The sequence below is a fragment of the Medicago truncatula genome, chromosome 3, assembly GCF_003473485.1.
Source record: "Medicago truncatula cultivar Jemalong A17 chromosome 3, MtrunA17r5.0-ANR, whole genome shotgun sequence".
Taxonomy (NCBI): domain Eukaryota; kingdom Viridiplantae; phylum Streptophyta; class Magnoliopsida; order Fabales; family Fabaceae; genus Medicago; species Medicago truncatula.
The window spans coordinates 8,998,889-9,070,977 of NC_053044.1; the positions used below are offsets into that span (position 1 = coordinate 8,998,889).

At 32.4% G+C, this 72,089-nt stretch overlaps 4 protein-coding genes and 1 long non-coding RNA gene across 5 annotated transcripts in view; 1 reads left to right on the top strand and 4 right to left on the bottom strand.

Annotated features, from left to right (window-relative positions):
- Positions 1 to 5,207: 5,207 nt before the first annotated feature.
- On the bottom strand, positions 5,208 to 6,310 carry LOC11443774 (nodule lectin). Its single transcript, XM_003599015.3, has one exon. The coding sequence runs from the start codon at positions 6,260 to 6,262 to the stop codon at positions 5,417 to 5,419; it is 846 nt and encodes a 281-aa protein (XP_003599063.1). The 5' UTR covers positions 6,263 to 6,310; the 3' UTR covers positions 5,208 to 5,416.
- Positions 6,311 to 29,026: 22,716 nt separating this feature from the next.
- LOC120579325 (uncharacterized) lies at positions 29,027 to 30,831 on the bottom strand. The gene is made up of 2 exons (XR_005645119.1): positions 29,491 to 30,831; positions 29,027 to 29,409 (listed from the first exon to the last, which is right to left on the bottom strand). It is a non-coding gene; the product is annotated as an uncharacterized lncRNA (long non-coding RNA).
- A 1,002-nt stretch (positions 30,832 to 31,833) lies between these two features.
- On the bottom strand, positions 31,834 to 35,072 carry LOC11421934 (receptor-like protein 9DC3). Its single transcript, XM_003599019.3, has one exon. It carries the CDS (start codon positions 35,018 to 35,020, stop codon positions 32,009 to 32,011), a length of 3,012 nt encoding a protein of 1,003 aa, XP_003599067.1. The 5' UTR covers positions 35,021 to 35,072; the 3' UTR covers positions 31,834 to 32,008.
- A 12,795-nt stretch (positions 35,073 to 47,867) lies between these two features.
- Positions 47,868 to 49,992, bottom strand: LOC11418629 (uncharacterized). Its single transcript, XM_039831877.1, has 7 exons — positions 49,801 to 49,992; positions 49,648 to 49,716; positions 49,455 to 49,532; positions 49,295 to 49,369; positions 49,014 to 49,089; positions 48,781 to 48,915; positions 47,868 to 48,549 (listed from the first exon to the last, which is right to left on the bottom strand). The coding sequence occupies exons 1-7, from the start codon at positions 49,990 to 49,992 to the stop codon at positions 48,137 to 48,139; spliced, it is 1,038 nt and encodes a 345-aa protein (XP_039687811.1). The 3' UTR covers positions 47,868 to 48,136.
- An 18,163-nt stretch (positions 49,993 to 68,155) lies between these two features.
- Positions 68,156 to 72,089, top strand: part of LOC11424690 (putative disease resistance protein At3g14460) — a 13,581-nt gene continuing 9,647 nt past the window's right edge. Inside the window, exon 1 of the mRNA XM_003599025.4 lies at positions 68,156 to 68,356. The gene's annotated coding sequence lies outside the window, so the exon portion shown is untranslated. The remainder of the gene's footprint in view (positions 68,357 to 72,089) is intronic.

A 72,089-nucleotide genomic window follows, 5' to 3' on the forward strand; every position in this document is an offset into this window, starting at 1 on the left:
AGAAGATGTTTATGTTATGATGTATATAATTATTATTATTATTAAGTGATGATTATATTGTGTAGTTTAAGTTATTAGTGATGGTGATTACTGTTGGAATAAGCCCTAATAGCCAATCTATATTGATTGGGTTTGGCTTTGTATCATGATATTGATATAAATATATATTGTGAATATATAATAACAAGGCATTTCTTTATTGATTTTGTTTTGTTTCAAAATAATAAAGTCCCTAGAATAGTTAGTCTGTTTAATGGAACATTAAGTATAACTTAATTGTGAGACCCCATTAAACATAAGGAAACTATTCTCAAAGTATCTGTAGTCAAGCTTTGTTGAGAAGTGGGATATCATTAAAGCATAGAGACTACAGACGATTATGTAGGTAGACTGATGATCACATCTCACAGATCATGGATAAAGAGTTATCAAGTCTTCACATAGATATAAATATTAGGAGTAATATTTATATTGGATTGATCCGCCATGAGAATACTACATAGTAAAAGTTATGAAAAGTGTCATAAGATATTCTCATAGTGATAGTGGTGTATTCCACCCTTCGACCTGAAACCACTATGTACCCTAGATGTTGGAGTCGAGTGCTTTGTCACCATTCAAACGTTGTCCGTAACAGGATGACTATAAAGTTGGTTGATGGGTACTCCATGAATCATGCTGAGGGACATGAGTGACCTAGATGGAATTTGCCCCTCCTACATAACAGGAGAAATGTCTACGGGCCCAATATTGAACTAGACAAGGATGACACGGTCTATGCCTTGTGTTCAATATAGACATGAGGGCAAAAGGATAATTATACACATGATCATTATCACAGAAAGGTTTCGTCATATTACATGACATTCTCGTCACTTGGGTAGCAGTGATGTGTTGCTAGATACCGCTCACTGTTTATAATATTAAATATGTGATTTAATATTATTGCCAACGTTACGGGAACCTATAGGGTCACACACAAAGGACAGATAGATGAGAGAAATAAATAAGTAAGACTTATTTATAAAATAATAAGTGAGACTTATTTATAAAATAATAACTGAGACTCATTATTAATTAAATAATTAAATATGATTTTATTATTTAATTTACCAAAAATAGAGAAACCCTAGCCGCCGCTCTCTAAACCTTGTTCTCTCTGAATCTCCGTTGGAATTGGCTAGCACCGATCATCGGAGAAGTTCTGTTCGTGTGGACTGAGTAGAGGCATCGCTGCTTTGCTTTGCTCGTGATCAGAAATATTTCTTCTACAAAGGTTCTGCTCTTCAAGAGGTAAACACATGAATCTTAAAGTGTTTAAGTTTCTATTTGATTTGTGATTAATGATTTAATCAAGATCCGTTTCAATGGGATTTCTTCCGCAAAGAGGATTAAATTTTTGAAAAACCCCTCTTAAAATCCCTTCAATTACATGATGTTATCTAGGAGTTGTTAAATGTACTTGATGATGGTTATGTTAAGTTGATAAGTTGTCTTCTATTCATGAGATGCTTGGTGGAGAAATGTTATTACGAATTAAGATGTTGTTATGTCGTATATGAATTAAGATTAAGATGTTGTTATGTCGTATATGAATTAAGATTAAGATGTTGTTATGTTGAATATGAACTATGAGTATGATGTGATGATCTATGTTGTTATGGTTTGGGTAATACGTGTTATATATGATGATGTTATAATGTGATGAATATGAAGTAAATGATAATAAGAAGTTGGTTGGACTATTAAGAATTATACATGAAGAATTATTATTACTAATAGATGAAGTTATTTGTGTTGTTAAATATAATTATTGAATTATATGCTTGATATTATTGTTTTGTGAAATCTCACCCCTTTTGCTTGGAAATGTTGCTCCTCGTATGAGTAACTTGCAGGTGATCGAGTTTAAGTTGCTGTTAGATTGCTGTTGTGTGTGGATTAGCTCTCATGTGTGTCTTTAGGTGCTCTGATACGTAACGGGATGAGAATTTTATTGTTGTCTTTCTATTCCTTACGTATTGTTTTAAGAAGAATTATGACTATGGTTTTAGATTTGATTATATGAGAAATTTATGAAGAGGCCTTCGTGCCAAAGACTGTTTAGTTATTGAATAAATTCCGCTGCGAAGTATTAAAGATTTTGTTATTGAATTTTAAAGGATAAATAGTTATTTATTCAGTTTATGATTTTAAGAAAAGAACTGTAGCATTCCGTTTACGTGAATAACTTTGATTATTAAATGGAATTTTTATGTTGGGAAAACAGGGTGTTACAATGAGGGCTTGATGCCCTGGTTGGTACCACATGCATGATTAAGAAGTTGAAGTTGCATTGTCGAGTCGAAGTCGTTGATGTCGCATCGTCGTTGTCATTTTTCAATGAGTTATTAATGAATTACTATATGAAGAATTATTACTATTAATTGATGATGTTTAAGTTGTTAAATGCATTTGATGAATTCTATGCTTATTATTATTGAATGTGAAAGCTCACTCCTTCTGTTTGAATGTTGCCTCGACATGGGTAACATGCAGATTAATCAAGGATAGCTGTTGAAGTGAGTTGACTCTCTCATGTGTCGTCTTAGGGTCGCTCTGATACGTAACAGGATGGAGATCTTGTTTGTTTTCCATGTGTTACGTATTTATTATGATTTTATGTTGAAGAGTTGTCTAAATTGAATTTTAATAAGTTGTTTAAGTTGAGACCATTGTGCCAACACAATGATGAATTTAAATGTTTTCCGCTGCATTAAAATTTAAATTGATCACATGAGATGATTGAAATAAATAGTCATTTTACTATGTTTATACTTGAAAGAAGTACAGCATCCTGTTTTAGTTGTTTACTCTGATTCATGCAAAAAATTTCAAGTTGGAAAAACGGGGTGTTACAAATACTATTGAAGGCTAGTGAAGTATCAGAATAGTTCAGTTGGCAGAGACTATAAATTGTAATATGCAGAGGTCGAGATTCGAACTCCGAACACCTTACTTATTCACCTTAAAAGGTGAATTCTAGCTATTAAACTACTTGAACAAAAAAAAGTTTGTGTGTGCAAGCGATATTGTTAAGATTAAAAAAAAAAACAGCGAACAAAATAAATTGACTAAAATTATGACAAAAATTCGGCTTAAGTATGGATACGAACGAATGAAAAGATAATAGTTTGGTGTGCCTAAATTATGACAGAAACTATGAACTAAATTATATTAAAAAGAAAAAATAACATTGTTCAACTTTTGCCAAATAAAAAATAAAAAATAAAGATATAATATGTCATAGGAAAACTCCGACTTTTGCCAAATACTTACCATTTATATGGGCCTAATAGTTATTTTGAAATTAAACAACCAATTTATTATTACATAAATATAGAAAAACAGTTTATTATCCTCTCTTATGTCATAAATATAGGAAAACAATTTGTCTCCTCTCTTATTTGATAGAATATAATAAAACAGTCTATTATTATCTCTTAATCTCTTAATCTAACTAATTTACATATAAAATAAAATGAAAAATATTTATCTGCTACTCCTAAAAAAAATCAATGTTCAATAAAATTTTATAATTAATCTCGGTAAAACTCCTAATCGTGTTAGTTACATGGGTCTGATAGTTATTTTACAAATAAAAAAGCAATTTGTTAGGGCATAAACTATTAAAAGACCCACTTATTTCCACATGTCGCGTAACATTGTGGTAATTATATAAAAATATTATATCGGTAATATTGTAAAATGTTTAAAGACGACAAATAAAAATCATTTCATTAATGTAATGTTTATATTAAATAGTTTTTTCTTTTATATGCACAAATCCGTTAATATTTGCATCACACTCGTTGCATACATTATTTGCTTATATCTGTGAAAACATTTTTTTGATGGGCGGATGAAAAATTTTATGATACTGATATGAGAAAGTCAATATGATAAAGTTTCGAAAACTAATAACTATTTTTAAAATATAAACATTAATGTAGTATTTCTATTAAAAAGGATTAAGAGGATAATCAAATATGAGAATAAATCGTTTTGCTATATTTATATCATAAGAGAAGAAAATAACCCATCCTCCTATCATTTATGCCATATTACATTGTTTTTATATGCTTGGTTTTTTATTTGCAAAATGATCATTTGGCCCATAAAATTAAGAAGATTACAAGCTTAACTGAGGTTAATTATGAAATTTTGTTGGAGATATATTTTCCTATAGTAGTACTAGTAGATATAGGAAAATAGTTTGTACTCCCACTACAAAAAATTTGACATAGAATGACAGCGAAGTTCTGTAGGTAAGGGTGAAAAACTGCAGGTGTAGCCCATAAAACCTATTCCAACAGGCGTATTACTCCACCCTTTTAATTTTGCAATACCAACAACAATATTTGGCTATACCAATGGCAAGTCATTGTCACAAAAGCATATAGCGATGGTAATTCATGAAAGTGGTGAGATGATAACTCTCTTACTTGAAATGCTAACGAGTTACATGTTTTCTTAGGTGGTTTCAAAGTTAAGGGGCCCCAAATTTGGAAAAAAAAAAAAGTTTATTTATGGACAAAATCCGTCACTAAATGGTTATTGTCCGTAGGTAAAAGACTAAAATATAAAATTTCGTTGTCAATTATACATGGTCCATAGGTAAATGTCTAATGTACCTATAGGTTGTCAATTATACATAGTCAGTAGTTAAATGTCTAATGTACCTATAGGTAAAGGTAATGCCTGAATTGTAACTCGTATATTTAAACTGAGCCTCCCATTTGATTGGACTGGCCCTAATTGGAGCCTCTGGTTGCAGTGGTTTATTATATATTAAGTAGCGGAGGTTTTATAAATCTCAATTTTTAAAATAACACATTTGGCCCCCTACTTCACTCTCTTTTGTAAATGTGGCCTTGGTTGGGTGCCGAAATCACCGGTTTTTGAAAGTTGGGGAACTAAATTACAATTTAGCCAAATAATAAAATAGAAATGTGGCATCTGAGTCATGAAATTTGTGAATATAATTATTTCACACTGCAACGACCACAATTTGCATCGTAGATACCGCAATGATCACAACCACACACCCATCACAAATACAAGTTGTGATACCATTTAGCCCAAAATATACCAAGACAAAAAAAAAAAAACATGCAAAAAGCAAATAATAACATAAAATAAAAAATTAACAACAAAATGAAATTTTATTGATGAAAAACATAGGAAAATACAAGTGATATTGGATCCAAACGAAAGTAAAAAAGAGCACAATTGTAGACCAAACATTAATTCAGCAGCATGCAAGAGACATTAACTCAAACATGGTTCGCGTATAGGTCATACAAACTGCTTACTAGCAGATTCTTTATTTATATATTGTAGATAATTATCATAAGCTCCATGCATGCATTAGTTATCATATAGCCTGCAACTTGTCTGATGCACTGCTTGCAGTTGTTTTCAAGTCTGAAGTGGTCAATGACCATGAATGGATGTCGTGTGCAAAACCAGTTATTGAAGCACCAGATAGACCAAACCTAACCTTGTTGGGGAGCACTGTTTTCAAATCAACTATTTGAGCAATGGTGGAAAATTTTCCATTGGCATAAGTGACAACAACACTCAATGTGTTTGAGGAAGAGTCATAAGCTATGCTTACTTTAGTCAATGATCCACTCGCAAATTGCCAATTCACGGTCTTGAGAGAAATTAAAGAGTTGACATCGATTCCAATATGTCTCGTATTGGGATCAAAACTATTGGGATAAAGGTCAAACTCTACACCAACAAATTGATTGTAAGAACTTTTTGAATCAACTACTCCAAGATGTAGACTTTCTGAGTTGGGTGGAATCACAGTGTCTTGTGGTGCAATAAAGAAGACCAATCCATCGGTGGGAACACCATAACCTCCGGTGCCCTCTATTAGGAAAGAAAAGGAAGTGACAAAGCTAGCAACATTTCCGGCAGTGTCCCAAAGGGACACAGGTGGGGTTAAGATACGACCAGTACTTGGTATAGTTGTACCATAAGGAAGTTTGATACGCTTAGTCAGTGCGATGACCCCATTGTTTAACGTCTTAGCATCTCCTTGGAAGGTTATACCAGAAGGAAATGTCTGAGCATTAGGAGTGAACTTGGTGAAATTGAAGGAAAGGGCTTGTACTGAGTTTATATTTGTTGCTAGCAAAAGAAAGAAAGTTGTGTATATCATGCCTAAAACAAGTTCTTGAGTTGGAAGATTTGTGCGGTAAAAAGCCATGGTACTGTAAAATTTGATACCAAGTTATGAGTGAGTATTGTAAGTTGACAAACACACACATATATAGACACAAATTTAGATGATCTTATTTACACACTCCCCCGAAAAAATGAACATATTACTTAACTATTATTTTTTGAGTATTGATACATAGACCACCTTAGGTGGCATGTACCACTTGTCCACCCACATACAATTTTGACAAGTGTCTTTGTGGTCCCCCACACGCAAAAAAATACTCATATGTATTGTCTCTCACATACTCTCACATGGAGTGGTAGAATGTGTGTATGAAAAAAAGTGTGTGCATGAAACATTATTCTTCTTTTCTGTGTATCAATATGTCCAAATCCTTTTGTCCACATAAAAAAATATGGGTTTTTTCTAACGAGTTTAAGGATTCTTAACTAAGGAAATGTTTATAAAAAAAGTTAAATAATAATTTACTATTTAAAGGTAGTTAAGGAGTGTCCTAAAGGCAAAATATTTGATAGACACTGCATGGGGTTCGAACCCTTGACACCCCACTTCTCCACATTTAAAATGTGCGAGCTCCGGTCTGAACTACTAGACCAAAAACAAAAAACAAAAGATTTTATATTTTATATTTGCATTTTGTGCCAAGTTGCCAAGACGATGAAATGGAGATAAAACTAAGCAAGAATCAAGGCCACTAAGACACATGCCACAAACGTGTAACAAGGAAAACAAAAAAATAAACGTCCCACTCCAAGTGTACATAAACGTTTAATGAGCTTTCTGACATTTCTTAAAAATGAGTTTTATGACATTGAACCGATGGAAACATTTATATATTTTTTATTAGTAATTTTGAAAATTTGCGCGTTTTAAATTTTTCTATCATATGTAAATTTGGCCATGTTAAAAACTTTAAAATTGTAATTTTGCATTGAAACTTGTATGTTTTATATTTAATAAATAAGTTTTTAATAATTAATTGTAATTTTTCAATAAAAAAGCCTTATTACTTTTAGTTGTTTTAACATGTGCAATGTTGCACATGTTAAATAAACTTTTTTGATTAAAACAATCATACGAGCAAGGCTTCTTGCATTTAATGCCATGTTGGCAGCAAAGGAGATAAATCTAAGACACAAACAACAAATTCAAAAAACATAGGTATGGGCAGCTTCATCTTGTGGGATAACCAAAACATACAAAGAAATGTAGGATAACCAAAAATATAACTTGTGAACCAAAATATACAAAGATACGTTACTGTTGTAATACAAATCAAAGCAAAATAGAGAAAATAAGAACACATGTGAGAATGAAAGAAAATTGTTCCAAAAATTGTCACAAGATAAGCGTTCAAATATTATTTCTCTAGTAAATAATCATACCGCAAGACATGAGCAATAATCTATTCAAACATTTTTAATGAGTTTTGTGACATTGAATTGATTGAAGTTTTTTATATTTTGGAAAATGCTAAAGAGTACTCTTAAGACATTGGTTAAAAGGATAAAAATAGAAATATTACATCGAAAAATGGTGAAAAGCGTTGAATTTAACTTTTGAAAAAAATAAAATATTGTTGAATCTAATGCAAACCTACTACTCCCTCCCTTGTATAATAAGTGAGCAATTTGCAAAAAAAATATATTTTCCCAAAAAAATTGATCCATTTCACTTTTCAATACAATATTAATTATTTTTTCCAACTATAACTATAAGTAATTCTACTTTTACCACTCTCAATTCAATATATTTTACTCTGCATTTAAGGTAAGGAGGAATGCACCAATACTTAACCAAAACACTCAAAATTATATTTCTCTCTCTTTCATTGATATACTTTATCTTAATATGTGTGATTTTAGCAAAAGACTCACTTATAATAGTATGGAGGAAGTATATTTTTGTTTTCTTAAATAGTATTTAAAGACACTTGTTAACATAATCCTTATATTTTTTATTAAAAAACATCATACGCGCAAGTTGCCATCAGAGGAGATATGTAAGACAAAACAAAGACACAAACAACAAAGCAAAGCATATGCCACAAAACAAAACAAAAAAACATATATAAAAACGTTTTTAATGAGTAACCATAGACGTTTATAATTTTCGTTTCATAGTTGTTTCAACTTTCAAGTGGTCATAAGTGTAACACCCCGTTTTTCCAACTTAAAAATTTCACATATAAATCAGAGTATCTCAACATAAACGGAATGTCACACTTCTTTTCAAAAATCGTAAATGGAATAAATAACTATTTATCCTTCATAAATCAATAACATAATATTTAATACTTCGCAGCGGAATTTATTCAACATCTAAAATAGTCTTTAGCACGAAGGCCTCATTAAAACATCTCTTAAAAATCCAAATTAAATCATAGTCATGTAAAAACATAAGCAATACGTAAAGGAATAGAAAATAGCCACAACAAAATCTCTTCCCGTTACGTATCAGAGCACCTAAGACACACGAGAGGGAAACCTCACATGACATCAACTATTCTTGGTTACCTGCAAGTTACCCATGGTGGGCAACATTTAGAAGGGGTGAGATTTCACAAAACAATAATATTAAACATATAATTCAATAATTATATTTAACAACATGAAAACATCATAATATTCATCATAGATAATAATATATCATATATCACATCATTAATAGTTCAAATAAAGAATCACAGCTTAAACAACTTGACAACTTAACACTTTTGACTCGACAAATGCGACTCCAACTCGACTATGCAACTTAGACCTCTTATATGCATGTGGTACCAATACAGAGCATCAAGCCCCCATCGCTATTTGAGTATTAATATACTCCAGAGCATCAAGCCCCTATCGCTATTTGAGTATTAATATACTCTAGAGCATCAAGCCCCTATCGCTGAAATGCTAATGCATGGACTCGACTTCTTAAACATCTTAAATCGACAACCTCTTATATAATCCAATAATTTGGAACCTCATCATCTTAATCAACTTAGACCGACTCATGCAGCTTAGTTAAATAACAACAGCGACACAGTAGTATACAAAAACAACATGACATAATAATATCAAATGCAAGTCAATCAATGTCTCAATTATTCACAGATAATCTAATTAATGCATATACAATTATATCACAATATAAACAACATCAAATGATAATCAACATCTTAAAACATCATATATACATATAAAACTTCATTAATCATGGACAATATCGTATTCACAAACATATACATACATATACTAATTCATCAATCATAATCAATTATTCACTGTGACCTATGTTCCGTAATTTCACCATAACTCAAGTTCTATAAATCCTTTTGAAGTCAAACCAACGGCATTAGAAAGCTAACTTCCATATCTACAACTTTCGTGTTTACACCTAAGACCAATTATGTACCAATCAATACCAGTTTTCATTTCAAATTCGGACAAAGTTGTGCTGAAATTCATAAAAATACACTGTGACCTACGTGCAGTAACTTGACCATAACTCAAGTTCTATAAATCGTTTTGACGTCAGACCAACGGCATTAGAAAGCTAACATCTATACCTACAACTTTTGTGTTTACACCTAAGACCAATTCTATATCGATCAATACCAGTTTTTATTTCAAATTCGGGGAAGAGATGAAAAGAAAAATCAGAAAAAGCAACCTATATTATTCAACTTCACTTTCATTCAAAATCATCACAATCATCACTCTTAACCCTAATTCTCCAACCTTTCTAATTCAATCCTACACTTGCTAAATACAATCATCAGAATTACATAGATTAATAGAATTGTAAGTTAGTCTCACCCTTACCTTATAACTCAAAATCGCAGCACTCCTAGGTCTCTTGCTCTTCTCTTGGCTTTTTCTCCCTTTTCTCCAAAATTGATCGTACATTATGTTTTTTTTAAACTAGGTTTCTCCTATTTATAACCCTTTTTCTATGTTATCTTATTTCTCTTTCTCCCCCAAAACTCTCTAAAATCTCATAACAAACTCTCAACTCAATCTTATTTCTATTTTCAAATCTTATTCTATTAAATAACAACATAAGCCACTTAATAAATCACATAATCAAATAAATATATTTTAAACTCTTCTTAATAAATTTTAGACTCAATTAAATAAATCAAATAATTCAAAGAGGGTGTTACAATAAGTATGAGAGTGTGCACGCTATATTGTGAAGATTCGGGAAAAATAAATAGAATTTTATTTCATAGTTGTTTCAACTTTTAAGTGGTCATATAAATATATGGAATTTTATTTTATTCCTCATAAAAAAAATGTTACACGGTTGTTTCCGGTAAAAATAAAAAATAAAAAAATTCAGCATGCAGTTTAGTCTCTACTAAATTAAAATTTATTTAATTACGCTTAAACTTATAAATTTTTAAATGATTTTTTACTTGTTAAATAAAATGGCTTAATTAAAATTAAATTAAAATTTATTCAATTATGTTTAAACTTATAAATTTTTAAATGATTTTTTACTTGTTAAATAAAATGGCTTAAGTGTATATGGGCCAGGGATGGATCCAAACATAATAGTTTGGTGTAATTAAATTATGCACTAAATTACATTAAAAAAATAGCACTATTTGTCCTAAGAAAGCACAAGAAAATTAAAAGATAATATGACATCAGAAAACTCTTAGTTTTGCCAAATATTTACTATTTTTGTTAATGTTTTTTCTAACAAAACAAAATGAAATATATTACTAAAGATAAAACGCTATGCCTATCATAGGATGTACCAGAGTAGAACACCAAAGTTTAGGAAACGGTTACAATTCAGAATGAAAACAACAAAAGGGAAAAGGAAACTATTAGTCAATGCTCAAACAAGATAAATGACTAAGCAATCAGCTATGGTAACCAAAAGCAAAACTAACATTTTTTGTCTTCAGCCACTAATAAGAGAGTAACTTAATGTTGTCCAAATGCTGATAAATTGAATCTTCCTTATTTTATATTTATTTTTTAAGAAACTAAATTAAATAGCTCATTCAAATTGGCACCGAGGAGAATTGAACCTGAAACTTTGAGGAGGAGCACACTCCCAGATCTCAAGTCAATCTTACTTATTTCTAAAATTGAAAATATATAATTATTTCAAATGAATACATATTACTTAATTATTATTATTTTTCTTCGATGTGTCTAAATCTTTGTGTTCATATATATAAAAATATTTGACTGTAACTTATACACCTAGCTAACACTTTAAGAGAGAGAAATAGAGAGAGTCACGTCAATGTGTCATCATAGTCGGATTAACAAACAAATCTAAACGTTTAAAGTTAAATTTAAAATGATACCTTTTAAAAATTAACAACAAAATTTGGCATCTATAAATAATTTTTACATTAAAAGACAACATGAAAGTAAATACCTTCACAAATTAACTTTTAGTAAATCAATTCGTAACAAAATGAATGAGTAAAGTTTATTAAATAAATTCAAATAATAAATTTTAGACATAAACAAATATGACGCTTTTGATCCTTAAGGTGGGCGCCTCCTATTTGTCAAAAACAAACCACAAGCCCACCGGAAGGAAAACGACCCGTCCGACTGTAAGGATGCAGTAAATAGAGATATGTTATTGAATCGTCTATTTTTTGCGACAACTTATAGGATAATCAAATTATACAAAATATAGGTATTAATATAAAAACTAAAGCAATAGAGAGAGAAATTACGTACACAATGTGAATATGAGAATTTTTTTTTTCTTTCAAAACTTGTCATAAAATGATTGTTCAAATACCATTTTTTGAGTAAATAATCATACTCAAAAGACTTTAGTGATACTTTATTCAAACGATTTTAATAAATTTTGTGACATTGTACTGATCGAAAGATTTATATTTTTTAATTAAAAAATCATACGTGCAAGATACAAGTTCTTGCATTTTGTGTGAAGTTGCCAAGTTGAGGCAAAGGAGATACTCCCTTCGGAATGAAATATAACCAAAAGTAATATTTGAAAGGTCAATGTGTGTGGCTAAAAATGTAGCCCACGTACATCAAATTTTCATCTATCATTTTTGTTTATATTTCATTCTAGATGGAGTACAATTTTGCACCACAATTAGAATAAAGGTTACCAACATAAAGATCTAGCAGAAAAAGAAGAAAAGAAATAGACAACAATACGAACTAAACCGCAAACCAATAAAACACAGTAACTAAATACACCCCTACTTCAAAGTCGAAGTAATTAGAGAAATGTTATTTGAACAACCATTTTCTGGAGAACTTGTGTTAATTATAACCAAAATATACAAAGAAATTTATGTATTGAGATAAAAATCAAAGCAATAGAGAGAGAAAGTAAGAACACAATATGAGTAAGAGAGATAAAATTATTTCAAAAGTCACCAAAAAATGATTATTTAAATATCATTTCTAAATAATCATACTCGCAAGACACTAGTAATACTTTATTCAAATGTTTTTAATGAATTTTGTGACATTGAACTGATTGAAAGAGTATATATTTTTTATTAAAAAGATATATAATACTCATTCAACAATTTCTCGAGTAAAATATTATCATACTTACAAGACATGAGTTCTTGCATTTTGTGCCAAGGTGCCAAGATGAATAAAATGAGATTCTCCTTCCAAAATGAAATATAAGCAAAAATTATAGTTGAAAGGTCAATGCATGCTGTGCTTAAAAATATACTACCTCCATCCCTAATTATAGGGTTCTTTAGAAAAAAATAACGGGAATTAAGAAAATTGATAGTGATAATAAATTTGTTGGTAATTACTATTGGTTTTACAATTTTATCCTTAAGAGAGATATTTAATTTATGTTTTCAATATATATAGTATTTAATGTTGATTGAAGAAAAATATACAAAATAAATAGGGGTATGATGGTGAAAAATTAATTAATGCGCTTGGAAATAACAAAGAAGTCTTATAATAAGAGACAAAAAAAATTCTCAAAAGGGTCTTATATTTAGGGACGGAGGTAGTAGTACTCATTCAACTTTTCAAATTTTATTTTAGCTTATATTTCATTCTGGATGGAGTACACATTTTCACAACAATTACAAAAACACCAACAACAAAGATCTATCAGCAACAAAAACAAACTACAACACCAACTAAAAAACAAAGCAAGAAAAACACAAGAACAAAAGACACCTCATTGCAAGGATGAAGCAAATTGAGAAATATTATTTGTACAACTATTATTTTGTATAACTTGTGGGATAATCAAAATATACAAAGAAATGTAGATATTGGCAGCTTCATCTTGTGGGATAACCAAAACATACAAAGAAATATGGGATAACCAAAAAATGATTTTTGGGATAACCAAAATATACAAAGAAATGTAGCTATTGGCATGAAAAACAAATCAATAAAGAAAAAGTAAGAACACATTATGAAAATAAGAGAAAAAGTTGTTCCAAAAAATTGTCATAAAATAAGTGTTCAAATATTATTTCTAATGAAAATAATCATTAGTGCAAGACACGAGCAATACTCCATTTTGTTGTGGGTTTTCTCGGCTCCTATTGTTGTAGTTGCTTATTCTTATTTTGCATGAGTTGTGGAAACTTATGGTTTTTTATCTTTTACTACACGTTTGTATGAGTTTGGGGTTGTTAGTTGTTACTAAGTACATCTTGTTAGGAATCATGAAATCCATGGAAGGAATGAGAGAAAACTCAAATAAGCTTTCTATTGATGATAAAGTGAATATCACAAATGAGTGAATTGACCCTCTAATTTGGTTGTTACAAGTTATTTATACTACTCTTTACTAGGACTAATATGCCACTAATCTATATATCTCTAATAGTCCCCCGCAAGTTGGAAGGTGTTCACAACACTTTCAACTTGGGATGAACAATACAATAGTATATCAAACAAAGGAAAATACAAGGAGAGATGCCAGTAGAAGCAACTACGCTTAACCACCATTGTTCAAAATTGTTCTTGATCAAAATTTGGTTGTTACAAGTTATTTATACTACTCTTGATCAAAATTGTTCTTGATCATAGGAAGCTTGCCAAAGAAGCAAGTCCCTAAAGATATTATAAAAAACTCAAAAAAGATACAAGAAAGAGGGGAACAAAAAACCAAAACCCTCGACAAAACTAACAAAATCTAAAGTAGGGCAAGCCTAATCTATTTCTAGCAAAAGCTTCCCTAATATGATGAGGAACATGATCCCACCAAAAGGGAGTATTCAGACTTAAGCCTACATTAACTAATTGATCAGCACGATGATTTCCTTCCCTATAAACATCCTTTATTCTTAAAATTTACACCCTCCGGTCACTATTATAAGCAAAAATCTACATTTTAGATTCATTCATTTATTGATGCACATGGTCTTTATTATAGACCACATACATCATTAAATAAATGAACCTAAAATGTAGTTTTTTGTTTATATTAATGACCGGATGGTGTATTAGGTTAAGCAAACCACTAAACCTAGAAATTTCCATCTAATTGTGCTGCATTAAATACTTAAGTGGTTTACCCTAACTAGATCTCCCGCCCGTGCTCCCGCACGGGTCATATATAATTCACAACATCACTTGCAATAGATTAAAAATAGTGGTTGTGATATATTATGAAGACATCTTAAAATCATCTTGAAATCATCTTAAATTCTTATTACTCAATTCATATTACTTGCAACTTGAAATCGTATGAAAATAGGAGACATAATACATATAGAACAGACTCTAATAGATAGTGCTCTTTCTTCCTCATTTTCATCTGTCCTTGGAACTGGAAACGACAATCTAAGCCTAGTGGCCATTATGCCACTTTGCCTTCATAAAATAGTTCAAAATAATAATGAGCAAACAACTAAATAGAAATGAGGAAATACTTGTGTCTTCGTTGAAGTCAATAGAGCTTATCATAGAGAAGAAATTCTTTCTTACATCATTATTCACAAAAAAAAAAAAAAAACAGAAACTAACTGATAATCTATTCTAGAATTTGTTAAGAAAAATTTCTTCAATAGACTATAATAGTGACAAAAAAAAAAACACAAAGTAAAGAATAGTTGGTCCAAGAGCCTTATTGACAAAGAAGAACATTAAAAAACAAAATCTCCAGACAAATGGTACTTGATCCAAGGCAGCAAGTAAAGTAAAATATTAACAAATGCGACTGTTTAGATGTGGGTGCTAAGTGCAGCAAGGCATAAACAAATGAGACGGTTTAGATGAGACTGTTTTGTGTGTGTATCACTTGTTTACAAAACCACCTGTTGAATAAATTAAAATAAGTAACCAAGATTGCCCCATCAATTCGACCAAGGACAAAATTGAGAAACAACTTCTTACAACAAAAAAGCAGTAGAACCGGTCTCATGTATCCATAGCAATGACATGCATCTTGAACCTATATTAAATAAACACTACTATTGAATTTTGTCTAGCAATTTGGAATTCAAAATAAGGAAGTTGCAAATTAAATATTAAAGTAACAAAAGTAAGCATTTCCCTTCTTGAAGTTTGACTAAAGTGTTCATGTATATTCCACACGTTGTTCATCCAACATAACATGATAAGTGGAAGATACCTATTGCACACCTGCTCTAGATCAATTGGGGTGATCTAAGAAAAATAAACATATCTATCATTAGCATAAAAAAAAATTAAACTGCCATATTAAAGTCATTTTAATTATAAAAAATTAAATAAATAAAAAAATTGATCAATGGCAGTATTTTGGCATAGAACTCTGTAAATAGAAAAGCTATAACAAAAAACAGTAATCATGTAAATAAAGAATGTGTCAAAATTGGCAGTAGTCAAAATCTCAAAATGGTTGGGCATGAATACGCAACTGAGTGAGCTTGTAGTTGGAGAGGAGAAAATTGCAAAATTAAAAACAGAAAAACTCACTTAAATCAAAATATTTTAAAAAATAGATGAAGAGTTAGTTGGAAAAAATTTGAGACGATGAAGCTTATATGAATAGCAGAAAAGATGAGATGCGTTTACAAAAAAAAAAATAATATTGAAATTAAGTGTTAAAGGAAGAACAAAACAAAACCTATCACAATTACCCATAGGCATTCGATTTCGCAACGGAGATGAGATAGTGGGAAGGGTGCGGTTGATTTTTTATTCACAACGGGAGATGCAAACTCGATCGATAGATAAAGAAATGAAGAGATGTCGAACCCTAGAAGTCAATATAGGAGAGATGGCAGCGAGGCTGACGGCAGCGGAAGAAAGGTTGATGGTGACGGGAGGTTAGGGTGGCGGATCTGAAGGTGAAAGGAATATATGAACAATTTTGGGAAAAGAGAAATTGAAACATCTCAATTAGAGAGGGAGAGAAACTTAGAATCAATGAAGAATACATCGATTCCAAAAGAAGAAGATTGAATCAATGAAAAGGGTTGTAGGGTTTAAGAATGAAATTGAGAACAAACTGAGGTGTTGATATGTGCAGTGAGATGTGTTTCTTTGAAAATACACGTAAGAAAGGAAGAGAAAGAGCTCACGTTTCTTAAGTCTGTATTGAGAAAAGTGTGCATAGTAATTGTCATAGTCTATGGTTGTGTATGTTACCAATGAAGTTGTGAGTTGAAATTGAAAGACAGTGTTTATTGGGAACAAATGGATTATGTGGAGATCAATACAAATTCATCCAAGGGTCATAATAGTTTGGAGCCAAAACCATCAAGATTAAGGGTTGGCACAAATTGTTAACAATATTATTCACTAGATTGTCGACCCGTGCGTCGCACGGATCTTATAGCCAAATGATTTAGTATATAATGGGATCAAATGAGATTATTGTTGATAAAATACAGGTACCTTAAATTCAATGTCTAACCAATATTACATATGATAATTGTAAAAATAGAATATTTTTAAAACAACACATTAGATATATTCATATCACACGTTTCGAAACACTTTTTCGTATTCAACATTAGACGTCTCATTTGTATCTTCGTCATCTTCATCGGTTATTAGTATCTTCAACCCTTCTCTAGGAACAACAACATATAACTGTTGTTTTACACTTAAGCTGGACAACAACTTCTCAAAAAAAAAAAAAAAAAACACATAATAGCAGTTAAACTTACGATTGGTTATATATGAAGGTGGACTCCTTGAATGTTGAATGCAGGTCCCTGGAGATTCTGGTGGCCGATTTTCACTTTGTGTGGTCATGATGGATAACTTCATCCTTTTCCTGCTGTCCATCTTCAAGATTTCTACTATAAACTATGGGACATCAAACTATGCGTTCAATTCAAAGAGCAATGCATACAATATTCTTTAAGAAACTTTAATAAATTGAAAATCAATTTCTGAAAAATTCATCCACTATAGTGTTTTAGTGCAAATAGAACATGAAATGTATCCAGAAGTCTTAGCTCAACTGGAAAAATGCCGAAATTGTTAGGCCGGATGCCATGACTGGGGTTCAAACCCCGGTACCTCCACTTATGTGTGTGAGTTTATAATGGCTTTGCCATTTCGTCTATCTACCGAAAAAAAAAAAAAAAAAAAAATAGAAATGTCATACATTGATGACACACCACAAAAAAAAAACGTGTTTACTGCTGAACATATCCAATAACTGCTTCGTGACCTTGGAATATGAAAGATTACAAAAAGATTGTGAAAATTATTTTATACAAAAAGAAGTTAGGACATAAAGAATGCAAGAGATTTAATGGAAATGCAAAGAACCGTAAAATAATTAGTTTTTTGAGGGAAGTACAACCACATTTTTTTTTGACAAAAGTACAACCACATTTGTAACTTGTATTTAATTTTTTTTTTCAATACATAAAATTTGCATAAATAGTTATATAGCTTACACCAATTTTGGATAAATTTGCATAAATAGGGGATCAATATAATACAGAGAGCCTTTTTTGAATAAATTAAACCTGGCAACATCACTTGATAGTTTGAAATGGAAACTTAAAAGCAATAACATGTCTTTAGAAGAACAATAGCAAACCAGAACGACTAATTAGTGTGGATACTCCTCAGCCAAAGTACACAGCAAACAGAAAATGAAGGACCAAAAACACAAAACTAACTATGAAATTTATATAAACTCCTTTGTGACAATATATTATTGATTTGTTCAAATTGTTAACAATGTTATTCATATTAGAAATAAGTAATGTTAGAAAGATATATTTCCCTCCTATATACTACATGCCAATTTGAATTTCGAATTTCTTTTATTGGAATTGCAGTAACAAGCTTCATGGTAAAACGTGACACATTTGACCTTCCACCATTAATTTGAACAATTTATTTTTTCAAACATTATTTTTATTTTTAATTAAGAAAACAAAAACATACGAGAACTTTCACCTTCCACCATGTGTATTCCATTGCTTCCTCTATCATTGCACAAAAAAAGAAAAAGTTTTTCAATTCATCAACCATTTCCATCTTCCCAATACATTGCTCTTATCTCTTCTAATTTCCAATTTCAAATTTGAACTCCAAAGTTATCTATCTACATATAGTTGTGGTCAATTTCCAGTGCCCAATTTTATCACTATCTAACCATCCCCCCAAATCCTCTCTTCACATTTTCTTGTTCTCTCTCTTCATGAAAACTTTCTCTGCTGCCATTTCTGCTTTCACGCTGAAAATATTGCTGTCATCCCCATTTCTCTTTCAAATCATCAAATTCAATCTCCCTCTCTATACGATTTCAGTTTCTTCAACCCTTTCTCTGTTCGTTCTCCCATCTCTAACACCAAGCAAGCACCACGAATCTGAAGCAAACATTGAAAGGTTTGAACTTGCTTCTCCATCTCTTATATGATTTGATTTTGTTTTAATCTTCTGCTATTGAATGCATTGTTTGTTCATGTTAAAAAATTAGGTTTTGTCCTTTGATTAGGTTGTTCATTCTATGCTATTGAGAAAATAGAAGTTAAATATGTCCAACTTCTTCATGAATGTGGCCAATTGTTTGCTTGCTTATAAGGTTGTACAATTCTTTCATAAAAAAAAAGGTTGGACAATTGTTAGTACATTTCAAAATTCAAAGAAGTAAGCTTCTATGAGTAGTCTAGGTTTGAATGTGTGTTGCAGATTTTTCTTTAATTGGTTTATCTTATTGTCATATGTCCTTCAATATATAGTAGCAAACTAAAAGAAGAATGTATTGCAACACTTTTGAAAGAAGCATTTAGGTAGTTTATCAAAATGGCATTGTTTTCACTTATTATAAATGTTTTTGGATTAATATATAGATTTAATAAAAGATATGAATTTACTAATCATTCAGTAAATTAATATTTATTTGTGTAAAATATGAAAATATTATTCTCTATCTTCGTATATTCATACTCCACTTGAGTGTATGTAACCAAAAAAAAAATACTCCACTTGAGTGTTCCCGCTCTTTATGTTAACAGTCTATATTCCGACGACTATTATTACTGCTGCTTTTTGTTGATATAACCTTTGAGTAAATTTCTATTTTTGATGTACTTGCAGATGGATTATGGAGAGGAATAGTGCTCATCAACCATGGATATGGACTACAAAGAACCATGACATTTATATATTGCTGCAGAATATTGTGTAAAATTCTTCATTGTGTTTCGGGACATTTATTTTTACCATACGATGTCATTATAAAAAGCTATATATAATCTTTTGGCTAAAATATGGTTTTAGTCCCTGCAAATATGCCTCTTTTTGGTTTTAGTCCCTGGTAAAAAAAAAATTTGTTTTTGGTCCCTGCAAAATTTTTTGTTTTTGAAAATAGTCTCTGACCCCACTTTTGTGATGATTTGCATACGTGGCACATTATAACTGAACCAATTTTGTAGTTTTTGGTCCCTACAAAATTTGTTGTTTTTAAAAAAGGTCCTTGCAAAATTTTTTTGCTGGGACCAAAAACAAATTTTTTTTTTACCAGGGACTAAAACCAAAACGAAACATATTTGCAGGGACTAAAACCATATTGTTGCCTAATCTTTTCAAGTCCTTCATGGTGTTTCTTGATAATTCAATGCTTAGTTTTAGGGTGGTCAGGTGCATAGATTTCTAAATCTTAGTTGATGATAAGACCACGTGATACATACAAATGTTGTGCAGTCTGCTTATCAATAACATTTAATAGCCAACCATTTTGAGATGTATCAGATAGTTATGGCATGAGTTTGTAGAGCTTTTGTTGTTGAGATCAATACATTTTTTATGAGTTCCTTCTTTTAATAAGTCAATTTTATTCTTCTTTTGATAAGTCAATTTTCTTATATTCCCTTCTCTTTTTATATTCCCTTCTCTTTTTCTATTTTCAATTCATCTGTTACAAACAACCGGCACCTAAATCCAATGCCAAATCAAAACAAATCCAAGAAGTTGTAAAACAAAAGATTACATGATACCCATACAAAAAAGATTTTAATGTTTTCTTGGAACAACCGAAGTCGGAAACCGCGGCGGAGACAAATCAAGTCAAAAACACCGGCGACGGTGGAGACGGTGGTTGTTGTCGGCCTTGAAGTATGGACGCCCCAACGTTTCTTCTTTCCGCCCAAAGGGTCGCAGAAACCACCATAGGTTGCAGTCGTGAGTCACAGTTGTTGTTAACCTTAAAAATAAGGGATTGAAATTGAATAGGGTTGTTAAAAAATGAATTTTAGGATCTGCAGAATTACAAAAGAAATAAAAAGGGTGAAGAATCATCATGGTAATTTTATTGAAGAATCATCCATGGTGATGATGGTATTGATGAAGTTGTTTTTGTGTTTTCCTCCTATTCATGAAGAGAAAAAAAAAAACATAACAAGGCAAGAAGAATCTAGTGCGTGAATTATTAAGTAGGCCATTTAATCTCAAGCCATAATGATCATTGAACTAACTCAATTGAGATTTTGTAGTGGTCAAATCAACTTAACTTATTAGTTTTGTAATAATATCATGCTGTAGAGTTAATCAGAGTTGTAATGACAAAAGAAGAAAAAAATATACTACTCTTCTAAATTGAAAAAGAGAATGTGTCATTAAAAATTTATTCGAATAAAAAATACTTAAAAGGCCAATTCGAAAAAGAGATCAAACTTAAAGTTGACTCATGCATTTCGATGGGTCATTCTAATATGCTTCATTCATTTTTTGCTCATCCATTACATTATAATGATTTCTTTAATCTTTCAACATTACATTGGCTAAAAAGTTGTGGTCGTACATGTACATTGACTTGAAAGTCATTGTTATCGTATTATAGGAGCATTGATTGATTTCCTATTTTTACTACCTGATTGGTTTTATTTTTCATCTCACAAATTTTTCACATCATATCTATACTTATTTTATACGATTTATGATTCATTTTTAAGAGTAAAGTCAAAATTTTATTTTAAAATCAATTAGTCTAGTGACAAGAAATTCACTTGTTGAGGCACCTCTAATATGAATCAGCGAGAATTTTAGGGTTCGAAACTGTTGTGAATCCGGCTCAACTAATGAACCTTCACACCAATGAGAATAAATCAATGATGTGTGGAGCAAGTGATAGAGATAATCTATGAGAGCAAATGGCTTCCAAGCTAACAACAACAAAACAGCCTAAGCCTAATGTGTAGCACAACCACACTAAGAGTTAACAAGCATACAAGATAAAACGATAAACGAAAACGAACAAAACACCGAGCAAGATTGTTGACCCAGTTCAGCCAATGTGGCCTAATCTGGGGGAGAGAGCAGCTCTCCAATCCAATATGTGAATGTGTTACAAAAGAGTTACAAGAATCTAGCTTATCAAGCTTTACACAAGACAAAACCCTAGACCTACCCTTTGGTAATTTCCCAACCTCACACTATGAACCCATAATCCCAAGGTGATTACAATGTTGTTTTCCCAACCTAAGATACACTCTCATCAAAGGAACACACCCCAAAGGATCCCCTCTTTGATCTCCAAGTTATCTCTCTTCCAACCTCTCAAGGTTGTCTTAAGGTTGTCTCTTAAGGTTACCTTCAAAAGAGCACAAGAACACTTTAAATACTAGTCCTGTCCTGAGGAAATCGTGCCACGATTTCCCTAGATCGTGTCACGATCTGCAACGGTCCCCAAGTTGACCAGTCCTTATCAGAGATACTTAACCAGCAAGTTTCTGAATCGTGTCACGATTTCCCAAGATCGTGCCACGATTTTGCTTCCAGCAAACTTAGCTCACTGCCTCCCTGATCGTGTCACGACTGCAAAATCGTGACACGATTCCTCTGTTCTCCCAAACCACTAATTTGAAGTCAATTCCAACATTTCTCCACCTTGACTTCTAATTTGGTGGTGATGTCAATTTAACCATCAACCACCATGCTGCTCTCTCCAAAAGGGAATTACTATTCGACAAACTTGATCAAGTCCAAGCAATGCTTGAATCTTGATCGAGGCAATGACTTGGTGAACACATCCGCCGGATTCTCCTCCGATGCCACTTTCTCAACCACAATCTCTTTTGATTCAATCATGTCTCTAACAAAGTGCAGGCGAATGTCAATGTGCTTTGTCCTTTCATGATACACTTGATGATTTGCCAAGTGAATGGCACTTTGACTATCACAATGTATCTTCACACATTCTTGAGTAATTCCTAACTCACCAATCATCCCTTTCAACCATATGGCCTCCTTCACACCTTCAACAAGTGCGATGTACTCCGCTTGAGTTGTAGATAATGCCACCACGAATTGTTGATTTGCCTTCCAACTAATCGCCGTGCCATAGAGAGTAAACACAAAACCCGACAAGGATTTCCTAGTGTCTACGTTGCCCGCATAATCCGCATCAACATACCCCTCCAAAGCGTCTTCATCTTGAGCTGCCCTTGTGTACTTCAAACCGCCCTTCAACGACCCATTCAAATACCTCAAAACCCACTTCAAAGCTTGCCAATGCACAATTCCCGGATTTGCCATAAACCGACTCACAATGCTAACCGCATAAGCCAAGTCCGGCCTACTACAAACCATTCCATACATGATGCTTCCAACCCCACTTGCATAGGGAGTACCTTCCATCAATTGCTTCTCATCCTCGGATTGAGGACATTGTTGTATGGACAACTTTGTGTGGTGACCCAAGGGAGTGCTCACGGTTTTAGAGTTTGACATTCTAAACCGCTCCACCACCTTCTTCAAATAACCGAGTTGAGATAAGAAAAGTTCGCCCTTGTCACGATTCCTCTTGATATCTATCCCAAGAACTCTCTTCGCCGGACCAAGATCCTTCATCTCAAATTCACCATTTAGTCTCTCCTTGAGCTTCATAATCTCATCCTTGCTAGAGCTTGCCATCAAGATATCATCCACATATAAAAGAAGATAGAGAATGACTTTCTCGTTCTTCTTCAACATGTACACACAAGAATCATATCCGCTTCTCACAAAACCGGTCTTCAAAAGAAACTCATCAAACCGACGATACCATTGCCTAGTGCTTTGCTTCAACCCATACAAAGATTTCTTCAAAAGACACACCTTAGACTTGTCCTCTACAAAACCTTCTGGTTGCTCCATGTAGATTGTCTCTTCAAGGTCACCATGTAAGAAAGCGGTCTTCACATCCATTTGTTCCAACTCAAGATTGAATTGATTCACTATAGCCATAAGTATCCTTATGGAACAATGTTTCACCACCGGTGAAAAGATCTCGTTGTAGTCGATCCCCTCCACTTGAGTGAAACCCTTTGCCACAAGTCTTGCTTTGTACCTTGGACCTTCAACACCCGGAATGCCATCCTTTTTCTTGAAGATCCACTTGCATCCAACTACCCTTTGGTGATTAGGTAGCTTCACAAGTTTCCAAGTTTGGTTCCTTTCCAATGAATCCATTTCTTCATTCACCGCCTTCAACCAATACTTGCTCTCTTTGCTCTCAAATGTCTCCTTGAAGTTTCTAGGCTCCGAGTCTTGCACATCCTCCGCCGCATTTAGAGCAAAACACACCAAGTCCGCATAACCGAATCTCTTAGGAGCCGTAATGGTCCTTCTTTCTCTATCTCTTGCCAATAGATACTCAGGATCCACTACCGGTTGAGTTCCACTTGTATCCGATGTTGAAGCTTCATCTTCTACATCTTCTTCTTCTTCATTTGGAAGCTCCACCTCAAACTGAGTTCTCTCCACCATAGTTTCCGGTACTTGAGTCTCTAAGTCTTTACACTTCATCCCCATCCGGGTCTCATCGAAGGTAACATCCCTACTTATCAAGACTCTTGATCTTCCACTAGATTCCAATTTCCACAACTTGTATCCCTTCACACCTTCCGGATAACCAATGAAGACACATTTCAAAGCTCTAGGCTCAAGCTTGTCTTGCTTGATATGCGCATATGCCAAAGCTCCGAAAACCTTCAAAGAGGAGTAATCTGCCGGTTTCCCACTCCATACCTCCATAGGTGTCTTGAAGTCTATTCCCGTTGATGGACATCTATTGATCAAATAAGCAGCCGTTGTCACGGCTTCACCCCAGAAACTCTTAGGTAACCCAGCTCCTAGAATCATACACCTCACACGCTCCAAAAGAGTCCTATTCATGCGTTCCGCAAGACCATTTTGTTGAGGTGTTCTTGGTACGGTTCTATGCCTCTTGATTCCTTTCAACCTGCAAAACTCATTAAACTGCTCTGAAACAAACTCCAGGCCATTGTCAGTTCTTAAACCTTTTAGTTTAGTTCCCATTTGATTTTCTATGAGAGTGTGCCATTCTTTGAACTTTTCAAAGGTGTCACTTTTGTTTTTCAAAACAAAGACCCACACTCTCCTAGAATAATCATCAATGATAGAAAGAAAATAGGAACCTCCCCCATGAGTAGGAGTCTTAGAAGGACCCCAAAGATCCGAATGCACATACTCAAAAGGTCTACTAGAATGATGCATGCCACTTCCAAACTTCACCCTATGTTGTTTGCCTAGTATGCAATGTTCACAAAATTCTAGCTTGTCCAATTTATCTTTCCCTAGCAAACCTTGTTTAGCTAGTTCAACTAAACCCCTCTCACTAACATGCCCCAATCTCAAATGCCACAATTCAGAATTATTATGAGATGCAACACTAGCTACCGATGCATTACCAATTACTATGGAACCATCTAAAATGTATAAACCATTCATTCTAGACCCCTTTACCGTAATCAATGCACCATGCGAAATTTTACAAACCCCATGCTCTATTCTAGTGCAATAACCTAGATTATCAAACATGCTTATGGAAATTAAATTTCGCTTAAGTTCGGGAACATACCTCACATCCCTTAAAAGGAATTCACGGCCATCAAACATCTTTAGACGAACGTTTCCCATGCCTTGGACTTTGCAAGCTTTGTTATTTCCGAGTCGAACAACTCCTCCTTCTTTTAGAATCAAAGTCTCAAAATATTCCTTTCTAGGGCTCATGTGATAAGAGCATCCCGAGTCCAAAACCTAACTCTTCTCCGGTTCCCAACTTGTTACCACTAGTGCACCCGCACTCTCATAACCTTCTTCATTCGAAGCCTCCGCAACTTGAACCGAAGGACTACCATCGCCCCCCTTATCCGGACAATCTTTCTTGAAATGACCTTGCTTGTGACAAAGAAAGCATTTATACTTTGATTTGTCAAAGCCCTTGGACCTAGACTTGGATCTTGATTTCCCTTTGCCTTTTCCTCTATGCTCATTCCTCCCTCTTGTAACATTCAAGCCTTCACTACCTTCATCAACCCTCATGTCCTTGAACTTGGTCAATTCTTTGGTTCTCAAAGCCGCTTGGACCTCCTCCAAAGTAGTAGTGCCCTCCTTACCATAAAGGATGGTATCCTTGAAATGCTCAAAGGACTTTGGTAATGAACAAAGTAACAACAAAGCCTTATCCTCATCTTCCATGTTAACCTCAATGTTGGCCAAATCATCAAGAATCTTGTTAAACTCCGTTAGTTGCTCCGAGATCGATTTAGACTCCACCATCTTAAATGAATAGAGTTGTTGCTTCAAGAGTTGCCTATGAGCCAAAGATTTCGTCATATATAATGACTCTAACTTTGCCCACATCGATGCCGCGGTAGCTTCCCTCGCGACATCCCTTAAGACCTTATCTCCGAGACATAAGACAATAGCACTCTTTGCCTTGTCTACCATCTCACGCTTCTCCTCTTGTGTCAAGGTTGCCGGCATCGCCGCTTCACCCTTCAATGCTTCTACACACTTTTGTTGTGTCAATACCGCTTGCATCTTAACCTTCCATAACCCGAAATCATTACTTCCGGTGAACTTCTCGATGTCCCACTTTGACCCCATGATACTTCCTATCAATCACGCCTATGCCCCACGGTGGGCGCCAATTGTTGTGAATCCGGCTCAACTAATGAACCTTCACACCAATGAGAATAAATCAATGATGTGTGGAGCAAGTGATAGAGATAATCTATGAGAGCAAATGGCTTCCAAGCTAACAACAACAAAACAGCCTAAGCCTAATGTGTAGCACAACCACACTAAGAGTTAACAAGCATACAAGATAAAACGATAAACGAAAACGAACAAAACACCGAGCAAGATTGTTGACCCAGTTCAGCCAATGTGGCCTAATCTGGGGGAGAGAGCAGCTCTCCAATCCAATATGTGAATGTGTTACAAAAGAGTTACAAGAATCTAGCTTATCAAGCTTTACACAAGACAAAACCCTAGACCTACCCTTTGGTAATTTCCCAACCTCACACTATGAACCCATAATCCCAAGGTGATTACAATGTTGTTTTCCCAACCTAAGATACACTCTCATCAAAGGAACACACCCCAAAGGATCCCCTCTTTGATCTCCAAGTTATCTCTCTTCCAACCTCTCAAGGTTGTCTTAAGGTTGTCTCTTAAGGTTACCTTCAAAAGAGCACAAGAACACTTTAAATACTAGTCCTGTCCTGAGGAAATCGTGCCACGATTTCCCTAGATCGTGTCACGATCTGCAACGGTCCCCAAGTTGACCAGTCCTTATCAGAGATACTTAACCAGCAAGTTTCTGAATCGTGTCACGATTTCCCAAGATCGTGCCACGATTTTGCTTCCAGCAAACTTAGCTCACTGCCTCCCTGATCGTGTCACGACTGCAAAATCGTGACACGATTCCTCTGTTCTCCTAAACCACTAATTTGAAGTCAATTCCAACAGAAACACGACCTCAACATATATAATGTGAAGTGTATTAAGCAACTGCCAAAAAAACTAGAGGTTAAAAAAATTGTGGTTTGAAAAAAATTGAGAATAGACGAAAGAAAGAAAAGACGAAGGAGTGCACAAAGAATAAGTATTGTTTTTTTAAATGAGTTTGAAATATTTTATTTCTGGTTTTCAATTTTTTAGTTTGATGAATATTATTTATCAAAAAAAAAAAAGGTTGATGAATATTGAATAAGAGGAACAATTTTCTTGTATCATGAAAAATCTATTCCGATAAAAAAAAAAACATAAAAAGCCGATTCTTTAAAAAAGGTATGTTGGTTGTGATTTTTCCTAGTAGGTCCATATATTCGTTAATTTTAAAATTTTTTTAAAATCATAAAAAGAGTCGAACCCAGAACCTTACATATTATTATCCATTCTCCATACCAATTGATCTAAGGTCACAAGAATATAGAAAGAGTCGTATTAGTCTCTCTATATAGTCATTGTCTAAGTAACAAAAAAACAAATTAGTCCTTGTCTTTTTTTTTTTTTGGGACAAATAGTCTTGTCTCTCTATTTGCCATTCTAATAAGAATTATTTATTTTCTACCCTATTTGTTACGTTATGATGACTATTTCGTCTTTAACATTACAATATCATTTTTATAGGTGTAAACTGAATCTCTTCTGCATGGAACTACAAAAACTAATATATTGAATTGGATAGAACTATAATAAATGAAAAAAAATTCCCTCAAAAAAATTAATACTGATTTATTTTGAGAATATTGTAATAAGCATCGTTCATTTTCTAAATCATCTACATTATAATGACTTTTCCAACTCTTTCAAGATTATTTTGGCTAAAAATTGTGGTTGTACATCCACATTGACTTATGAGTTTTTTCTCCTAGCCCATCGACTTATGACTTTTCTACAGCTCATTGGTTCGTTTAATTTTTTCTTCCTAACTGATTGGTTTGATTTATCATCTCACAATTTCTTCCCCTTCATATTGTTACTTTAATTTTTATGATTTATAGTTTATTTTTAAGAATGAAGTCAAATTTTAATTTGTGAAAAAAATCGTAAAATTTAATTTGATCCCTGACAAATTAAGCAATTTAGTATCAATGAAAAATAGATTGTGTCAACTTGGTTCTTCAATCAAACCAAATTAATCTCTCTCTCTCTTTCGACATTACCACTACACCATTTATCCTTTTTAACAACAATCGAAAAATGTTGCCAGAACTATGAAAAACGTCCCCTAAAGGTATAGGGGACGTTTTCCGGACGTCTCCTATACGAGCGTCGCCTATAGTCTATGGGGACGTTTTTTCATGTTCTTTGGGCACAGTTTTTGAAAACGTCGCCTAAACCTTAGGAATAGGGGACGATTTTTTGGGGATTCTGAGGGGACATTTTTAAATGTTCCCATAGGTTGCTTCAATTAATAATCGTTGCCTTAAATTTGAATCTTTAAAAAATCATAAAAACGTCCCCATAGCTTACAGGAAACATTTTTAGAGTGTCCTTGTAAAATTTTAGAATTTTCCAATTATTTTAGAAATGTAACTATAGCTTAAAGACAATATTAAAATTGTGAATTATAACTCAAACAAGATAACAATACAACCACAAAAGATGTAATATAATAAAATAGTTCAAACATTAATTCAAGACATAATAGTAATCAAAATGTCAAACATTACTTGATAAGTTTAATGCTTCGAAGTATAAGCCTAGCAAAATAACAAAACTATAGTTCGGACAAGTTTAGTGGTTTAACTACAATCCAAAATAAAACACCATCCAACTCGATCATTCAAGTTTATCTTGTAATTCATCAGCCAAATCGTCCACTTCAAATTCATCATCCAGGTCATCCTCTTGAAATTCATCATCTATATCATCCTCCTGAAATTCATCACTTAAGTTGTCCTCAAGAAATTCATCCTTAAGAAATTCATCATCTACGTCTTCCTCTTGAAATTCCTCATCTATATCATCCTGTACATGCATGCAGGCATTAAGAATCAATAACAACGAGACTCAAACAATAAAAGAATTAAAAAAATTAATATTTCATACTTGCAAATTGGCTTTTTCCCCTTCATTGTAATTAGATTCAAAGTTTTCAGTTTTTTATTTACCCAAAATGATTGATTGATCCAAATCCCACCATTGTGATCGTTTCTCGTATCGGGAATTTTATATGTAAGTTCAACCTCAGGCAAATGTGATGTGTTAAAGAAAGGATCATCCTCAACATCTCTAATTTCACATTCTTGATTGTGGTGATCAAAATGTGATGTGTTACTTGAAAATTAGACAACTTTTCATCGGCAGGTTCATTGACATATAAAATACAACAAAGATAAAATGTGAAAACGAGAAAGAATATAGCAGACATGTATAAAAATACTTACTTTTTTACAAAGAATTTTTTAGTTCCAAACCAACAACTCACTAATTATGGCAACCAACACAATTTTACAAAAGCTGTAGAAATGAAAGGAAAACCCAGGACCACTCGACAAGCAAAAGAATGACAAATAGAGAAATTCAACAATGAAATACAAGATAAAATGCATTATAGGATCTGTTCATGTCATATTAAATCAAGCTGGTTGGATTAGTATGACAAAATGCATTATCATCTTCATATTATAGCAGGCTGCTCTTGTCAGTTGCAGATCCTATATATAGACTTCTTATAGGATAATATATAACATTCAGGCAGTAGCTGCAACATCAAAATTTAGTGTATGTCCTAAGTTACTTCACAGTTTGCATTTCATTGAACGAGAATTTAAAGTGCTAAATAATGACTGTGAACGTTTTGTAAGCCATCAGGGGCATCAATTTTTAAGAATCATTATTAAATATTTTATGTGTGGCTTATGCAGGATCATATATATGCAATTGAGGGTACCATATATCATACAATAACACATGATGTCACTATAAGCTTATCTTACGTAGGAGATTTGAACAATAAGCATGTCTAATCACAACATAATAGGCACACTAAAAACACTACATTTTTTTATTGTTTTTCTTTTTATCACAAATAGCCTTTTTCTTAAAGACTCTTTTATCACAAATAGCCTTAACGTTACTCTCTTTTTATTGCAAGTTCAAATTGCATTCTTTTAAATAGAAAATATAAAATAGAAACAAACACAAAATACAAATTCTAAACAAAGAATGCTAATGAGCAAGAAATCTCAAGTGGCTCAAAACAAAGACAAACAAGAGCACCCCAAACAACAACACTAGTACGTAGTGAACAACCGCAAAACATACCAAAACAATATTCTTGATCAAAACACATACAGCCAACACATGGCTGAAAGAACCTGCGAAAAAAATCTCAGGACGCCTCAACAGAACTACTACCCCATCGCACCATGGCTGAATAAGATATCCTTTGCTTTCAACTAAACAAACTAATCATCAAAACTAAATAGGACCGTAATGGATGACAAAACTATTTCTCTTAAGATTTAATGTGGATTACATTGTGGGAGATCATTCTAACAAGCATCATTCATTTTTGGTTCATCCATTACGAATACCGACTTTTTTGAATCTTTCAACGTTACATTGGCTAAAAAGCTGTGGTTGTACATGTAGATTGACTTTAAAGTCATTGTTATCGTATTATAGGAGCATCGATTGGTTTGTTATTTTTTCTAGCTGAGTGGTTTGATATTTCATCTCACAAATTCTTCCACATCATATCTTTACTTATTTTATGAGGCTTATAAATTTAAATTTTTATGAGTTTTTTTTTCCCTAGCTCATTGATTGGTCTAATTTTTCCCTAGCTGATTGGTTTGATTTTTTATCTCACAATTTCTTCCACTTCATATTGTTACATCAATTTTTATTATTTATAATTTATTTTTATTAGTGAAGTCCAATTTTAATCTCTCAAAATAATCGTAAAACTTAATTTAATCCCTAAAAAAAATTATGCAATTTAGTATCAGAGAAATTAAGTGTGTTCCTTTCGTTTCTCCTCCTGATACACTGTGAAAAATAAACTTAATTTCATCATATCAAAAAATTATATCATTACACCACATTGGCATCTGCTCTGCATAATTATGCAGCAGATTCTTATAAAATTGTAAAATTTCTTGTAAAATCTGTAAATGATCGCCTCGTTATGTCCATACCAAATTCCCAGCACACTTCTAAATAGATTTCTTTAGCTAACTAATCATGTAAATATCACACTTATCATGTCTATTTTTTATTGTTTTCTAAAGAATGTGTTTAAAAAGAACAAGAGTTTGTATTTATTGGATTGGATACCTTTTGTAAAACACAATTTTGTACCAATTATGCACCAAATAAGCCAAAACAGAATAACAAAGTTAAAAAGGTCATATAAATTTGAATTATATTTTATACACTAACATATACATGAACTTGGAATTTTATTATATAACACAACTTGTGGCATGCACTTATAAACAGACCTGAGACCATAAACTTACAACTGAAAATCAAACTAGCAAGATCAAAAGAGTCAAGCTTGTTTTAACAGAAAGTAAAAACCCAACAGACAAAAGAGAAAATAATTACAACAACAAAACTACGACATTTGCACCATCTGATTCTGATTCTGATTCGTGATTGAACTTTGGTTCCTCGTCATTCTTGTCCTTCTTTTCACTCTCCTCTTAGGCTGACCACCAAATATCATGACAAGCCATCTAGGCTTTCCAATTAAAAACATATAATATCCAATGCCTATTCCAATCACAAATCCACATCCGTATCCAATTGCCACTGGTTTCCATCCAAATTCAAACTTCTCTTCACTGCAAAAGTTGTTGGCTGAAGGTGCAGAATGTTGTTCAGGTCCACACATTTTTGACAAGGGTAATCCACATAAATCCAAGTTTCCTTCATAAGAATCATTTGTAAATGTATTGAATTGCTTTCCCTGAGGTATTTCTCCCACAAGACGATTATTGGAAAGATCCAAGACTTCAAGACTGTTAAGATTGGTTAATTCCAAAGGAATCACATCGGTTAACATATTTGAGGAAAGATCCAAAGATTCCAAGTATGTCAAGTTTCCTATGGATTTGGGAATATGACCTGTAAGTCTGTTATGGGAAAGGTTAAGCCCTATGATTGCATGAAGCTCACCAATAATCTTTGGAATCTCGCCTTCAAATTTGTTTCTTGACAAATCAATAATTACAAAGTTGTTTGGAATTTTCACTAGTTTCATTTTGTTCCCTTTTGTCGCCACAATCACAGAATCATAGTAAGATGAGTATGGGTTCCTACCATCACCATCTCCATTCCATATTCTATTCCTCATGTATTCCAACTCAGTAACATTCATCATGGCTTCAAACTTTTTGAAATAGGATTTTGGTAGAGGACCACTAAAGTTATTGTTTGAGATATCAAAAATAGTTAAATCTGGAAATGGATGCTTGATCTTTGGATTAACAATGATACCATGCAACTTATTGTCTCGCAAAAGCAACACTTTCAAATAATGCAGTGTTTCAAGCCAATGAGGAAAATTGTCTTCTATTATGTTGTTGCCAAGGTTTAAAAACATCAACCCTTTACAGAGAGACAAGGATTTAGGAATATGACCTTCTAATTGGTTGCCATAGAGATTCAGAGTCTCAAGTTCACTTTCTTTTGAAAAGTTACTTGGCAAAGTTCCATGAAATTTGTTCATTTGTAGATCCAAAACTTCAAGGTATGATAAATTAGCAAGACATTGTGGAATGGTGCCTGTCATCTGATTGTATGCCAAACTGAGAAATACAAGGCCACTTGCATTGCAAATTGACAAAGAGATGTCACCGGTTAGTAAGTTATAACTAAGATCAAGGCGTCTTAGGAAATCAACTTCATGTAACCAATTTGGCACACTTCCACTAATTTTGTTATTAGACAGATCAAGATATACCAACATTGGGAGTTTTTCTGAGAAGTTAGGAAACTCAGTCAAACTCAAAGAAGACAAACCCAATTCCATTAGATCAAAAAAACTATAATTGACACTGGATTCAAAGTTTACTGATAATTGGCTATTATCTGAAAGCTGCAAAAATTTCAAATGTTGAAGGTTGGAAATGTTTTGGAAATTGACAACACCACTCAAGTTGTTTGATGATAGATCTAGTCTACTTAGGTTTGCAAGGTTGAAAATGGATTCTGGAATATTGCCTTGTAGCCTGTTGTTACTTAGAGATAGAAACTCTAAGGAATATGATGAGATTGCGCTGATATTCCCTGTAAGTTGATTATTTGATAAATCTAATACTAGCAAAAATGGCAAGGATAACAAGGAGGGAGGAATTGTACCATTTAGCAAGTTGTCATTTAATCGCAAATTAGTTAGCTTTTGAAGACCTGTAGTTTTGTTGGGTAAGGGACCATCTAATTTATTATGAGAACAATCTAAAGTAACAAGATGAGTCAAGTTAAATAATGAAGAAGGGAATTGACCGCTAAATGAATTGTATGAAACATCCAAGTAAATGAGATGACGAAGGTTTGATAGTGATGTTGGAAGCTCACCTTCAATTTTGTTATTACTCAAAACTAATTCTTGAAAATTGTTTGAAATTTCAAATGCATTTGGAATTGGACCACTGAGTTCGTTGTAAATGAGACCCAAGTAAGTTAGACGTGGAAGTGTTAAAAGTGAGGATGGGATTGAACCATTTAGGTAGTTATATGAGAGTGTTAAAGAGGTAAGGTGTGTTAGGTTAGAAAAAGACATTGGAATTTCCCCATGGAATTGACAATTTGACAGATCCAAGATTCTAAGAGAAGTGTTGCAACTTAATTCTGGAAGTTGGCCTTGAAGTTCATCATTAAATGACATATCTAGTTCTTGAATACCTGGTAAACAAAGAAGGCTTCTTTTCAGTTTTCCGCTTAATCTTGTCTCTGCAAGATTAAGAGTGACCAAAGAGGAAGATTGGTTGAATAGCAAAGCAATGGAGTTTGGTCTTAATGAAGACAAATCTGTATCATCCAAAAACAACTCCCTCAAGTTTGTTGCGTTTTGCACAAGTCTCTTCAAGGTGCTCTCTTTCCAAACTAAATTGTATTGATAAGACCCAGAGAGATGAAGTGATTGTAATTTGCAAAGGTGTGAGATTTGAGTTGGAATTTCACCTTTAAGGTAACTATGAGACAAGTCAAGATGTGTGAGACTCAAAAACCCACCAAACTTTGAATGAAAATAAGAGCCAGAGAAATCATTGTTAGCAAGGTTGAGTTTTTGAATATAAGCAAGATGGAAAAGGGTACTGTTAGGATTGAGTATGCCTTGAAGACCTTCACAGCCAAGGTTGAGGCCAATCACGTGACCACTGATGGTGTCACACGTGACACCATCCCATGAGCAGCAATCAATCTCATTTTTCCATGTTGCTGTTTTCAAAAGACGAGATTCATCACAAAAATAAGAATAAGCAGGTTCAGAATTTATAGTGAAGGATGACTTGAAATGAAGCAAAGCAGAGCTCTCATAATGATGGCAAGAAAAATTGAAAGAAGAAGAAAAGGATGGAAAATGGAAGAGAAAAAGATGCAAAAACAGAAGAAACCACACCATTATGAATATATGATTTTGTGGAAAGTGTTACCAAATGGTTTATGTGAATGAAAACTAAGTGTGGATGATATTTTAAGGAACACAACGTCTATATTTATATCCAAATTGAAAATACAATATTTTCAAAAACAATATTTAGTGATTGTTTTTCCTTGGTGGACCAACACATCGCAACATAAATAATTGTTAATATTTCTATTGGAATCTATGGCTCGAGAATGTCGATGCACAATTGAAATATATTGTAGAGTCATCTTAAGATTTTTTTTTCATATTATTACACACCTGAATGTATATGTGTAGAATGATCGTGAATTCAATGAATGTATAATCTTCATACAATTGAAGATACACTATTACAATCGTTCCTCATCTATTGACTAGGAAGCTGCAGTGTGATTATATACATTGACTTGAAAGTATTGATTGACAGGTTTGAATTGTTCTTTTTTTGTTTTGTTTTGCCAGGTGATTGATTGAATTTTTCATGTCACAGTTCCTCGCACTTTATTTTTGTTAAGGACATATAATTTATTTTTTAAAAGTGAAGAAAAATTTTAGTTTCTGAGAAAATTACAAAACCCAATTTATAAAATATGTGTATGTATAAAATTACACAAATATCCTTAATAGAAAAACTGTAAAATCAATAGGTTTATGAAAAAGAGATGGTTTTTTTCTTTTATTGTATTAAGTAACCACCGAAAAAAACAATGACTTTGTTGCACTTTTTTTTTTGAAAGACATAAGTTACTTTTTTTTGGTAGATAGAAAAGATGATAAAGCCATCATAAACTCACACACACAAAATGAAAGTACCGTGATTCGAACCCCGATCATGACGTCTGACCTAACAATTTTGTTATTTTTGCAAGTTGAGTTAAGACTTATGAGACAAACTCATAAAAGAGTCATATTAGTCTTTCCTTCAATTGAACAAATGTAGTTCTTGTCTATGTAAACAAAACAAAAAAAACCTTGTCTCTTTATTTATCATTTCTCTTCTATTAAGGATTATTCATTTTCTGTCACATCCATTACATTATGATGATTGTTTCAAATGGTTCGATATTACACTGTCCTCTTTCTTTTGTTTTAGCTGGATATTCTCTGTGTGTTACTGCGTAGACTAATTTTTAAATCTGGTAAGATTGCAATGGATGACTTTACTATATTAACCCTAGATTTAACCTAATTTTTTCGTGTGACTTTACTATATTAACCCTAGATTTAATTTATGCAAAATGTCATCTCTTATCTCTTATTTTTAAATGTTAACCCGTGATGCAATATTAACCCTAGATTTAACCAAATTTTTTCATGTGACTTTACTATATTTACCCTAGATTTAATTTATGCAAAATGTCATCTGTTATTTCTAAATGTTAACCCGTGATGCAATATTAATCCTAGATTTAACCTATTTTTTCGCGTGACTTTACTATATTAACCCTAGATTTAATTTATGCAAAATGTCATCTCTAACTTTAACCTAATTTTCCCCCCGCACTTTTGCATTTAATGTTTATCTAAAGTAAAATAAAAGTATGTTCCAATTATATGCTGTTTTTTTTTTAAAGGAATAACCGTTAACCCGTCTCGCTATACTTAACTTAATCTCTTACTTATAAATGTTAACCTGTCTTGCTATACTTAACCTATTTTATTTTATTTCTTAAAGTTAACGCGGACGCAAAATTTTGCCCTAGAATTAACCTAACTTCTTTGCTTAATTTTACTGTATTAATCCTATTTAATTAACCCTGTTTAATTTGATCAAAATGTTAACGTTAATTGTTAGGGAAATCAAAATAAACAAATAGCTCCTAATTTTTCTCTTTAATTTTACTAAACAAATTATATTAACCCTAGATTTAATTTATGCAAAATGACATCTCTTATTTCTAAATGTTACCCCGTGACGCAATATTAGCCCTAGATTTAACCTAATTTTTTCGTGTGACTTTACTATATTAACGCTAGATTTAATTTATGCAAAATGTCATCTCTTATATCTAAATGTTAACCGGTGATGCAATATTAACCCTAGATTTAACCTATTTGTTCTAAAAGTACTTTTTTTAGTAAGTACTTAATTGATATTGTGTTTGACTTAACTTCTCCTTAAAAATGTAGAGAAGTTTGAAAAATGTCGGGTCAAACGATACCTTAATCTTCCACAACGGCAATGTAGAAGCAACTGAATTTAGGAGAAAAAATTGAAAAAGTAAAAAATATAAAAATTGAAAAATAATTAAAAGTTATTAAAAATATAAAAATTAGAAAATAATTAAAAAAAATTTGGTTAGGGGCAAAAATGGAAATTCATAGGCCATTTTTAAAAAAAAATATAATATTAAAAAATAAAGAAAAGGTTCCCGGCGTAAGTTGAAAAGAAGTGTTTGTGAAATAAATTGTCGAGAAGTAGTTTTTTAAAGTAACATTCAACATCTTCTCGTCAAAGCTCATTCCATTCAATTTTATGTGTTCTAAAAAAGTACTTTTTTTAGTAAGTACTTAATTGATATTGTGTTTGACCTAACTTCTCCTTAAAAATGTAGAGAAGTTTGAAAAATGTCGGGTCAAACGATACCTTAATCTCCCACGACAATGTAGAAACAACTGAATTTGGGATAAAAAATTGAAAAAGTTAAAAATGTAAAAATTGGAAAATAATTAAAAGTTATTAAAAATATAAAAATTAGAAAATAATTAAAAAAAATTGGTTAGGGGCAAAAATGAAAATTCATAGGCCATTGTTCAAAAAAAAAAAAACTCAACCAATAAATATATTACCAAATTGCCCCTTATAGGGACAGAATGGTAAATTCAAGGGACATTTCTTTTCTTATTAGTATATAGATTATCAACATGTTTTCTGGTGTCGATTTATGCAGTGTGCGGATTCATAGATGCACTGTAATTTCCTATGAATCTTCATCTCCTACACCCATTTTAATTTTGGACTAAAAGCAAAATATTTAGAACTTACAGGGTTTGTATTGCAACAAATGAAGATACATGGGCGAAAACCAAATACACGTGAACTTACTTGGACGATTTAACCATTTAAGCTTCTTTTTTTTTACAACTAATCATTGTCTCTTTATTTGCTATTCTAATAAGCTTTATTCATTTTCAAGCTCATCTATTACATAATCATCACTGTTCCGAGTCTTTTGATATCACATTAAAAAAATGGAATCGAATATCTTTTGCGTACAACTCTTGAGATTAATTTTCAAATTGATTATGACTGCAAACCACAATGATTGACAATTCTCTCCCCCAAGGAGACTAACCCTTCACCACAACCATGCATAGTGAAGGATGACTTGAACTGAAGCAAACATAGTTCACATCATGATGGCATAAGAAATTGGAAAAAGAACAAAAGGATAAAAAATTTGAAAGTGTGTGGAACGGAACATAAATTGACAATACAATATTCAGTTTTGATGGTCTTTTCTTGGTGACAGTGGTCATTTTCGTTCAATATAATTGTTTAATATTTCTATTGGGATCTAATGGCTGGAGAATGTCTATCAACATAAAATATCGTAGGGTCGGTCATAATTTTTTTTATTTTGTTATACACATCGATACATACCTCAGTGGACTTTTATAAATTATTTTAGGAAATCGGTTTGAAACTTATAAATTTATTATTAACTTTATTGTCTTTAATACATAACATCGTTTATAGTTTTTCCCTTAAAAATATCGTTTATAATGTAGATTATTTTGAAAAATAAATCATTCTTGCCGTACTTAGAACTCCTTGTACGGGGCAAGTAAACAAGGTTGGTTGTTATAATTCCATTTTAACTTCTTAAAAAAATTAAAAATAACCATAACAAAATTCATAATCATAAAAATATTTTTCTAATTTTATATACATGGTGGTATAATTAATTATGGTACAGTTAGAATGAAAACCTACAATTTCTAAACCAATAATAAAACAAATTCAATTTACTCAAAAGTAATCAAACATATCAAAATCAATTTCACGATTAAGCACGCCCAATTATTGATTTTCATTATCTTCAGTTTTTGTTAAATGGGTGCGATAATGTCCTTGGTTAAAATTATAGATTTATTATTAGAGATTACGATAAGTCTTTTATTATCTTAATCAAAATTGTTCTTGATCATTGATTATTGTACATATAAAAATTAATAAATCTCATTTATTAAATTATACATATAGATGATGCATATGGTGATATGATCATTGAACTAACTCAATTGAGATTTTGTAGTGGTTAAATCACCTTAACTTATTATAGTTTTGCAATAATATCATGTTCTAGAGTTAACCAGGGTTGCAATGACATCAAAAGCATAGAAAGAGTCGTATTAGTCTCTCTATGTAGTCATTGTCTATGTAACAAAAACAAATTAGTCCTTGTCTCTCTTTTTTCTTGACAAATAGTCTTGTCTCTTTATTTTTCATTCTAATAAGAATTATTTATTTTCTAACCCATATGTTACGTTATGATGACTGTTTAGAGTCTTTCGACATTACAATATCATTTTTATGTGTGTAAACTGAATTTCCTCTGCATGCAACTGTAAATACTAATATCTCGAATCGGATAGAACCGTAATGAATTAAAAAACTCTCCCTCAAAAGAATTAATATTGACGCATTTTGAAGGTCATATTATTAAACCATTCATTTTCTAACTCATCTATATTGTAATGACCGACTTTTCCAACTCTTTCAGGATTACATTGGCTAAAAAATTGTGGTTGTGCATCCACATTGACTTATGAGTTTTTTCCTAGCCCATTGACTTATGACTTTACTATTGCTCATTGGTTGGTTTAATTTATTTTTCCTAACTGATTGGTTTTATTTTTCATCTCACAATTTCTTCCCCTTCGTATAGTTACTTTAATTTTTATGATTTATAATTTATTTTTAAGAGTGAAGTCCAATTTTAATTTATGAAAAAGTTCATAAAACATAATTTCATCCTTGAAAAAATTAAGTAATTTAGTATCAGAGAAAAATAAACTGTGTCAACCAAGTTCCTATGTTCTTTACACTTTGTTTGTACCAAAAACAATAATGTAAATAAAAACCTGTTCAAAAAATAATGTAAATAAAAACTATATCATAAAGGGATGTACGTCTATATCATCATCGACATCACTAAACGATTATCAGGTTAGAGAAAAGCAAGATTTACAACCATAAAAATTCAGTTTTAGCTCACAAATGTGCTATATTTATTGTGCACGTCTTCCTTTTTATGTTGTGCCTAAATTTATCAAACATAAGCCTTTGTTTGGAGGTTTGGAGTTGGGGTGTTCAGTTTGATTCGGTTTTGAGGTAAAAATTTATCCGATTCAAGAAAAAATTATACGTGGTTCGGTTCGGTTTTGGATGATTAGTTTTAAAAAATCGATCTGATCCAAATTAATGCAGTTTAATTTGGATCGGTTTTTGGATGTCCAAATTAGAAATTGTAACTTATTTTTGTTTATAATAATCTTATAAAAAATGATAAAATAATAGGTTCGATACAAAATATAACATATGACTTATGAAAAATGAATAGTGCGGAATAATAATGATTGATTATCTTTTAAACATACGAAAAAGAAACAAAATTGATTAAATTAAACTCATATGTAGTATTAAAAGAAAAAAAAAAGAATTAAACAGAAAAAAATAGTTTAATATAATATATTATACTTATAAAAATGGAAATATATATTAAAATATTTGTATGCGGTTCGTTTCGGTTTTAAAAAATCAATCCAAAATCCAATCCAAGCAGTTTTCACAAAATATCATCCAAACACATCCAATTATATTCAGTTTGGAGGTTCCAATTTGGATCGGTTTGGATTTGAACACCCCTACTTTGGAGGAGAGGGAAAAGGAGGGTTTTGGAGGTGAAATTCTGGCACGTAGGGGGCAGATGTCAAATACGATGTCAGGACATCAAGAATGTCGAATGCAATGTCAGGACACCGTAACAACACCGTTAACAATAAACAAATTAAAGTAGATTACATGAAGTAAATAACACAGTATTTGTTAACCCAGTTCGGTGCAACGTCACCTACCTCTGGTGGCATCCAAGCCAGAAAGGAAATCCACTATAATAGTATTAATTCAAAGTCATATGTGAACAACCTCCAGTTCACTACTGATGAGTCAATAATTAATGTTTTTAATATATTATTTCAGTCTATTTTATTTAGATTTTTATGTTTTTTATTTCCTCTTTAGAACTATAGTACTTCAATTGCAAGTTAATTAATTTCAGGAACAAATATTTGAAAGATTGAGTTTTGGAGCAAAAGAAAGGAGATTTGGAGGCGATTTGGGCCAAAAATACGAAGATTTGGTACAAAAATATGAAGCCAACCAATCAGAAGGCTTGGCACGACCACAAACTTCATTTTGCTACTTTTTCTTCCTCGACAAGCTACCTATTTTGTTTATTTATGACCTAAAGCCCATGCTTTCTTGTGGAACATTCTATTGATGTATTTCTTGGGGCTTAAGTAGTTATAGACTATAAATAGAGTAGCTAGCAAACATATTCATTCATCTTTTATTTTTAGAAATATAATAAGTGACATTTGTTTCTTTGAATAAAAGTTCATCTTTATTTTCTTGTTATTTTATTTATGTTCTTCTTCTTCTTTTCTATGTCTACAATGAACATGAGTGAAAAGACTCTTCTTGTCTTGGGATTGTTGGATAAGTCTAATGACCTAATCCAAATCAAACCAAGCCTCGAACCCAAATTTTATGTAAATCGATTTTCTAATCTATTTCACCGTTCTTATAATCAATAACAAATATTAATCGATGGATCGAAAGATGAAGTTTAATAATTGTTATCGATTCATCACAAATATTAAGCTATGGATCGAAAGATGAAGTTTTAATATTGGAACAAGTGAGTTTAGACAAGGATTGCAAAACATGAAAATAGTCTAGCAAACCTTGAGACAATAAAGTTTCGAGCTTCAAGGATTTTAACAGGAATCAACCATGAAAATAGGCGTGGTTGCTAGAGAAACACACTCGCTGAAATCGAAAGGAGATGTGATAGGCTAAAGAGAAACTTGTCTTTAGAAAATAGGTCCAACATAAAAGTTCTAGGTTTAGGGTTTCGTTTGTGAAGGGTTTGTCACCATGATCAACCAATAATCCCAAGGCGCTTTTTATTATTGTTTTTAAATCGTTAAAAATTCCAACTTTTCAACTGAAATTTCTCCTAATCATTCATAAAAGTTAATTGAATTCAAAAACTCCCGGAACGATACTCTTATTACTACATCGGTAAATCGTGCACTTGCCGATTTACCCCATCAACCTCACTTAATCACTATCCGTGGTATTTCTATCTAAGACTCTCCTAAGTATGAGACCCCTCTCACTTCCTCTCAATCACATCCCCTGTGATTTCAACAATGATAACAATCAAGAAGGAGACACACTCCAAGAAACAAAACCTTCTCTTTGCTTAAAAGCTTCAAAGAGATTCACAAGTACAACTCAACTAACAGCCCAGTTCAATGCATCAATGTGATATAAGAGAGACTCACAAATAATAAGTACAACCATGAACCCCTTAATGAATCTTTTCTCAAATGACGGTTACAGTCCTTTTACAACATAACTAAGCAAATCATCTCTGTGCTTTGATAATTAGTGGCAACACACAGATAGGTATACAAAATACAGCACAAGACTTACCAACGAACTACTAAAAAGACTTAATTCAATAATATTGATTTCGTGAAGAAAACTAGGGTTTGAGTCTTCCTTATATAGCCATTCAGCAACTTGGGTTTTTTCTTCACATGCTAAACAATCAGCAGACCAAAACGTATATACGGTGTTCACAATATTCTAGGAGAAAATATATTATTTCCTAAAATGTTTTGACATCCAATTTAGGAAATACGGCAATGGCTAAACCGACCTCTACAGCTTCTAGAAACACACTTCTTGGAGCACAAGCTACGTAAATCATATCTTGATCAAAGAAGAACATTTATGGCATATCTGGCTAGTGCTACAAACTCTTTGTGTGAAAACACTTTATGTCAACCTTAAGAAGTGGTCATTCTTTACCAACGAAGTCAATTTTCTTGGATACATCATCACTGTTGAAGGCATAAAAGTTGACCCAAGCAAGATTGAAGCTATCAACAATTGGTCAACTCCAAAGTATGTTCATGATATAAGGAGTTTTGGCAAAAGGTTCATTAAAAACTTTAGCTCAATTAATCAACAATTAGCTTCTTTCTACAAAAGGTTCATTAAAAACTTTAGCTCGATTGCCGCCCCTCTTACATAATGCATCAAAAGAGAGAAAATCAGATGGTCAGAAGAAGCCAATAAGAACTTTGAGGAACTAAAGAAGCGTTTGACGGAGGCCCCGTGCTAGCCCTTCCTAACTTTGACCAAGTATTTGAAGTTAGTGGTGATGCTTCAAACAATGGAATTAGAGCTATTCTCAGGTAAGAGGGACATTTTCATTGAGAAACTCAACAATGGAAAGCTCAAGTACTCTACACATGAAAAGGATTTTTACGTTTTTGTTCGTGCTCTTCATCATTGGAGCCACTACTTGTCGAATAAGGTGTTTGTTCTTTACTCTGATCATGAATCCCTCAAGCACTTGAACCCTCAACAAAAGATCAGTCGTAGGAACACTACTTGGAGTGACTTTTTTGAAGTCTTATCCCTTTCTTCTCAAACACAAGGCAGGAGTCCAAAATGTTGTAGCATATTCCATCAGCCGACACTATAGTTTACTTACTATTCTTCAAACGAAACTTATCGGATTTGAGATTATCAAGGATTTGTATTAAGATGATCCCAACTATGGTAAAGTTTGGAATTCCATTAATCTGAAGTCATCTCAAATATATTACAAACATCACATATTCTTGTTGAAAAGAAAAAACTATATGCATTCTTCAATGCTCTTTAAGTGAAGCAATTATTTAGGAGGCCCATGGAGGACTAGCATGATATTTTGCGCAAGATAAAATAGTAGCCTTAGTCAAGGAGAATTTCTATTGGCCTAAGGTGGAAATAGATGTCAATAGACACATCCATAGGTGAAAATTTTATCACTTGGCCAATTCCAAAAGTCAAAATACAGGATTATATACGCCACTTCCAGTTCCTAAGGCACCTTAGGAAAATATTAGTATGGATTTTGTCCTTGGACTACCTCAAACTTAGCGTCAAAAGGATTCTATAATGGTAGTCGTACACAGATTTTCTAAAATGGCCCATTTCATACCATGTAAGAAGACTAATAACGTTGTCTAAGTTGCAGACTTATACTTCAAGAAAATTGTTCGTCTTCATGGCATCCCAAAAATCATCACATCCGATCGATATGTAAAATTCATAAGCCACTTTTGGAGAACATTGTGGAAGAACATGGGTACTAAACTCCAATTCAACAGTGTTAGTCACCCTCAGACAGATGGAAAAATAAAGGCAATTAATAACTTTTGGGTAACTTACTTAGAAGCATTGATGTAAATAATTTGAGGAAATGGAATCTTATCCTTGCACATATTGAATTTTCCTATAATAACTCTAGGAAACAAGCTACCGGGAAGTTTCCATTTGAGGTGGTTTATGGCATGCGTCCTCTTAGCCCATTGGACTTAACTCTATCACCTAGCACTCCGCAGTACAGTGCAGATGTGGAACAAAGGGTCAATAAAATCAAGAAGTTGCATGAACAAGTTTGTGAATGAATTGAAAAGCAAAATTCAAGGTATAAGACTCAGCGAGACAAGCATCACAAGCTGCACACATTCATGGAAGGAGAGTTGGTATGGATCCACTTGCGAAAGGAACGCTTTCCTAATAAACCAAATGTCCAAGTTATTTCCAAGAGTTAATGGTTCTTTCAGAGTTACGTAGAAAATCAATGATAATGCCTATAAAATAGAGTTATCAGCTGACTATGGAGTCTCTGCTACCTTTAATGTTGTTGATCTTTCACCATATTTTGACAATAAAGAAGATTTTCGATTCGAGGACGAGTCTTCTCCAACCCGAGGATAATGATGAAGTATAATATGGAAGTTTTTAGATATATAGAATACTAAAGAATTTTATTGAAGCTTCTAGACACTCTACTAAATAAGATAAAATAAAGCACTAGAAAAATCTTATTTTTTTTTAGATCCTTCTAGTCATATAAACTAAAGTATCCATATCTCTAGACTTTTCTTGTAATAAATGCTTCTAAATCTGTCTACTTTGTAATGTGAAGCCTTACTAGAGTAATATAAATTGGGTTCACCATCAAGTGTTTAGGCATTCAAGATTTCAATCTTTCAAGCATTCAAATAATAACAACTTTCTTTTGAGAATATTAATAAAAAAAACTTCACAATATCATCCACATCTTGAAAGCCTTCGACATAGTGGTTTTTCAAATAAAAACAATTATGAATATTTTAACTAGTGAAATCATTTTCATGACTTGAGAGATAAAAAAACATGAAAAGATTAAAGATCTTCTTGGCACCAAATTCTTTAGAAATCGACATAACTGCATTCATGTTGGGAAAGAATTATCTAATTTTTAAGTATGGGTGTGCTTTGGTTTTATATACAAAAAAAAATTATTCTATTGGAGGAGTTCAACACATAAATGAACTTCCAGTACGATTTTATTCTATTGGATGAGTTCCCTTTCAACACCATTAACAAGACTCTATTACAGGATTTCTTTAGTATAAAAACACAATGGTCAATGACAGAATGATATTCAAATACCTTACGTAATGAAGCATTATCAATGCTCAATGCCTCTCCAAAAAAAACATGGTTCATCAACCCTTCGGCCATCACAATCTTCAAATCGTCATTGTAAATATGCAGAACAACTGACCTATGAATAACAGATTGTAAAATGAATAAGTCAAGAAGAAAAATATGCACACCGAGGTCAGTAATACGAACCAATGCCCATTAATTGGAAATCAAAATGGAAGGTAGCGAGAATCCATATATTTCTGACATAGTACGGAAGTGTAGGCTAGCAAGTGCTAAACCTAGATAGAAAAAAAAAAATCAAGGTTGCAAGGGACAGACTTTTGAAAATAGGATTCCGGAATCCACCAGAAATTGAGGAAACTCTCTAAAATATTATCTAATGAATAAAAGTTGCCTCTTAGGCTACAACTGTCAAGCTTAAATAGGGAAATAACAAAATACTAATGGGTCAAAATAACAAACTGAAATAAATAACATAAAATTACTAAAATTGAGCTAAAATAAAAATACTATAGAAATAATATGGAAACCCTCCTACATCAGCCTCTTCCACCTCTAAAGAACTCGACTCCGAGTTCTTATTCTGATAAAAAGTTTCTCATATATGTTGACTCTTCCAATGAACAAGAGATCACCCTCCTGGATCCCATTGAGTAAAATGCAAAGATGGTTTCGTTTAAAAACTATAGCAGTTGCCTTTATGCCATTGAAGAAATATAGTAACATGCTGAATACTCTCTAAATCCATCATTTTAGCCTCAAATTTAATCTGCCAAACATCTTTGTTAGTAATAAATTCAAGGAAACACATCTTCTTGATTATCAACGCATGCTACCACAACATTTGAATTTACATAAGCTGATGAAGCCCGTGAAGGATAGAAGAGAAGATCTCTTTGCTTGTAAAAGACAGAAAGTTTCATAAGTGTCGTATTCAATTCTGATATTCCATTGAACATTGCTACTCATGTGAGTGTGAAAAATAGTGCTCCCATGTAAGCTCATCCATCCTCCACAATATCCTTATGCATCTTACTTTAAAAACAATGTTGTTGTCATGATTGCTAAATAATGTGGACAAACGAATTTCGCTTCGTAAGCAAAAATTCTCTGCTAACACAATTTGTCCATCTGTGAGCAATATGATATCATTAAATAATTCATAAGTTTCTGGTGCTGGTTGTCGCAGAGACAATGTGCAATTCCATTTAGAATATGGATTGATTTCCTGATTGAGCTTATTATTTGAAAAGTTTTTAAACTGTCCAAGCCAGTTGATATTTCATCCATGAACAAGACCCTTATAGGTCCAACCAGCATCTCCCCTGTTGTAACTCTCTTTTCTGCCCTCCTGAAATACCTCTTATATATCATTCCATTTCCTACCTTAGTGTCAGCACATATTTCCAGTCCAAGCTCTCTTTCATTAATATTAAGTTTAATTTCTCAATCGACAATTTTCATTTCAAATAGCGTTGAGATATGTAGACATCAAATTTAGTCAGATGATCTAATCTAGTGATGGAAAAAAATAGTCCATCATAGACCATTTACTTCCGTTGGTCCAAACTAAACGCCACCCTTCAAGAATCATGTCAACTCTCTTGTTTCCTTACTTATATTCCATCCAATTCAGTTATGAATTGAAATAACATTTTCAGTAGGCTATATGAAGCCATCGAATTCAAGAATTTGCAAATGTGATGTAAAATGAACGTGTATTTTGTATAATAGATACTCAAATAATACTTGTGTCACGCTTTTAAGTCGTCAAATTTACAGTGAGTTATGGTTGTTGGCAGTTTGGAATGGAACATGCTTATCAGTGTGGAGGTTGGATTGAATTGAGGGGTGATGTTGGGGAGTAAACATTTAGATGGTCGATATTAATCTTGTAATGTTAAGTCCAAGAAAGTTGTCAATAGTTGAACACAAGAATGAGAAAAGGAAAGGTTGGTGATAGTGTATCAAGGACAGAGATACTGGAAGAGTGAGAGAGCACTCATGCATGTGAATGGACTATCATAAAATCTATACATCTTATTTAACCAATGGATATTAAATACACAAACACAATACTTCATTTCAAATGAGAAATACATAAACTACCTAGGAAATAAATAATATTCAATGATAAAATGCTCCAACAACAAAATATAGTCTAATAGCAAAGAGGAGCACTTAAAGCAGCCTTAGTTTCTAAAACTTGTGTTTTCTGTTGAATGATAGTCTCCAAAATAGCTTCAGAAACTGTCAATTGTTGCTTAAGATCTTCCACATGTTGATTTAAAATGTTAATCTGTAAACGCATCTCTTCAGCTTCCTTTGTTTTGCTGGGAATCCAATATCTTTTGCAATGCATTTTGAGAGAATTGTAAATCAGGAAACAAAGCGCGCTTTTCAACACGATCCAACCAATCCTTATCAAAACCACATTTTCGCACATCTTGTAATAACTCAACAAATTCAGATTGGCTTGAACCTAACACATCCAACACAATATGAGTTTGGAGGAATTTCAATAGCTCAGCTAGACAGTTGTAGGCATAACCCTTGTATCTGTTACTTAGTGAAGCGTCCGTTAAAAGAATTGAAGGATGGTTAACAAGGAAATTGGTCAACAAGGACATGTTATCAATAGCCAAATGATTCTTGGAGACTAGATTTTCAAGCTCCCTTGTGACAACCAAAGAAGAAATTAAATCTTCATCTAATTGAGAAGGGTCCCCTGAAAGCATAGGAAAGAATAATATTGTGATTTTTTTTTTGCTAAGCCATGATATAGGACAGACATCAAGGGAAAACACCGACATCCCAACTAGATTGGCACCCCGATAACCCCCATCTTATGCAACCAAACAAAAAAAAATTCTTTTTAAAAAAAAGGAGAAGAATATGTACAAGTGGGGGGACTATACCAAAACTCTCCAATAACGATAAAAAAAAAATAAAAAAATACCTTCAGAAGGCTTTGAAGGAGACTGAGATGGAATACAAGAGAGTCTTGATTTGGAAACTAATATTTCTTCATCCTTAGGAAACTCATTCTGAATATTTGAGCTTACTTTCATGGCAACATCATCATTTAGAAAAGCTGAACAAAGGGTGGGAAAGAAGAGAGTTCAACTTCATGAAAATGAAAAGGGTGACAAGGTAACTTAAGAAAATAAAACTGATCCAAGGATTCTTCACCTTGATTAATATTAGTGTTACTAGTTTCCTGCCAAAGTTTAACATCAACATCTTGAGTGGTAACATCACCATCTTCCTACAAAATTCATATAAAAGAATGATATTTTTTCATGAATTCTTAATATTATAGGAAGCAAAAGAATTCAAATGTCAAAAGAAGTAGACTCCAGTTATGTTCTCTTTATATCAAAATGACTCTTATAAATGAAATTTCATGGAAATTTAATAATAAAAAACATGACAACAATACTTGAGGGCTTTGTTAAATAAAATAAACTCACTTTTGAATGAGGTGATGAAGTTTTTGTATTGGCATTAGCTGATGTAGTTCCTTCTTCAACACTTATTTCAACACCCTGCTTAAAATTAAATTAATGTTTAGGATTGTAGTATAATTCAATTCCTGCATTGGAAAAGTGTTAAAAAGAATACAAGAGATGCCTTTTGTTTAGGAGAAACTTGTTGTACAGGTGGCTCATTCTTTGCACCTACTAATTTGTCTGATGTAGAACCCTCCAACTGATTGCATAAAATGAAAATGTAAATTAGTTGCGTCATATTTTGTAAGTATTAGATGAAGAAAAATGTATTTTCTTTATTATTTCTTTATTTAGATTTATATGCATTATCTCACTTTATTTCCCTGAGAAGATTTGATGGTAGTATCAATTGCTTCAAGTGACTGTTGCTCATTCATGAACTCCTGTAAATATTTATGACATTAGTGATATGAAACTATTTAGGATTAAATAAGTAAATAGTCCCAAAAAAGAGCATTAGCTTGAACATCCTCTCCTCTTCTTGTTGCCCCATCAACACGTTGCTTAACAGTTGTGCTTTCTATTTCCAATCTAGCTCTTTCTTCTTCAGAATCATTAGCAATGCACGGGAAGCAACATATATAACTTGACTCTGAGATCACCCCATTTATCAATTGCACCACATAAGACTTCGCCAAATCAGTCAGAAAACTAGCCATCTAAATAAATTTCAATAGATCGAAGTTAAACATATATATGTGTGTGTGTTTGTTGTATTGTGGATTGAAAAATACAATGGTTGATAATGAATATCGTTCTCATAGCATATCATTCATATTCTTTTTGGATTAAAAATGATACATGATGACTAACTTTTCATTGAAGAATTTTTTTTAGCTTGTTCGAACAAATATTTGTGAAATTTCAAATTGGGAGTCTATCCGATATTAAAGTTTAAGATCCTTTAAGCAAATCTCTAAATACCTAATTTATCTTTGAAAACAATAAACAAGTTATGAAAAAGTGATCATGTAGAAGAGTAGAGTGGAGACTAAAATTGGAAATCATATACCAATAGAAAATCTGAGAAGTAACTTAAGTCAGTATCAATCTACTGTTATTTCCCATTTTTCAATACTTGGAAGCAGGCTTCAAGGTTTAAGCTTTAGTTTTTGAAAAGTAAAATTAATATGTTTGATTCTATCCTTATTGACTAGAGTTGGTTTCTCTAAAAAATAATACAAAAGCACATAAGAAATATAAAACTTGGTCCCTGTAAACAATTAATTAAAATATCGACTGAAAATTGTTAAAGTATGAAATGTTCATTGAAACTCTGTTGTAGAAATATACCATGGAGGCTTAATTTTAGAAAATCTACTCTGTCTTCGTAAGGGTTTAATATTGTAAACTGAATCGTAGTAGTACTATATATACAGCTTGTAAAACAGAAACCGCAGAAATAGAAACAGAACTATAGCTGTTCTATAGTCACAGAGATAGGCACAATTGGCCGCAGGGGCGGATCTCTTTAGAGACCCCCAGGTGCCACTGCACCCCCCAACATTTATATAAATATCATATTAGTCATAATATTCACAGTATGTGTTGTCGTTCCAAAGGTCCTGGGTTCGATCCGTTGGCACCTTCTTTGTGAATATATATTTATCTAGCGTTTACTTTATATTTTATACCAGAAAAGGCTCCTAGCAGGAATTGAACCGGGGTCCTGTAAGTTAAAATCAAACATTTGCACCACCACACCAGTTTACAATATTGTATGTTGTTTAAAACGGTTTAATATATATTCCACAAATATTTGGTACCCCCTAGAAATGATATCAAGATCCGCCATTGAATTTGGCCGAACTGCGTTAACAAATATCGTGTGTGCGTTGTCTTTCTCTCTTCGTTCTCTTATTTAATCTTTTGTTAATTTGTTGTTGTTCTAACAATATATGAATGAACGATCAAGAAAAATGATATTGTTATTTACCTGATCTTTCCAACAAAATATTTTCACCACATTCACTGCATACTTAAGTCTCTTGAACAAGAATCAGAAGAATCTATAAAGATAGTGCAAACAATAAAGACAGGAACAATGTTTTTGGATAATTTGATGAGTTTAGATAGTGCAAACAATTCATATTTGTGATAGATTCTCATTAAAGACAATTTTGAATACTTTGGTTTATTGGATTATTTTTTGTTTACGATAGTTAAATATTAATATAAGTATCTGGCATGATATTTTAATTAATAAAAATGTAAATCCTATTGAATCAGACCAAACCAACATGTGATCATCGATTTGGTTTAGATTTCGTCATAAATATTACAAAACTTGAACAAAACCGACTATTCTACCAACAAAAGTTTGACCTTGTAACCTTTAGAGATTGAGACAGCAGTAGAATGTTCATTACATTTTAATTAATAATAATTTTCTCTCCTCAATTTTTTTTGTTGTTGAAGAAACTAAGAGAAATATATTAAAGAGATAATCAGTCCCTCAAGCACAAGGTGTGTCAAAGGGAGCTGAAAAGAGTTAATTACATTACAGTAAGGCTAAAACAGCCATAAATCAAAAACCAAAACAGAATTTACAAGCAGTCTGTAAACAACATAAGGGATTTTGTGTCCAAAAGGGATAATCGAAAGCGAACGTGATGTAGTTAGCTTTCAACCACCAAAACGTTCGAAGTTTAACCCTTTCAAGAAGAGCTTCCAGATGATCAATTTGGTTTTGGAAAATCCTCCTGTTACGATCTTTCAATATAGTAAATAAGACCAAAATCAAAAATAATATTAAAAGCTTTCATAGAAGTAACTTAAGTCAGTATCAATCTACTGTAATTTCCTATTTTTCAATACTTGGAAGCAGGCTTCAAGGTTTAAGCTTTAGTTTGAAAAGTAAAATTAATATGTTTGATTCTATCCTTATTGACTAGAGTTGGTTTCTCTAAAAAATAATAAAAAAGCACATGAGAAATCTAAAACTTGGTCCCTGTAAACAATTAATTAAAGGCTAAACTTCACTTTTCGTCCTCTAAGTTTCAAAATGTTGCAATTTTGACCCCCTATTAAAAAAAATGGCAAAAGTGACCCCCTATGTTTAGGGAAATATGCTCTTTTGACCTCCTAACATAAGGGAAATATGCTTTTTGACCCCTTATCTTTACAAAAAGTTGCAATTATGGCCCCTTTTTTGTGACACGTGGCGTCTTCTCAGCAATTTTGGGATGAAGGGAGCCAAAATTGCCATTTTTATTAATAGGGGGCCAAAATCACAACATTTTAAAACATAGGGAGTGAAAAGTGCACTTTAGCCTTAATTAAAATATGGACTGAAAATTGTTAAAGTATGAAATGTTCATTGAAACTATGTTGTAGAAATATACCATGGAGGCTTAATTTTAGAAAATCTACTCTGTCTTCGTAAGGGTTTAATATTGTAAACTGAATCGTAGTAGTACTATATATACAGCTCGGAACTATAGTTGTTCTATAGTCACCGAGGTAGGCACAATTGGCCGAACTGCGTTAACAAATATCGTATGTTCATTGTCTTTCTTTCTTCGTTCTCTTATTTAATCTTTTGTTAATATGTTGTTGTTCTAACAACATATGAATGAATGATCAAGAAAAATGATATTGTTATTTACCTTATCTTTCCAACAAAGTATTTTCACCACATTCACTGCATACTTAAGTCTCTTGAACAAGAATCACAAGAATCTTTAAAGACAGTGCAAACAATAAAGACAGGAACAGTGTTTTTGGATAATTTGATGAGTTTAGATAGTGCAAACAATTCATTTGTGATAGATTCTCATTAAAGACAATTTTCAATACTTTGGTTCACTACTAATAAAAAAAAATTAGTGAGGGAAATTTTGTGAGGGAAAACGTGAAATCCCTCTCTAATTCCGTCATTAAATTTTGCGACCATGAAACTTGTTAGGAATTTCATTTTTCCATCACTAATTTCCCTCGCTAATTTTGTTTTTTCTAATAGTGGTTTATTGGATTATTTTTTGTTTACGATGGTTAAATATTAATATAAGTATCTGCAATGATATTTTAATTAATAAAAATGTAAATCCTATTGAATCCGACCAAACCAACATGTGATCATCAATTTGGTTCAGATTTCATCATAAAAATTACAAAACTTGAATAAAACTGACTATTCGACCAACAAAAGTTTGACCTTGTAACATTAAGAGATTGAGACAGCAGTAGAATGTTCATTACATTTTAATTAATAATAATTTTTCTCTCCTCAATTAAAAACAAAAAAAAAAAACTAAAATTATTTACCTTATTTCCAGCAGTTGTATGAACAATCTTCCCCTTTCTCCAAAAGCATAAGAGATTATAACAGTTTTTTTTTTTTCTTTCTTTTTTTATTTCTTACCCAACTCATTTGTGTTTTAGTGACAAATTTATTTATAGTCCAAAAGAAAAACAGTAGAAGCAATCGAATAAAGTAAAGTATAATGGAAAGGAACCTCCTTAGAATGAACATTATTACAACATGAAGCAAAGTACATTCACTGAGTGGTGAATGATTCATATTTTACAATTTTTTACTATTTTACTATTTTACACCTGAAGCAAGCAAGGCACAACATAAAGTTAGATACTAATTTTTTCTACAAGGCACAATTTTCTACTATTTTACACCTGAAAAATTATATTTTACAAATCCTCGAAAATTCTGAAGTTAGATACTAATTTTTTCTTAATAAAGTATTACATATACTACAAGACTTAAAAAAAAATCAGGCTTTTTTTTATTTAGGACTGTAAAAAACATGAAAAACCTGTATTCTACACATTTGGATTGCTAGAAATGTAAAAGTCTTAAAAATTTAAACATCTACACAAAAATTTGTTAATCCAAAGTGAAACCGGATGTGAAATGTAGAAGATGTGAAAAAAGGATGGGCTAATGATCCTAAAAATGATTGAAGTTAAACTTCTTATAATCATATTAGAGAGATAAAGTTGGATAGAAATAAGGAGTTGAAGTTCTCCGTTCAAAACCGGATGTGAGTAAATATTAATTTAATAATTAATTACTAATATTTGTCATTCAAAACAAACTATAAAGAGAGATAAATCGGAAAAAAGGAGAAAGATGGTTGGGGGAGGACATTTTCATATTACAAATATAAAAGAATCAATGTACACTTGAAAATAGTATTGGCCGCACATTCTTTCATTGAAACTTTAAGGTTATGTTTGGATTAATGGAGCATATCAGGATGAAACAAAGTGGAATGAAACAAAAATTATATTCCATTATTTGAATATATATGACGTGACAAAACAAATTTTTTCATTGTTTGGAAATTAGACTAAATTAAACAAATTAGAACTTTTTTATTCAGATTTTACCCGTATAAAAATACTATTATGCAAATTAAAAATATATTATATTTTATTTAAATAATTAATTTAAGATAAATTCTTGATTTCTACACCAAAGGGAAAAATCAGCATATTGATGCCCCGGTGGTCTATGAATAGGGTGTTGATCTCTAAACCGGGTGCATGCTCGTGTTCCATGAAAACACCTCAAAAACTCCTTGAAATCTCACTAACTTGAATGTTGGAGTTTCTTTGCAAATACACCTCCCTTATCAGCGAAGGATTATCTTCAATTGCACAAAAGAAGATTCGGCCATTGTGAACCACTACGAGTCACTACGAAGATCAACTAGCACCACCTACGACTTAAAATATGGTTTTACAAATAGAAACCTTAAATCTTTTGTTTTTTTAACAAAACAACCTCCAGTTCATCACTTGTGATGTTGGAGATGCCCAAGATCCAATCAATTATGTAACCAATTTTAGAATTAATAAATATTCATTATCTTATTTACTGTTTAGTGAAATAGTTAATTTGATAATGTCCTTGATTAAAAACTATAGACTTGTTATCATGATAGAGATTATGATAATGAGAAACAAGTCTTTAATTATTTTATAATCTAAATTGTTCTTGATCGTATGATTGTTGTGAATAGGACATCAATAATTCGGATAGATCAATATATATGTGATAATCTTTATTGGATAAAGATTAATAAGTCTCATTTATTAAATTACATATATAGATTATGCATATAGAGATGTGATCATTGAACTGACTCAACTGAGAATTTCTAATGGTCGATATTACCTTAAATTGTCAATAGAAAAGTTCTCAAGAAAGAATATAACAATTTTTCTTGACCTGAGATTGTCATAGTAATCAACATGTTATTTATTGTATTTTGGTTCTGAACACCTAATACCTTAGGGTGCTAGTTGAAAGGATATTGAATACGATTAAATGCTTGTATAATTAATGACTAATTAAGATGAGATCCGTCAACTCTTGGTAATGAGTTTGAACTGTATGATAAAATCAAAACCCTGGCCAAGGAAATTAAATGAAAGAAGAAATGAGTTTCTTAAATCATCATATATGTTAACTTATTAGAGTTTGACAATTGTACCATGCTCTAGAGTTAACAAGAGTTGTAACGACGGAAGAAAATATCATATTATCCTAATTGATTCTTGAAGGTAAAGTAATACTTCATGCTACATGGACGTCAAGGAGTGTTACTAGACGCCTACCTTGATTAATATGTTAATTTGATTAATCTATTACCACTACTAAAAACGTGAAATCCCTCTCTAATTCCGTCACTAAATTTTGCGATCATGGAATTTGTGAGGAATTTCATTTTTTCCGTCACTAATTTTCCTCGCTAATTTTGCTTTTTCTGGTAGTGTACTAGTTTAGCATTGAACCTACAGAGTCACACACTAACGAGTGTTCTAGTTCTTGCTAAAGAATTATTTTATTATTTGATGATTAAATTGAAGAATTTAAAGAATCAAAATATAAATTTTTTAAGTGGAATATTATTGTATTTTTTGCTAGTACAAACAATACAAATAATATATGTGAGCATATTATAATTATTTATTTTTGAAATAAATAAATAAAAAATTAAATTGTATGTTGGAGATTCTTAATTGATTCATATAATTGTGCACACATATGAAAATGGTCTTTATGTGTATTATACACAATTATATGAAGTTAAAGATGGTCAGTGTTTGTACCAAAAAAAAAAAAAAAGATGGTCAGTGTCCTTGTTCAAAAAAAAAGATGGTCATTGTCTTCATAATAGTCAAACACGTTTTTCTTTCTTTTAAGTAAATTAGCATTATTGCATTAACATATGTTAATTACTTTTTACAATGATTGACTATATGAATTTAAAAGAGTCATTAAGATGAGTCAATACCATCGACCTCCGTCCTTAATTATAAGACCCTTTTGAGAATTTTTTTTGTCCCTTTTTATAAGACCCATTTGTTATTTCCAACTACATTAATTATTTCTTTACATACATGTCCCTATTTACTATACATTTTTTTCTTCAATCAGCAATAAATAACAGGTTGAAAACATAAACCAACTCTCTCTCTTAAAGGATAAAATTGTCAAAACAATAGTAATTACAAACATATTTAATACAAATACGCACTATCTTAATTTCCGTTATTTTTTCAAAAGGGTCTTATACTTAGGGACGGAGGTAGTATTTGATAGTAGTGTGTGTGGCTTATAAATAGACCTTAAGTGATTTAATCACAACACAGAACACAACAACAAAATATACAATAGAAATATGCTCTAGTTTTCTAGTTCCTCTACTCAAAGGTTGAGGGTAAGAATTGGTCTCGGTGTGGATCTAAATCTCTAAATACCTAATTTACCTTATTTCCAGCAGTTGTATGAACAATCTTCCCCTTTCTCCAAAAGCAGAAGAGATTATAACAGTTTTTTTTTCTTTCTTATTTTATTTCTTACCCAACTCATTTGTGTTTTAGTGACAAATTTATTTATAGTCCAAAAGAAAAACAGTAGAAGCAATCGAATAAAGTAAAGTATAATGGAAAGGAACCTCCTTAGAATGAACATTATTACAACATGAAGCAAAGTACATTCACTGAGTGGTGAATGATTCATATTTTACAATTTTTTACTATTTTATTATTTTACACCTGAAGCAAGCAAGGCACAACATGAAGTTAGATACTAATTTTTTCTATAAGGCACAATTTTCTACTATTTTACACCTGAAAAATCATATTTTACAAATCCTCGAAAATTCTGAAGTTAGATACTAACTTTTTCTTAATAAAGTATTACATATTCTACAAGACTTAAAAAAACACCAGGCTTTTTTTTTTATTTAGGATATTAGAGAGATAAAGTTGGATAGAAATAAGTAGTTGAAGTTCTCGGTTCAAAACCGGATATGAGCAAATATTAATTTAATAATTAATTATTAATATTTGTCATTCAAAACAAAATATAAAGAGGGATAAATCGGAAAAAAGGAGAAAGATGGTTGGGGGAGGACATTTTCATATTAGAAAAATAAAAGAATCAAAGTACACTTGGAAACAGTATTGGCCGCACATTCTTTCATTGAAACCTTAAGGTTATGTTTGGATTAATGGAGCATATCAGGATGAAATAAAGTGGAATGAAAGAAAAAATTTATTCCATTATTTGAATAATATATGACGTGACAAAACAAATTTTTTCATTGTCTGGAAAATAGACTAAATTAAACAAATTAGAACTTTTTTATTCAGATTTTACCCGTATAAAAATACTATTATGCAAATTAAAAATATATTATATTTTATTTTAATAATTAATTTAAGATAACTTCCTGATTTCTACACCAAAGGGAAAAATCGGCATATTGATGCCCTGGTGGTCTATGAATAGGGTGTTGATCTCTAAACCGGGTACATGCTCGTGTTCCATGAAAACACCTCAAAAACTCCTTGAAATCTCACTAACTTGAATGTTGGAGTCTCTTTGCAAATACACCTCCCTTATCGGCGAAGGATTATCTTCAATTGCACAAAAGAAGATTCAGCCATTGTGAACCACTACGAGTCACTACGAAGATCAACTAGCACCACCTACGACTTAAAATATGGTTTTACAAATAGAAACCTTAAATCTTTTGTTTTTTTAACAGAACAACCTCCAGTTCATCACTTGTGAATCTTATTGTCTTGTGCTCTTATGTTTTCCTCCTACTGGTATAATTTGGACTTTGATATTCGAACATTGTTTTGTCTTGTTCGAATTTTGAAATCAGGATTACATACAAATTGTTTTTTAACGAGGAAGAAATGCTAGGTTTGCTTTTTGTATTTAACGAGGAAGAAATACAACCATTGCCTTTGTTCTCCACGAACAGAAGCTGCTAGACTTGAAAGACGCGAATCCTCTCAAACGTAACCATAATTTGAAGACCCTTTGAAAGAGAAATAAGCTCAGGAAGAGCCTCATGATGATCATCCACAAGCACAGGGAGAGGAGGTTGTTGAGCTCTGTCTGGTAAAGGAGAAGATGTGTGGATGACTTTGCTTGTTGAACAAGCAAGATTTTTTGAAAGTGTAAAGTAGTATAACTTTTCTCTCTTATCACCAGGATTGACCATCTTCGGTGTATTCATTTCATGAATTAAGCATTGGAAACCATTGAATGTCATTGTTCAATTTGATGAATTACACAGTACTTTTGAAATAGAAACTAAATTGAAGTTGAACTCTGACTCATATAATACACTTGTGATTATAAAATATGAAGAAAAATGAATGGTTCCAAACTGTTTTAATATTGCAAAATTACTAGAAAACAATTTTACGTGTATGGGAGCAATTTCATTATAAGAATGAATCACATATATGATAACTAGCACATGAGTCTATAACCCAGGAACTTAGAGTAAAATTGTGACATATTAAAGAAAAAATAGAACTAATACCTTACCTATTAGATGGTAAAAGACCAACAAACATTGAATTTTGGTTAATAGATGAATTTTGAATTATCACAATTTGAGAAATTTTCCACGTTATCATTATCATCGTTAGTGGATGCAATATGATTGGAATAAGTGCAATTAGGAACAGGCAAAACATAAATTTCTTGCATGAGTTCAAAGATTCTTACCAAATCGCCCTATGCAAAACAATGGACTGTGCAACTGAAGGAGACACAAAATATTCCAACAATTACAAGATGTGCGCAAATGTGGTTTTGATAAGGATTGGTTGGATCGTGTTGAGATGCGCAAAATATCCTGATTTACAATTCTCTCAAAATGCATTGCAAAAGTTCTTGGATTCCCAGAAGCGTGTAACCAAGGAAGTTGAAGAGATGCGTTTATAGATTAACATTTTAAATCAACATGTGGAAGATCTTAAGCATCACTAACCTTTCCTTTTCTCATTCTTGTGTTCAACTATTGGCCATTTTCTTGGACTTTACATTACAAGATTAATATCGACCATCTAAATCTTTACTGACCAGCATCACCCCTCAATTCAATCCAACCTCCACACTGATAAGCATGTTCCATTCCAAACCGCCAACAACCATAACTCACAGTAAATTTGACGACTTAAAACAATATTTTCAGTGGCAAAAACAACAACCAATGTCGTGTTCAATCAAGCAATCCGATCCCAAGTTAGAACCAATGCTGTCGACTTTTCGTTAAAAGATATTCAGGCATAATTAAGAATAAGATCAAAGTTACAATTTTAAGTTTAATTTCTCAATCGACAATTTTGATTTCAAACAGCGTTAAGATATGTAGACATCAAATTTAGTTAGATGATCTAATTTAGTGATGGAAAAAATTAGTCCATCATAGACCATTACTTCTGTTGGTCCAAACTAAACGCCACCATGATTTAGATCTTTGCTGCAAAACATGGCAATCTCAAGTAAGGAGTTCAAATTTCTCAAAAACATTGTAAAATGGTCATTCGTTTCATTTAACTAATATAGTTTCTTTCTGATACAAATTTCGACATGTTATTTTGTCTTCTTAAAAAAAAAACTAAAAATAGTTTTTCTCTTCAATTATTTTAATCCTATTTTGTCTAAAAGAGAAGTTATTTAGTTACTCTATATGGTACAGTTAGTTATATACAAACTTGTATAAAATAATAAATAAAAATAGCCTCATTTTTAGTGGGTGAAGTTAGCAATGTAAAGGAATAAATTTTTCAAATCCATAAAACTTTGTACATATATCTTGCAAGAGAATAGATATAATTAGTATTATCAATCTCTCAATTTAAAAATCATAAATATATCTTGTAATTTAGCAATGACAGAGCCCAATATTGTTCAATAGTTAGAGAGGCCTAAGCCAAGTTTTAATATATGAATTACTTTTTGTCTCTAGGCATTTTGCTTATAAAATCTAGCTACAAATAATTATTTGTTATTAAAAAGCAATAGGAATTGAGTAGGTAACATCAGCATGTAAAATAAAAGCTTTTAATACCAAGACTGGTACACCAATAATTGTAAAAAAATATTCTATTTAATATTGCCGGCCTAATTGGCATAAAAATATGATTTAGGGGAATTGACCTGTATAAATTACAAATACTACATTTAAACAAAGTTGAAATACTACAAATTAAAAGGGATTAAACTTCAATAATATGATGAATTAAGCTTTAAATTCTGATAAGAAAGATATTCATATTTATTACCTGATCATGTCTTGAATATGATTACATCATGTAGAGAACTTGTGAAGAAAAAAAAAAAGTTCTCTATGTATTCTTTGATTTTTAATTAGATAGTTCTTTTTTTTCATTTTCTTTTAGTTGGTCACTTCCTTGCATCTAGATGCCGTCCTCCCTTAGAACTAAATAAAAGATGAACAAGGGACCCATAATAAAATTCAATGGGTCTAGATCCTTTAGAATGATACTCTTTTTTTTTCTATTGGTTTTGGGGATTCGAACTCTGGACCTTATGTAAATTATGTATTGTCCCTAACAGCTGAGTTAAGCTTAGAATGATACTCTCTAATTATATATATAAGTGGAAGTTAGATTAACTAAAATTAATATATCTAGTCGCAATTTGGATCAAATTCATCAATTTTTGTTGATCTAACATTCTCTTGTATATGGGATCGGAGAGTAAGTAATATGATAATGGAACACGCACAACAAGGCTTGTGTCAAAAGAAGTATTGTTAAAGTCGAAGTTGATACTCTCTATGGTGACCATCTCTTATTTGATATGAGATTCTTTGACAGACATCTTCCGTCCAACACTATTGGATTTGGTGTGTGGATATAAATGGTGGGTGATCCCTGATAGCATATGATCAATTGGATTTTGAACAGGCTCTGATGGCATCTTAAAAATTATGGTTGAATCTTACATAATTCCATAAAACCAACTTGTGAAGTGAAAATTACCTTCACTTATAAACACATTGTCCAACCTTCTCCTATACAACATGAAACTCTTTTAACATAAATTTTTTCTTATAATAAAAATTGGAGAGTATTTTATTCTTGATGTTAATTGTATATGCACAATAAGTAAAGTCCATAAATTATATAATTACATTACATGATTCTAATTGTTACACTGTTATAGTTCTGCTTATCATTTTTTAACAAACTTAGAGTTTGATAGTAATCAGCAGCCTAATAGTAATTACGGATTTTTGTGGTTGAAAGCGGTGCCCCTAAAAGTGTTGATTTTTGCTTGGCGCCTTTTATTAAACCGGATTCCCACTAGAGATAAACTCTTATAACGGAATGTTCTGCGTGCATCTGAAGAGGGTTGTATTGCTAATTGTGGTGTTATTGAGGACAGAGAGCACTTATTTATTATGTGCAGTTTCTTTGGTGGAGTGTGGAATGTTGTGGCGGATTGGCTTGGTTTTTCATCAGCTTTCCATTGTCAATTATTTGCCCATTTGCATCATTTTAGTGGTTTGCGGGGCTTCTCAAAGAAGTCTACTGAGTCCATGCAGATTATTTGGTTGTCTGTAGCTTAGACAATTTGGAAAGAGCGGAATAATAGAATCTTCAAAGGAAAGGGGGACAACTTGCAAGCGCTTGGTGAAAGGGTGAAACTTCGGTCATTTTGGTGGTTGAAATCGAAATACTTTAATTGTGTTTTCAACTATCAAGAATGGCGGCGGAGTCCTTTAACCTGCTTAAACTCAATTTTATAGCTTGTTGTTTTTGCTTTCTTTTTTGATTTTGCGCCTTTGTTGCATGTACAGGATTGTTGAACTCTTTTATGCCTAGGCGTTTTCGCACACCTTGTGCTTTAGCGTCTAGTGTTGCTTATTATATTCCCTTTTGGCTTTTTCAAAAAAAAAAAAAAAATATCTACTATATTTGATGTAGGCTTCTTTTATTCAAATTTTACGGTATTTTCTTCCTACTAGATTGAACCATGAATATTTAACTCATTTAATTTAATAGTTTAATCAAGTGAGTTATCCAACTCTTTTTATAATTTTGGCATATAAATAAATGATTTTGATATAATCGCATAAAATATTGTAATTTAGTACCTATATATAAACACAACACTATATTTTGATGTAGTCATTTTTTCTTCAACTTTTATCTGTCACTTTTATTTACAAATTTATCACTCTTTACTCAATTAAATAAAGTTTTTTGAATAATCATATAAGATATAAATCTTCTCACCTAAAAAAAAAAAGATATAAATTATTTGGTGGCTTGGCCCTTGGGCAGGTCTTGAATCTACATTATTTGGTGGCTACAGATAACCAAGCTTATTACATTGACCCAATCAACTACATGATGGTGACCTAAAAGATCAACAAATTTTCTGTATAGCTGCAAAGTATAACCAAGCTGCACTATTTGGTGACTATGGATTCTTTCCAATTTCCTTTTTCTCCCACAAGGTTTTAAATCATATTCACGTAACTATCATGATTCTATCGCAATCTGTGATACTATACTGCAGAGTATCACATCAAATGTGGTTGATACAGACTCAATGTGTTGTAGTTGTGGTAACTTTAAAACCAATAATGCCACATTCAAGATTACAGTTACAAACCTTATTCTTAAACAGTGCGATTGACGTCGTGTTAGCCACATGGACACCCTCAAGAAAAATCACCATCACCACTCTCCCTGAAAATCTCAGTCTACTAGCAATACCAATCAAGAATATATGGCAATAAAATACTTGGACTTTATAACACAATTTCAAAAACAAACACAATTGTTCTATCTAAAGAACCACACAGATCATGTAATGTAAACACCGGCAGCGGAGGAATTGTCAATGATTGCAATGATTTAAATATAACTAATTCATATTGAAATAAACTTCTTAATTACATATTTAATAGATTCTGCAATATCTTTTTAATAACTCAAAAGCATTTAAACTTAGTCTTGAATAGTCAACTCTCCACAGTCTGCACAACACTTATGAATAAACCTATAAACTTAACAAGATTAGGATCTAGAAGTTTCCAAGATTGTTTATTTCATCCTAGTAGCCAAAATATTTCTTCCTGCAATCCATATAATATTTCATCCTGCAAGGCACAATAAAAAACAAGAACAAAATATACTAGTAAGCAAGCAATCAATTTTGAACACATTAAAATAACAATGCCAATTATGAAATTAAAGGAGGAAACAATGTGGAACAAGTGATTAGACCAAGTTATTTTACCCCAATTATGACTGCAATTATCCTCAATATCAAAAAAATCACGATGCAATTGCAATATTTAAAACAAATAGTATTTCAGAATTTTGAAAACATTATTATGAGAGAAATTGAACATATATTTATGAGATGATGGGATACTGAACCTGATATTGGGGATAAAACTGTTCTTGAAATCGAGAAATTAGCAGTTTTTGAAGCTTCGAGGCTTGCATTTTGGTTGCTTTGATTGTTCCTTTTAATGCTTCCATTGATTTGCAATGGTTGAGAAATTAAACGGATGGTGCGAAGGTTGTTCAGAGATATTGAAGCCACAATTGAGGGTTTATGGTTTCACAAGCAATATAGTTATAATATTTCAATTTATAAAGTGTAAACCGCTTTAAAACCTGAAACTTGGCCACGAAATAAGTGTAAGCAGCTTTCGAAACCTGAAACTTCTTGGCCAAGAAATACATCAACAAAAAGAAAAACTTCTTCGCCAAGAAAATAAAGTATATCTTATGTTTTTCAGAATACGTGTCTGCATCATTGCATGCCAAAGAATTAGCTAATTAGAAAGGCATATTGTTAATAGCGATTAAACAGACAATTATGGATGAAATTGGGTTCAAACGCATTTTTTCAAACGTTTCTAAATAGCGAATTTTATGTTAAGTTCTTAAGATTTGTTAATTTTAGTCCTTAATTTTTTGATAGAGATTAAATTCAAGACTAAAAACACTATTTTTTTTTTTTTGTAAAATTTTAAAAAATTGAGACAAAAATTGAATAATTTTTTTAAGGACTAAACCTAAAAAAATATAGGCTAAAATTATGCCTCATTTTGGTTTTAGTCCCTGTAAAAAAATTTTGTTGGTTTTGGTCCTTTCAAAAGTAAAATATTTTGCAGGGACCTTTTTAAAAATCAAAAGATTTTGCAAGGACTATTTTTCTAATAAATTGGTTCAGTCGTCGTGTGACACGTGTGCAAATCATCACAAAAGTGGGGTCAGGGACCAAAACCAAAACAAGACATATTTGCAGGGATCAAAAACAACAAAAAAATATTACAAGGACTAAAACCAAAACGATGCATATTTGCATGGACCAAAACCATATTTTAACCAGAAATATAATTTATGGAACTAAAAATATATTTTATCCTTAAAAAATTCTTTATAGTTGACCTTTAGGTAAATTTTTTGCAAGCTCAATTGAAACTTTGCTCTTCCACAATTTGATCAACCGTCATTTCCTTCAAAAAAAAAAAAAAAAATTTGATCAACCGTCACAAATCAAAGTAACTAACTCTTTTGGTCTGAAAAAAATAGCTTAATAATTTTGTAGACTATTCAATATTTTTTTAATTCTATTGTTTCTATTATTATATTTCAAAATCAGAGAATTTAAAGAAACGGTCACAGCCATGCTTTGAAATTCAAGTGATAATAAACGAAATTAAGAAAAGAGGACAATTGACATACAACCATTTTATTTATAAAAAAAGGTACTTATAGCATTTCATTAATAATAATGTTCTCAATACAATGAGGAATATTAAAATAAGTAGTGGAACTAACTAGTAATGTGATATCTCTCCTACAAGAACACGAGCTACCGAATTGACTTGTCAGGATAAACTCGACCCTAGAGTTTGTGAACGAAGTGGTAAACAAAGTCCAACACGTCGTAATAAGGTGACCAAATTCCGTGATGTCGATTATATGCGTCGTTTGTAATTTTGGAGTCTACCTAGAAATCAATATGGTCAAACTGTTATCACTCGGCCATTGTAGCGCATGATACAAACCCAATGCTTCTCCTGCTTCAATTGTGTAAACAAGATCAAATAACAAAGTCTGCGCCAAAAGAAATTTTCTCATCCGTCACACAAATTCCTATCCCTGTCCGATTTAAATGATCAGTAAAAGCTGCATCTATGTTGCATTTATACGACCATTGTTTTATTTTTATTTTTGATGGCAAATCTAAGAAATTAGCTTTTAGATTTCGGAAACTGCAAGTCTCAAGCAACTAAAAAATTAAAACTTGAAATTATTTTCAACATCGTTCAATTGAAACATTCTCATTTGTTTTTTCCTAGTTTTCATTTTTGTGCAATCTACACCCTTGCTGCAGGCTCGCCTTGTACCGGCCTGCAACCAACTTCTCTTGGCTTCTTTCTCATCCTACAAACAACTTAGACATTGTTCATAACCATCAATTAAAAATCAGATTAAAAAAGATACAAAAAGGAGGGGTTGGAACAATGTAGAATACTCACAATCTTCATAACCATCAATTAAAAATAAACATTAGAAAGTAAAAATAGACTCTCAAACCCACACCAATACGCTCTCTATTAAAAAAGCATGTGTTAAAAACTAGTTGCTTAATTTTCTTGCAGGATGAGTCTTGAATAATTGTTTTTAATTTCTTTAAGAAGTCTTGTGCAATTGTTAAGTTGATACGTGTTTCCTTCAAAAAAAGAAAATGTTGGTATGTGTTACAAATCAAGTTAAACACACAACCTTTTTTTTTCCATTGGATTGAGAAGTGTGGGTACTTTTTTTAAAATTTACCCTTGATCTCGATTCTCAAGCAACATTTTTATGTGTTACAAAATAGTAATCCACAATCGAGGGGGAGGGATAAACCAAATTTTTGAGAGAGTAAGACCCCGCACATAAGGATTACCGTGCGACCAGCAGGTGCAACACGATAGCTGATTAGGTTATCACGTCTAACAAACTTATTACTTAAATAGTCTACTTAGAATATTGAATGTGATGTGACTCTTAATGAGTTCCAACAAATAAATAGAGGAGATTCAAAGAATCATAACTGTCGTTAACATTCTGCAATCAAAAGAGGTAAACTTTACTATGTTTCAAACATATTATATTGCAAAACTCTAAACCCTTATCCTTTTTATTTTATTTTGTTCCCAAATAAGTAACGCAAATTGTTTAAATGAAACGACAATCCATGTGGATACGATACTCTACTTATCACTTTATTACTCGGTAAATAGGGGTGTTCAAAACCGAACCAATCCAATAGAAAACCTCAAACCGAACCAATCCAAACCAAAACCTCAAAAAACAGCATTTGGTTCGGATGTAATAGGATCATTTTCTTGCTCAACCGCATGGTTTGGTTTGGTTTGTGATTTTCATTTTACCAACCAAACCAAACCGCAACATAAGAAAAATGTTGATTAAACATATCTCACCTAGACCAATACTGATAGAAACTCAATGGAAACCTTATAAAATGATTTTTTTTTTTCTTGTTAGATTCTTTCTTTACTTTTTATTTAAAAATGTATTTATATGCTATTTGAAATTTTAGAGAAAGATTAAAGGAAAATGTTAACTAGTGCCTCTGGGGTATTAGTCAAGGAGATTAATATGGAAACTTTGCATTGGGAAATGATGAAAAGTGGAATGTTTCACTTTAGAAAAGTCAATAAGTTGTTGTCTTTAATAAAAAGTTTCTATTTCTAACTTTCTTAACTAGGGCACTGGTTAACACAACCCAAGATTAAATCTTAGTCTTTTGCATTTCTTACTAAATAGGATTATGTTTTGTGCATGTTTTTAACTTGGTTTATGTGGTTGGAAACATTGTAAAATGAAAATGAAATTGTAATATTTGATGAAATTTAAAACATTGCAGAAAATATGTTGTGTTTAAGCTTTTTAACTTGATTTTAATGTTGGAAACAAAAAATTGTATCGTCTAAAAAAAACCGCACAAACCGATCCGACCCAAACCGCATTGGTTTGGTTTGGTTTGGTTCGGATTTTATTTTTAAAGTCAATCAAACCGAACCAAACCGCAAGCTTTTTTATCTTGCAGTTCGGGTGACTTTTACCCTCAAAACCAAACCAAACCGCGAACACCGCTATTGCTAAACGATTTGATACACTTGCCTAATCCGACCATTAGAGAGATTCCTATCATATTTTTTCACAATCATGCAAAAGGGAATTCTAAGTTTCGAATGCTAAATGAATTGACGTAAAAGCAAGGACCAAAAATGTTGATGGAAAACTTTTAGTTGACTAAAACAAAAAGTTGACTTTTTTACAACTCATCAGCGTTGACTTGATATTTTATTTTTTTTGAAAAGCCTTAATTTTTTTTTTTATTATCTTCCTATTTCTTTGCAGGTGGCGGGAAGGTGCCATTCTTCTATTTATTTTTCTTAAACGGCAAAGACAAATGATAATATAATAATCTATGCACAAGACGTGTCTAGAAGCAAAAAAATATTACAAATTGAAAAGAGAGAAAGCAAGCTACCCAACACTACCAAACAAAAAACAATCTTAAAAAACAAAAACTCTGAAACTACAATCCAACACAACATCTAAAACCAAGTAAAAAAGATTACAAATACAAAACATCCATTCTATTCTGCCACTCTGTGCTGCTGGAAATCTTACATCAACAACACAACACAACACTCTCAAGTAATCCTCTCTCTCTCTCTCTCCTATGTGTTCTCATGAATAATTTTTCATTAATTTTTAGAATTTATTATTACAGTCTCTGCTTAATTGCTTCTTTGATTCATGCCTTGTTTACCTATTTGCTGCATTAGTTGACTTTCTCCACTAAAGGAAGAGTTCTAACCCCACCTGACAGTGTTGTAATTTGGATTGTAATTGGTGGATCAAAAGAATTCGTTAATGCATTTACAATCAACTGAACATTCTTTAAAATAAAAAATCAAATACAATTCATTTAATAATCATCTTTTTAATGGATAGTTATCCATTCATAAAATTATGTTATGAAAATAATTGTGTTCATTACTCCCTCCGTCCCTTAATAAATGACCTAGTTGACAATATGCATTATTGACTTGATATACTTTGACCATACATTTCTACTAATTCACAAAGATAAATAATATCATGTAAGATGTTGTTGGATTCGTCTCGATGAGTATTTTTAAAATATTAAATTTTTATAATTTTTTTTAGTAGAGAATTGAAGATATTAAAGATAAAACATATGCATTGGTATGTGTGTCAGAGTCAACTAGGTCATTTATTTAGGGACGGATGGAGTATGTTAGAAAATAAATTTAATTATTAATAATTTTAATGATATTTGCCCCACTCGATTTCAATCCAACCTCCCTTGGTCCCGACTCTTCCCCGTTCCGCCCTGACTACTCAGGTCCACCCTCGAAGTCGAGCAGAAGTTATTAATTTGATGCAGTCATAATATCTTTATATTAATTCATTGCATGCAAAAAAAAAGTAGAGTATTACATCTACATGGTAATATGTTCATATTAGTTCTTCATCCTATTTTTAGAGTCTGTTTAGGAGGGAGATTTTGGAGGGGAAGGTTAAGTTATATTTTAACATATGTTTGAGTTTTTTAAAAAAAATGAAAGAGTACCATAATATATGATCGTATGAGATAACAATTCAATCAAACTTCTTTAATTTTTAAAACATTTTATAGCTTGCTTAATTTGGAAAAGAAAAATAATTCCTTCCCTCCAAAATTCCCTTCCCCAACAGACACTTAGATTTTTGAAATATTCCTACGTATGTTTGTTTTGCTTAACGATATAGTTTTTACTATAACAAAAGACTTTTGCAACATCATGTCATCATCTTAATTTAGGTACTTGTACTGATAAGTCCGGCTGCTATATAAATCATGGTATACACTCTCAAGAAAGATCATGAGATAGAGGAAGATCTAAAAAAAACTATAGGGGAAACTATTAAAAGATCTAGAGATTAATAATTTGGATAGAGATATGGTTATATGATAGAGCAGTACGGCGTTGTTTGATCCATGTAGCCCGTGGCGGATCTTGAGTAAATTTGTTGGGGGTGCCAAACCACTATGAAATGTATATTAAACAGTTTGGTGTGAGTTTCGAACTCGCGACCATTGGGAGATTTTAGAGACTACCTTTCCATTGCGGCAGCCGAAAACTAACAATAATTAGTACACCTAATATAGTATATATTGAAAACCTAGGGGATGCCATGGTTCCCATGCGTCTATACCAAGGTTATCAAAATCGGGACTTTACTTCAAGTCAAAAGGGAGTAGCAAAATCGAGACTCGTGAAATCGCAATCAAAATCGAAGGATTTTACTCAAGGTTTTTTGTAGAATCAATATAGGATAGCAAAGTCGGGACTCGTAAAATCGCAATCAAAATCGATGATTCTACCAAAATAAAATAATGCTAAATATATGTTATAAATTGCAAAGACAACATAACTTATGCTCTCCTAGGGTTTCCTCCACCTAGGGTTTCTAGCGCCTTCCTTTTTTGGGCTGCCGCCGCATCTTGGGCCGGATTCCTCTTGTGAGAAGTTGATCTACATCTGATCCATGATCTAGATGCTTCTATCCAGACGTTTATATACAGCCAAATAGCACTAGCTTTGCTTCACGATTAAACCCTAGTCTTGTGCTTTCTTCTCCCTCGTTTTCCTGTGTTACTATTCCTGGTCTGTCAGTTTTCTTTCGTTTTCTGTCAGTTCCTGTTAGCCAGTCGTCTTCATGGATCCTGTTAACCTTAACCTTGCTGGCTTGACCTTGTCTGAGGAGGGTTTAACCCTAAACCTAGAGTCCGAACCTGAAACTGCTGCTGTACTTGAACACTGTTTGATTGGTCGTGTCCTTGCTGATCGTGAGATTCAGTTTGCCTATTTCAGCGAGCGCATGTCTCGTGCTTGGAAGCCAGGCAAACGGGTCACGATCACTAAGTCTGTGCCTGACCGTTTTTTGTTCCAATTCCACCATCGAGTCGATGCCGCTCGTGTTCTTGAGGAAGAACCATGGCTTTACGATAATTACCATATTGTCATGGACCGCATCTCCCCTGGTGTCGTACCTAGCTGTGTTCCCTTGAATCACATTGATTTCTGGGTTCAGATTCATGGTCTGCCTTTTGGCTTCATCCAACCGAAAGTAGGTCAGGGAATTGGTAGCTTTTTAGGTACCCTCAAAACCTATGATGATCGCAACACTATCCACAGTTCCTATATGCGTCTCAAAGTTGCTATCGATGTCACTATCCCATTGAAAAGAGAATGGCGTGTTCGTGCTAGTAATGGTTCTTTTGTTACTATTAATTTTAAATATGAGAAACTGGGTGTTTTCTATTACAGGTGTGGCTTGCTCGGACATACGGACAAGGTGTGTCCGGAGCTGTTTGAATTAGAAGCTGATGACGGCATTCGTCATTGGGGAGTCGGCCTGAAGCCCGTCACACAAAGTCTTGGAACTACTGCTACGAATCGCTGGTTACATGACCCCATTCCTGCATCTCTGTCGCACCAAAACCATCCCCAAGGTGCTGTTCCTGCTGGTCGTGCCAAAGCTGCTGCTGGCGTTGGTAATTCTGCATCTTTCAATGACCGCATGCTTGCTTTTCAGTCACAACTTACTGCTATGAAACACGATGTGCTCGCTGCCCACAACTCAATGCTAGCTAAAAAAGGTATCGGTGCAAATTCTGTTTTTCAAGTGCAGCTGTTGCCCTCTTCTTCCACAGGTACTTCAGCGTCTAGCTTGCTGCCAGGCCGCCCTTTGGTGCTTGGTTTACCTGCTGCCCCTTTTCCAAGCGACTCCACTGATGAAACACCCGAGGAAAGTGGTTCGGATTTGAAGAAACGGAAACGTATGCTGGCCCTTCAGAATGGGGAAACATTTGCTGCTGAAGGGGAAATGGGAAATTTTGTAATTGGTTCAAATGTTAGTCATGGGGAGGATATTGATATGAATGTAATTGCTACATCTTTAGGTGATGAACAAATTGTAACGGCAGGCCCTGATGTTCAGGCCTGCCTAGATAAATGAGCCTAGTGGCGTGGAATTGTCGGGGTGTAGGTAGCCCGAGTACAATTCTCGACCTTAAGTACCTAGTCCGGCACTTCAACCCGGATCTTCTTTTCTTAAGTGAGACTCTAGCTCACCGTAATAAAATTGAAGAACTTCGTTTTTTGCTTGGTTACGATGCTTGTTTTCATGTAGACCGCACCGGGAGAGCCGGGGGTTTAGCTTTGTTTTGGAAAAATTCTTTACATTGTCAGCTTGTAAATTTTTCTAATAATCACATTACTGTTGAAATTGTAAACACTTCTCTTGGTACTTGGAGACTTACTGGCTATTATGGCTATCCTAACGGAGGTCGTAGAACAGCCGCTTGGAATTTTCT

Coding starts and splice junctions, on each gene's coding strand:
- LOC11443774 (XM_003599015.3), bottom strand. CDS start 6,262: ATGGCTTTTTACCGCACAAATCTTCCAACTCAAGAACTTGTTTTAGGC.
- LOC11421934 (XM_003599019.3), bottom strand. CDS start 35,020: ATGGTGTGGTTTCTTCTGTTTTTGCATCTTTTTCTCTTCCATTTTCCA.
- LOC11418629 (XM_039831877.1), bottom strand. CDS start 49,992: ATGGCTAGTTTTCTGACTGATTTGGCGAAGTCTTATGTGGTGCAATTG. Junction 49,717..49,800: donor CAACAAGAAGAGGAGAGGAT/GTTCAAGCTAAT, acceptor AAATATTTACAG/GAGTTCATGAATGAGCAACA. Junction 49,370..49,454: donor AAGTTTCTCCTAAACAAAAG/GCATCTCTTGTA, acceptor AATTTTAAGCAG/GGTGTTGAAATAAGTGTTGA.